Source organism: Pinus tabuliformis, chromosome 4_2 (assembly GCF_031772625.1).
Source record: "Pinus tabuliformis cultivar Carrire ecotype Pingquan chromosome 4_2, CPIR1, whole genome shotgun sequence".
Lineage (NCBI taxonomy): Eukaryota > Viridiplantae > Streptophyta > Pinopsida > Pinales > Pinaceae > Pinus > Pinus tabuliformis.
In genome coordinates, this window is record NC_142304.1 from 92,833,100 (window position 1) to 92,905,188 (window position 72,089).

At 42.9% G+C, this 72,089-nt stretch overlaps 2 pseudogenes; both read left to right on the plus strand.

The window, feature by feature from the left end:
* The first annotated feature begins 20,126 nt into the window (after window positions 1–20,126).
* On the plus strand, window positions 20,127–21,938 carry LOC149168472 (18S ribosomal RNA; annotated as a pseudogene).
* Window positions 21,939–24,257: 2,319 nt separating this feature from the next.
* LOC149168473 (25S ribosomal RNA) lies at window positions 24,258–26,078 on the plus strand (annotated as a pseudogene).
* The last annotated feature ends 46,011 nt before the right edge of the window (window positions 26,079–72,089 follow it).

A 72,089-nucleotide genomic window follows, 5' to 3' on the forward strand; every position in this document is an offset into this window, starting at 1 on the left:
ATCAGTCGGATACTCCCAAGAGTCAATGGATACCATGACATCATGTAGTGTGCCTTCTGGCCTAACCACAGATTGGTCAGCCAGTTCTAGTAAAGTAGAGATCGGTTCTACTGATGTAATGCCCAGTTTTTGGCAAGTGGTGGTTGTTAAGATATTAATTGCAGTTCCTAGATCAACTAAGGCATTTGAGAAGGTTTGACCATAGATTTGTACGGTTACTATTGGATTTCCTGGGTCTTTGTATTTAACGAGTGTTTCTTTTCCTGATAATAAGTCGGATAGAGTGCCAACTACTTGGAATTTTGGGTTATTTGTTATTTTCCTCCTTGGTTTCTTTATACATAATTCTTTGATAGTCCTTGCATATATGGGGATGTCTTAAATGGCTTGGAGGAATGGGATTTTCATGTACAAATTTTTTAGTTCTCCCAGAATATCAAAATTAGGGTGTTGTATAGGTCGAGGTATAACTAATCGCTCTGGGAATGGGGGAGAGGATGTGGTTGTTGGGTCATGAATTTGTTGTATCGTCACGTCCTCTTCTTGTAGTGGTTTTTCTGTAGGAAACTAATTTTCAACTTGATTTGTTTTATCTCCCTCTGTTTCGATGATACGCCCAGATCTTAATTGAAGGTCATTACACTCCCTTATATCAGTTCTTATTTCTGGTGTTTCCACTATTTGAATAGATTGGATCGGTCCGTTATTCAGATTAGGATTAGGTTGGGCTGGGAGTTGCGGTCTTAAATTAGACTACGGGTTTTTTTGTAAGGCTGGCAGTGTAGGTTAAGGGAGCAGGATGGTTCCTACTGGCTGATTCATCGGTCTTTGCTAGTTTGTCTACCAGGCTTGACTCTGTGAGGTAGGAGGGGTCCATTGTGCTGGATATACGTTGTTTTGCCAATATGGCGGGGTATAGGGAAAATTTGGCCAATTGGGTTCGTTTGCTTGATTTGGACATGGAGATGATGAAGGAAATGATTGTTGTGACCAATTCGGGAAGGGAGGTTGATTTTGCCACATTGCATTATATTGTTGAGCATGATATTGTGGACGCTAAAAAGAAGAAGCTAGGTCTGAAAACATACCTGATTGTCGTGGCTACCATTAACGGCGCTGATTGAGTAGATACATTGGTTCTTGTTCTTCTTCTGCTTCCTTGTATACTGTTTTCAATCCAGGAAGTGAGGGGCAGCTCTCTGTAGAATGGTATTTTGTATAGATGGCATAAACTTGGATTGCATCTAATGTACACTCCTTAAGGCTATGTTTCTTTCTGCATCAGGGACAGATGATTGCCAAATTTTTTTCTGCCTCTGCTTGCTTTTGTTTGGCCTGCATAATATTAAGTTGTGTTGTCAGTGTCCCCAATATGTCAGTTTTACAATTTTCTAATAAATTTTCCAATTTCTGCACGAGTTACTCCTTCTGCCGAAATTCTATGATCTCTTACAAATCGATCGTGTTCTTCTAGTTTTAGTCTTGTGCTGCCTCTCGAGCTCCTGATACATAGATTAATAATGTCAGCAAAATTTTCCTGATAAATATCTCCTTTTCCCATAATATTCAATGTTTTAATCCATTGTTCCTTCATTCCCCTAATTAATGTTGTTTTTAACACATTATCAGGTAAGGGTAATGATGCATAAGGATATCTTTGAAGATTATACTGGAAACGTTCAACATACTCTTCTAATGTTTCATTTGGTCTAGCTACCATCTGAAATATTTCATCTTTTAACTCTCTAGACCTGCAATATTCTTGAGATTTTTTTAGAAAAGATTCTTTCATTTGATCCCAGTTATTTATAACACCACCACCCAATCCCATAAACCATCTTAAAGCAACCCCTTTTAATGTAGAGGGAAATAATTTCAAATTTTGGGGATCAGTGGTATAGTCATATCCTCTACACAGCACATCAAATTCAAACAGGAATGCATCTGGATCTTCTGATGTAAGGCCATGGAATGTAGGGATGTGTTGAAGAGGAATTGCTTTCATAGGTGCATTAGCTGTAGTATCCACAATGGGGTATTTCAGTGTATAGGTTTGGGTGTTTGGCTGGTTTTGGGTCATTTGGTCAAATATATGGCAATAACCTTCTAGGATATCTAGGAGGGTATTCCTAGGTTGTCGAGGGGGAATGGCTCTAATGGGAATGGTCTTGATAGTACTTCCTTTATCTAGGATAATGAGAGTGCCTAACGTCTGGGGAGGATTTAGGTTCTTGAATTTCGTTATAAATGATTTTTGCAGCACTTCCCTTATCTGGACTGCTTAATGGCTGAATTACCCCAAGGGGAGATCTTGGTTCTTCAGTCTCTCCAGTTTCTCCTCTTCCTTCATAGAGGTTGCTAAGCTTCCCTTCTTGTAATGATTTTGGGCTAGAATTTTCAATTTCTTGAAAATCTTGCTCTTCGGTTTGATTATGCACCTTAGCAAAGGCTACATATGGTGATCTTGTGTCCTGAAGGGAACTAGTAGGCTATCTAGAAGTAACTTTTCTAGGTCCTACTGAAGGCTGAGATTCTGCTTTCTTAAGGATTTCGTCTATAAAGGTCGATCAACCAAGGGTCACCGGCCCCTTAGCTTTATCGGGCTTGGGTAGAGGTTTAGGGTTGTTTTAAGGCTTTTTCTGCTTAGTCATGCACACAAATCAACTGCTAGGTTCTACCCAAACAGAATAGCAACAAATTTGTAGGAAAGCGGGCAGGGGAGCAGCGTTATAACATACTCCACACGGATGTTCTTACCTTCCGTTTTTAAAACCCAATCCTTTCCTAACAGGATCTTACACTACTCTGAAAGGAGACAAATAGCTACACTCCTCCCCTGCAATGGTGCCAAAATGTCGAGCCGTAAAAAGGCTCTTTTTCACCTCTAATTACCTCACATTAACTTGTCAATCCAGGAACGATTTGTTATTTCAAAGAGTGTAATCAGTTTGAGGCTGTCATTTGCCAAAGTAATGCTAGTAGTATAATGCTCAGAATACAAGAGTAAACAGATGCTTAAAACAAGATCTACTTATAACAAAGCACTTTAAAGCCTAAATCATGCATTCGAAAAACTAAGCGGTTTATCAGTCAAGGGTCCAGTAACAGTAACTCGTCCCTCTGTAAACTGATGTAATTAAAGATAATCAAGGAACAAATCATCAATCTGGGAACTAGACAACAAATTTCAATGCCCACTACAATTTCAGATTGTTCTACACACCAAAGCAATGAGAACACAAATAACAAGAAATGGAACAATAACTAGGAAATGGAACAGTAACTAAGAAATGGAACAACTACTAGAAAATGTAACAACAACTGATTCTTATAAATAGAAACACTTTAATCTACAGGAATAAGTGCAGCAATCGTATCCTACAGAAATCAGATAACAATCTTTACTCTAGGAATAAATCGATAGCACACGGAAATAGAACGACAAATGATTAGTAATGGAATATAGAACAACACTTGGAACCAAATGTAAATGCACAATAAACTAAGATAAATAACACACACAACACACCTTAGTATTGAGAAAAACAGTAATCTGATTTTGGTACTACAAATATCAATCTTAGTTATAAGGAATAACAATTGTAATTCATAATGCAACAACAATATCAGTTGAATCAGCAATCGCAATTAAATGTAATCTATAGATGAATACAATAATACCAATTTATGACTGTTACAACACGGGTACTCTATAATTGAACAACAATAGCATTCTGTAAAGACCAGCAATGTTATATTAATGATTAAAGGAACAACAATGCGTTAGAGAGTCAGAATGAACAATCCAACATTCCTGTCACAGAGAACGATATTACTCAGTCGAACATGAATCAAATATAACAGAGTCGTGATGTAAAATAACAAAACACATTAGATTACCGAACAAAGCTGATAAAGAAAACCACACACGAACTAAAGATAATGATACAGGAGCAAGTGTTTCACCAGGGCCGGGCCCTTAGCCTCCAGGGACACACCGCTTGAAATTAATCCAGGATCAAAGACGGAATAGCAACCAGATATATATTAGAGCATTAAAATAGAGTTACAGTGAATCGCTTCTCAACGAGAGTCGATGATCAAAGTTTCAAATATAGAGAAAAGTTGCATAGAAAAAATAACAACAGATCATCGCCCGGGCTAGCAGTGCTGCTCCTTTTTATAACAACTAAAGCGGAGATATCAAGGATGCAAAAATAGTTAAGGTAGCGATCCCTCAGGATCAAAGAATCCTGAGGGATTCACCAAACTGTTAATTCCCAGTTATCCATTTGTTTTCTTGCGCGGAGTCGATATCTCCTTTTCCTTTCCTTGGCTAATATGTTTTAATTTATATCACCTTGTTTTCATATGGTTCCCCGCCAAAGGGACAATAGTTAACTTGGCCCTGTTTTTCTTTGGAATGGAAATCTTTCATTTTTCCCTTTTCCTGCATAAGAAATAGCAATTATTAGTGTTTTCATGTTGCGTATAAATCCTATATATTTTTTCATGATTTCTTATTATATACCTAGTTCATGATGCAAAGAGGTTATGAATTCTAAAGAAAAGATGACAAATAATCAATAAAAACATACCTTCTTCAGTACTCCACAATCATGAGGCTCCTCCATGTGAGTATCCTCATCCACCCATGTTTGCAAACTGCATTATCTTGGTCCAACTTGATCAATCTCAATTTCATCCTCCATTGTTGTCACATCTGCAACATCCTCAATCACCATGGCTTCCTCTTCCTTGTTAGCACAATCTGCAACTTCATCCTGCTCCATTGTCCAACCAAGTTGAAGAAGTTCATCTTCAACATTATTTTCCAAGACTTCAAGTTTCTCTTGAATTTGGGGGTTCTCTTCTTTCATCCACTTTAACCTATATAAGGTAAGCAAGAGCTTTCCTTCACATTCTTCCAAACCTGCCATATCTTGTCATTCAACTTGGCCCAAGCACTAAGCTTCATCTCTGCTAAACTTGTTTCACCATTCACCCGAATCACTCTGATATTCCACATGTCACCTGCAAAACTTGAACTTCCTTTCAAGTCTTCGGTCTTTGTAAAATCAACTCCTTGATTTAGTTCACCAGCTCTAATACCACCTATCACAATAGTGTAGTGGGATCAACACTTCATCATCAACCCGATCAACTTCTTGATCATCAGCTCTGATACCACCTATCACACCCCTACACTGGCGGTACTCTTCCAACCGCACTATAGCGAGGTGCGGCACTACCAACTATTTTCTTTTCACCAATACTTATGTTTGTAGACTATGCCTAACATTCCATAATTAGCTTACTTTTCGTTACCAAGTATTATCTTTGTCCTTTATACAGATGAAAACCCATACATATTCATCATCAACAACAATTAACACATATACAATTGCACAATAGTATAAAGGGAGCGGCAACTCCCTGCAATATGAGTCTGCCCGATATCAATATATATAATTTTCCACTTTTACAAAGTATAAGCTAAATCTTGGGAAAATCCAAATTTACACTTAGCCAAATTTCCAACTTTCGGCAAACCCAGTTGCCCAACTCGTCGGCGCCTCCACACTGTTGTCGCACGACTCACCAACCGATCATTCACCTCATTGCAGAGTTGTGTCATTTTCCCAACTTGGGCATGCCTCATCGTAACCAAGTCTCCACACACGGGCGCCCTCCGCACGAGTCACACCTTCGTTCATAACTCCAACACTTCACTGTTTCCATCATTTTGTCATGCATGGTGCACCCTACCCGGGTCACCTATTTGCACGATCCTTCATTTCTGCATGCACAGCGCGCCCTCGCTCAACCACCCATCCGTATGTCTACCCACACCTTCACATGACTCACCCGAGTCTGCCCGAATGCCTCCACTCGAACTTGTTCACCCAAACGACTTCACCTAAGTCGCCACACAACTTCACCTGGGTCGCCCGACGACTTCACCCGAACTCGCCCGAACGACTTCACCTAGATTGCCTCATGACTTCACTCGAGTCTGCCCGAACGACTTCACCTAGTTCACCTGAATGACCTCACCTGCGTTTTCTGCCTGAACGACCTTACCCGAGTTCTTCCTGAACGACCTCACCTGAGTTCTGCCTAAACGACTTTGCTCGAGGTTTTTGCATGTGTTTCTTGCACGAGTTTCTCACCTGACTTTCTGCATGAGTTTCTTACCCAACTTTTCTGCACGAGTTTCTCACCCAAGTTTTCTGCACAAGTTTCTCACCTGACTTTTCTGCACAAGTTTCTCACTTGACTTTTCTGCACAAGTTTCTCACCTGAGTTTTCTGCATGAGTTTCTCACCTGACTTTTCTGCATGAGTTTCTCACCTGAGTTCTGCCCGTCGTGCGGGCTCATCCGCACACCACAGAACTCCTTTGATCGAACTTGTGTTGATCGAATGATTATTTTCCTCCAAAAATAATTTTCCAATATATACAGGTGGGTGGTGGGTTGTGTCACCTGACCGACCTATGCCCAATGCCCAAGCCGACTCATTCACAATGTGTTGCTTTGCGAAGGAGGAAGGTCGGCCTGCCCAAATCATGGGACCACCCCCTTAACTCACCCAACACCTTATAAACTTGTCCTTGGCTCGTTCACTTCACATTTTTTACATGCTCCTCGCATGCACTTCGTACGGTGAAGGTGACCCAGACCGTAGGTCCTTACAGGGCTAGTCAGGCGAGGGTGTCCATGTAAACTCGTTTGGGTAGGTCGGGTGAGGACGTCCTTATAAACTCATTCAGGCGGGTCAGGTGAGGGTTTCCATGTAAACTCGTTTGGTCAGGTGATTCAGTGTGAGGGCACACTCGGGCACACGAGCCCGTATAAAAATGCTAAGTTGTGACCCAGGGTGGGCTTTGTGCATGTTCGTGCAACTCATTTTCCCGACTCTCCCTTGTCCCTTCGTTTCGGTCGTGTGGACACACATGTAAACTCATTTGGGTAGGTCATTTGAGGGAATCCATGTCAACTCGTTCAGGTGGGTCATTTGGGTGGGTCGGGCGAGGCCGTCTGTGTAAACTCGTTCAAGTGGGTCATTCGGGCGGATCGAGTGAGGGCGTCTGTCTAAACTCGTTTGGGCAGTTTGGGTGAGGGTGTCCATGTAAACTCATTCGGTCGAGTTTTTTGGTGTGAGGGTGCACCCAGGCACACGAGCCTGTATCAAAAATTCTAAGTTGTGACCTGGGGTGGGCTTTGTGCATGTTCGTTCAGCTCATTTGCCCGACTCCCCCTTGTGCCTTCGTTTTGGTCGTGTGGGCGCCGATGTTAACTCGTTCGGGTAGGTCATTTGAGGGTGTCCATGTCAACTTGTTCGGGCAGGTTGTCTGAGGTGATTCGTGTCAACTCGTTCGGGTGGGTCATTTGAGCGGGTCATTTGAGGGCGTCCATGTAAACTCATTCAGGTGGGTCGGGCGAGGGCACCCGTGTAAACTTGTTTGGGTGGGTTGGGCAAGGGTGTCTATGTAAACTCATTTGGTCGAGTCGTTCAGTGTGAGGGTGCGCCAGGGCACACGATCCCGTACCAAAAATGCTAAGTTGTGACTCGGGGTGGGCTTTGTGCACATTTGTGTAGCTTGTTTTCCCGGCTCCCCCTTGTCCCTTCGCTTCGGTCATGTGGGCGCCCATGTAAACTTGTTCGGGTGAGTCGTTTGAGGGCGTCTGTGTCAACTCATTCGAGCGGGTCATTTGAGGGCGTATGTGTGAAATCCTTTGGGCAAGTCGTTTGAGGGCGTCCGTGTAAACTTGTTCGGGCGGATCGGGCGAGTGTGTCCATGTAAACTCATTCGGACCGGTTGTTTAGTGTGAGGGCACGCCCAGGCACAGGAGCCCATATAAAAAATGCTAAGTTGTGACCCAGGGTGGGCTTTGTTCATGTTCGTGTAGCTCGTTTACCTGGCTCTCCCTTGTGCCTTCGTTTCGGTCGTGTGGGCACCCATGTTAACTCGTTCGGGTGGGTTGTTTGAGGGCGTCCATGTCAACTCGTTTGAGCGTGTCATATGGGTGGGTCATTTGAGGGCGTCCGTGTAAAATTGTTCGGGCAGGTCATTCAGGTGGGTCGTTTGAGGGCGTCTGTGTAAACTCATTAAGGTGGGTCGGGCGAGGGCGTCTATGTAAACTCGTTCGGGTGGGTCGGGCAAGGGTGTCCATGTAAAATCATTTGGTTGGGTCGTTTAGTGTGAGGGCACACCCAGGCACATGAGCCCGTATCAAAAATGCTAAGTTGTGACCCGGGGTGGGCTTTTTGCACGTTCCTGCAGATCGTTTTCCTGGCTCTCCCTTGTCCCTTTGTTTCGGTCGTGTGGGCGCCCATGTAAACTCATTCGGGTAGGTCATTTGAGGGCATCCATGTCAACTCATTTGGGTCATTTGATGGCGTTCATGTAAACTCGTTCGGGTGGGTCATTCAGGCGTGTAAGGCCCACGAACTATAGGGCGTTCAAGCGCGTGGGTAGTTGGACATGCTGTTGTGCAGTGGGAGAACTCACGAGGTGAAACAAAGTAAATGCGAAGTGTTTTGGGTGGTATGTTTATATGTCATGTGGGTGGTATTGGGTGACCCAATGAGTGGGTGAGCTGACGGGCGAACCACCACATGGGTGGGCGGTCTCGGGCGGGCCGACAGAAGAGTTGGTGAAGGGCTAATGCATTAGAGTGCTGAATGGTGGGTCGACCGAACAATGGGTGGACGATTTGGTGGGTCAGCCTAGGTGCCCCACACAAAGTGCGACGAGTATACATAACCAATGACGAGTTGGAGGATGGCATCAAACATTCGATCAACGGACTTGGATGAGTTGGAAGTGCAAGCTAAGTCTATGGTGGAGGTGTAGTTCGGCGTGCAGATGTGCCCACATGACGGGCATGTCGAACTGCAGTGTTTCATGTAGACCATTCAGGGCATTCGTGCAGGGTTGAATGATGAGCGAACTAGATAGGGTATTCGTGCAGGGCTGAACAACGGGCGAACCAGATAGGGCATTCTTGCAGGGCTGAATGACAGGTGAACCGGATAGGGTGTTCGTGTAGGGTTGAACGACGAGCATGTTGGGCGACTCAGTGAGGGCATCTGCAGAAAAAAGGGTGGTTGAACTGATGTCGTTAATGGGAGTTTGTGTAGGCGGTACTACATGTGGCCCACCGAACTAAGGGAGGTAGATATCGTGAACAGTAGTTCAGGTGAGAGGTGACACAAGTGTGTGTGCACCTGTCGAATGAAGGCACGGTTGGGTTGAATGATAATGTCGAGCAGGGTAACATGGTGAGGGAATTTTCTAAATGAACGGTAAACAAGACGGGTGAAGAAGTGCGACGGGTTGTGGACAAAGGAGACTGATGTGCGGACGTGCTGGGTAGGAGTGCACGACGACACAGGTGGGTGCCCAAGTTGGGAAAATAGTATGACGAGCTGAATGAATGCATTTAGGGGTGAACGAAGAGTTGGGAAGAATGTGTGGCAACCATTGGGATGTGCCGACGAGCTATGCAAAGAAGTTTGCCAATGTTGAAAAATTGGCTAAGTGTAAATTTGGTTTCCTCCAAGATTTAACTTGTACACGAAATTTATATATATTGATATACGGGCAAACTGACATTGGGGAGTTACCCCTCCCTTTATACTGTTGTTCATTTCTATATGTTAATGCTATTATGATGAATGGTTATGGTTTTCATCATGCATAAAGGATAAAATAATACTTGGTAACAAAAAATAAACTAAGTACGAATGTTAGGCGTAGTCCATGACCATGAGTATTGGTGAAAAGAAAAGGGTCGGTAGTGCCGCACCTCACTATAGTGCAGTTGAAAGATTACCGCCAGTGTAGGGGTGTGACAACTGGTATCAGAGCTGACTCAAGTTTTTCAAGAGACTTGGTGATGGTGAATGAGGTGCAGGATTTGTAGAGAAGATGATCCCACTACACTTCATGACAGTTTTAGCAAAGGTGAAGCATCATGCTTGGGCCAAGCTGAATGACAAGACATGGTACATTTGGAAGAATACGAAGGGAAGCTCTTGCTAACCTTATACAGGTTGAAGTGGATGAAAGAAGAGAACCCATAGATTCAAGATAAACTTGAAGTCTTGGAAATGAATGTTGAAGATGAACTTCTTCGACTTGGTTAGGCAATGGAACAGGATGAAGCTGCAGATTATGATGACAAAGAAGAGGAAGCCGTGATAGTTGAGGATGTTGCAGATGTGACAACGATGGAGAATGAACTTGAGATTGATCAAGTTGGGCCAGGATCATGCAATTTACAGACATGGGTGGATGAGGATACTCACATGGAGGAGCCTTGTGATGATGTAAGTACTACTTATGCTTGTGTTTTAGTTGAGAATTTGGTAGATAAACCATATGCAGGGAAGAGAAAATCAGTTTGCCGATGCTAGGGGGGATCTTGCCATGGATGTCTACGATGAGACTGTGTATCGAGAAGCAAGGACCAATGACTGTTATAGGACTTGTTGGGGTTGTTTGTGACCTTATGGTAGAAGGTACGAAGGCCCGTGACAAGGGACGAACATGATGATCATTGCGGAGGATTGGGTCATGCTTTAGCCACATGGAGAATTGGTTAAGTGCCTAGCATGACTCATGGATAGATTGGAGTAGGGCACGCACTTGAGTATGGTGATACTTGGGTGGACTTGTCATGGCCGAGACCAAGAGGAAGTCTTGGTCGAACCTTTAGTGGGGGAGCCATGGTTGAAGAGACTCATGCAATGATGACATGGTTGGGTGGCCGAGTTCACTAGACCGAAGATTGCAGGTTTGGATGGGGATGACCGATTGTTGTGATGGGTCTAATTAGTTGGACAACATGGGCAACTTAGTCATGGACATCAGGTTGGAGACATGGAGCATGGCAGTCTTATGGAGGGACATTATGCAGGAGCACTTGTAGAGGTGTCGCTTATGGGCATCCAATGACGAGTGCCATGGTAGGGATGCTGTGCAGGTGGATTTGCTGGTGTGACAAGGAGATGTTTAAATTATGAGTCGATGGAGAGGTTGTGCACTCTTGTACAACATGGCCATGGACTTGGTTGGAATTGTGAGCAGACTATGGAGCATTCCTACTACATGGAGAGCTTAAGCATCTTGCAGAGACCTTTGGGCCGAGACATGTATGTAATCTAGGATGTTGGTTGAAGATGATTCATGGAGCTCATGATGTCATGAGGTTGTGACTTTTGAGGACTTCATATATGGTGGACGTAGAGGATTTGATGCATTGAGGAGCTAAGGTCAGGGACTTTGATATAGGATAGGGTGCATACTTTTGAGTACATGTATGGGTGTTCTTGAAAGAGTGACTTGATGTGGAGGATTGATATGAGACACTTTGGAGTGATGGAGTTACAACGATGATGATGTCTTGGTCACAACACTTGGGCATGGGTTGAGCCGAGACTTAACTACTTTTAACACATGGGATATAATTTATCTATGATCATGGTTAGCATATGGATAGATGAGACAGGTGTATACTTGTTTCTATGGTAGACTTGAGGGATGGAACATTACAGATATTATGGAGTTTGCTTCATGGACCTAGATGTGGCAATCGAGATTTGGGTTTGATGAGATGATCTGTTAATACTGAGGAGATACACATATGGATGATGATGTTGGGATAGATGCGACTGATTTCATGCAGCACATTGACACCAAACATCATAGACAACATGTTGTGGGCGAGATGGAGTTTACTTCATGGACCTAAGCATGTCTTACATTTATATGGAGATGGATTCTTAATTGAGTTGATGATGTGACAGGATGTTCTAAGAAACAACTAATGATGGCATGAGGATGTGCATTCTCATGATTTGAGCATGACAGTTGGATTGATCACCCGACTAGTTCAAGTCATGGGGGCTATAACATGTGTAGAAACATGTTAGCATTATGTTGGAGTATCATGGCAGCAGTTCACATGACGACGATACATGATGAGGTTGACACGATATGTTGCAGTAAGCATGTAACTTGATTTATAGGGGCCAGCCTTCCATGGTGGGAGCAACATGTGGAGATTGCGATGAGGCAGTTGAATCAACTGAGTTGATGATCATGGATTGAGAAGACTTTCTAATGTATGACATACCGATGGAGTATATGCCTTGGTATGGGTATCTTGGTGACAAATGGTTGCTGGGATGAGAGATTGTCAAGGATGACAATGATTTCAAGTGGGGGAGAATGTAAGGCCCACGAGCTACAAGGCGTTCGTGCACGCGGGAGGTTGGATGAGCTGTGGTGTGGTGGGAGAACTCACGAGGTGAAACGGAGAAAATGTAAAGTGTTTTGGGTGGTAGGTTTATATGAAGTGTGCATGGTCCCAGGCGACCCAAAGAGCAGGCGAGCTGATGGGTGAACCACCACATGGATGGGTGGTCCTAGGCAGGCCAACGGATGAATTGGTGAAGCGCTAATGCGTTGGAGTGTTGAACAGTGTGTCGGCTGAATGATGGGTGGACGAGTTGGTGGGTCGGCCTGGGCACCCCACACAAAGTGCAATGGGTATACATAACCAATGATGAGTTGGAGGATGGCATCAATTATTCGATCAATGAACTTGGATGAGTAGGAAGTTCAAGCTAAGTCTATGGTGGAGGTGCAGTTTGGCGTGTGGATGTGCCCACACGGCGGGCAAGTCAAACCACAGCATTTCGTACAGACCGTTCAGAGCGTTCATGCAGGTTTGAATGACGGGTGAAGTAAATAGGGTGCTCGTGTAGGGCTAATCGACGGGAAAATTGGATAGGGCATTCATGCAGGGCTGAACAATAGGAAAACTAGATAGGTCATTCATGCAGGGCTGAACAACGAGCATGCCGGGTGACTCGATGAGGGAATCTGCCGAACAAAGGGTGGTTGAACGGAGGTCATGAATGGGATTTTGTGTAGGCGGTACTACGTGCAGCCCACCAAACGAAGGGAGGTCGAGATCGTGAATAGGAGTTCAGGTGAGAGGCGACATGGATGTGTGTGTGCCCACCGAACGAAGGCACGGTTAGGCTAAACAATAATGTTAGGCAAGGTAACATAGTGAGGGCATTTGTTGAACGAATGATGAACGAGCCGGGTGAAGAAGTGCGACAGGTTGTGAAAAAATGTGACTGATGTGTGGACGTGCTGGTTAGGCATGCACTGTGACACGGGTGGGCTCCCAAGTTGGGAGAAAAGCATGATGAGCTGAACGAACCCGTTCAGGGGTGAACAAAGAGTTGGGTAGAATGTGCGGTGACTGTTCGAACATGCCGACGAGCTAGGCAACCAAGTTTGCTGAAGTTTAAAAATTGGCTAAGTGTAAATTTGGGGTTTCCTCCAAGATTTAACTTGTACATGAAATTTATATATATTGATATATGGGAAGACTCACATAGGGGAGTTGCCCCTGCCTTTATGCTGCTCTGCATTTCCATATGTTAATGTTGTTATGATGAATGGTTATGGTTTTCATTATGTATAAAGGATAAACTAATACTTGGTAACGAAAAATAAACTAAGTACGAATGTTAGGCGTAGTCCATGACCGTGAGTATTGGTGAAAAGAAAGGGGTCGGTGGTGCCACACCTCGCTATAGTGCGGTTGAAAGATTACAGCCAGTGTAGAGGTGTGACAGGGTGAGTCAAGCAAGGGCGTTTGTGTAAACTTGTTCGGGCGGGTCGGGCGAGGGTGTCTGTGTAAACTCATTCAATCGGGTTGTTTAGTGTGGGGGCGTGCCTGGGCACATGAGCCTGTATCAAAAATGCAAAGTTGTGACCCGGGGTGGGCTTTTTGCATGTTTGTACAACTCGTTTTCCTAGCTCTCCCTTGTGCCTTCATTTCTATCATGTGGGCACCCATGTAAACTCGTTCGGGTGGGTCATTTGAGGGTGTCCATGTCAACTCGTTCGGGAGGGTCATTTGAGGGCATCCGTGTAAAATCGTTTGGGTAGGTCGTTTGAGGGCATCCGTGTAAAATAGTTCAGGCAAGTTGGGCAAGGCCATCTGTGTAAACTCATTTGGGTGGATCGGGTGAGGGCATCCATGTAAACTCATTCGTGCGGGTCGGGCGAGGGCGTTCGTGTAAACTCGTTCGGGTGGGTCGTGCGGGTCGGACGAGGGTGTCCATGTAAACTCGTTCGGTCGAGTTGTTCAGTGTGAGGGCGCATCTGGGCACACGAGCCCATATCAAAAATGTTAAGTTGTGACCCGAGGTGAGCTTTGTGCACGTTCATGTAGCTCATTTTCCCAACTCTACCTTGTGCCTTCATTTCGGTTATGTGTGGGCGTCCATGTAAACTCATTCGGGACGGTCGTTTGAGGGTGCCCGTGTAAACTTGTTTGGGTGGGTCGTTTGAGGGAATTCATGTAAAATCGTTCAGGTGGGTCATTTGTGGGTAGCTGTGTAAAATCGTTTGGGTAGGTCATTTGAGGGTGCCCGTTTTAACTCATTCAGGTGGGTCGTTTGAGGGCGCCCGTGTAAACTCATTTGGGCAGGTCGTTTGATGGCATTCATGTAAACTCATTCAGGCAGGTCGTTTGAGGGAACTTGTGTAAACTTGTTTGGTCAGGTCGTTTAGTGTGAGGGCATGCCCAGGCACACAAGCCCGTATCAAAATTGCTAAGTTGTGATCCAGGGTGCGTTTTGTGCATGTTCATGTAGCTCGTTTGCCTGGATCTCCCTTATGCCTTTATTTCAGTCATGTGTGGGTGCCCATGTAAACTCGGTCGGGTCGAGTCAGGTTGGTTCATGTCGTGTCATGTGAGGGCACAAATGAAAACTCATTCGGTTGGGTTGGGTTGGGTCGTGTGAGGGCGCCCATGTAAACTCATTCGGGCGCGGTCTTGCTTTTCGTGTGAAAAGTGGGCTGGTAATTGAGATGTTTGTTTGGTTTTGATGAAGGATGGCCTTGGGTCATTTGTAGGGTGGTTAATTCTCATCTACTCTCCATCCCCACTTGGTAGCACATGAGCGGTAATGTTGACCATGCTCATCTTGGTCCCTGGGTCATATTTTTGTGTGAAAGGTGGATTGGTAATTGAGTTGTTTTTTTAGCTTTGCTAGAAGAATGGGCTTGGGTCATTTGTAGGGTGGCCGATTTCCATCTTCTCTCCATCCCCACTCGGTAGCCCATGAGTGGTGAAGTTGGCCATGCTCATCCCTGGAGGCATATGTGAATAATTCCCCTTCCACTCTTCAAGTTCTTGTAGATGTATGTGCTGTTATGTTGTGGCTCCCAGGCTCGTCCTGGTACCTCATGCCCATCCAAATGGTAAAAGTGATAGGTTTTCTTTTCATGTGAAATGTGGGTTGGTAATTGAGTTTTTTTTTCAAGTTTTCCTGAAGAATGCCCTTGGGTCATTTTTAGGGTGGCCAATTTTCATCTTCTCTCCATCCCACTCAGTAGCACATGAGTGGTAATGTTGGCCGTGGTCATCCCGGGAGGCATATGTGAACAGTTTCCCTTCTGCTCTCCAAGTTCTTCGAGTTGTGTGGGCTATTGTGGTGTGGATCCCAGGTTCGTCCTAGTCCCTCATGCCCATCCAAATGATACAAGTGATAGGTTTTCTTTTCATGTGAAAGGTGGGTTGGTAATTCAGTTGTTTTTATGGGTTTGCCTAAAGAATGGCCTTTGGTCATTTGTAGGGTGGTCGATTTTCATCTTCTCTCCATGCCCACTCAGTAGCACATGAGCGGTAATGTTGGCCATGCTCATCTCAAGAGGCATATGTGAACAATTCCCATTCTTCTACCCAAGTTCTTGGAGTTATATTGGCTGTTGTGGTGTGGATCCCAGGCTCGTCTTGGTCCCTCATGCCCATCCAAATGATAAAAGTGACAAGTTTTCTTTCCATGTGAAATTTGGGTTGGTAATTGAGTTTTTTTTTTGGGATTGCCTGAATGATGACCTTGGGTCATTTGTAGGGTGGCCATTTTTCATCTTCTCTCCATCCCCACATGGTATCACATGAGCAGTAATGTTGGCCATGCTCTTCCCAGGAGGCATATGTGAACAATTCCCCTTCTGCTCTCTAAGTCCTTAGAGTTGCATGGATTTTTGTGGTGTGGCTCCCTGGCTCGTCCTGGTCCCCTCGTGCCCATCCAAATGATACAAGTGACAGGTTTTGTTTTCATGTGAAAGGTGGGTTGGTAATTGAGTTGTTTTTTAGGTTTGCCTAAAGAATGGACTTGGGTCATTTGTAGGGTGGTCAATTTTCATCTTCTCTCCATCCCCACTCGGTAGCACATGAGCGGTAATGTTGGCCATGCTCATCCCGGGAAGCATATGTGAACAATTCCTCTTCTTCACTCCAAGTTCTTGGAGTTGTATGGGTTGTTTTGGTGTGACTCTCGGGCTCGTCCTGGGCCCTCGTGCCCATCCAATTGATACAAGTGATAGGTTTCTTTTTGTGTGAAAGGTGGCTTGGTAATTGAGTTGTTCTTTTGGGTTTGCCTGAAGTATGGCCTTGGGTCATTTGTAGGTGGCCGATTTTCATCTTCTATCCATCCTCACTTGGTAGCACATGAGCGGTAATTTTGGCCATGATCATCCCAGGAGGCATATGTGAACAATTCCCCTTCTACTTTGCAAGTCCTTGGAGTTGTATGGGATGTTTTGTTGTGGGTCTCGAGCTCTTCGTGGTCCCCCGTGCCCATCCAAATGATACAAGCGATAGGTTTTCTTTTTGTGTGAAAGGTGGGTTGTTATTTCAAGTTTGCCTGAAGAGATGGCCTTCGGTCATTTGTAGGGTGGCATATTTTCATCTTCTCTCCATCCCCACTTGGTAGCACATGAGCGGTAATGTTGGCCATGCTCATCCCAGGATGCATATGTGAAAAATTCACCTTCTGCTCTCCAAGTTCTTGGAGTTGTATGAGCTATTGTGGTGTGGTTCCTGGGATCGTCTTGGTCTCTCATGCCCATCGAAATGATACAAGTGACAAGTTTTCTTTCCGTGTGAAAGGTAGGTTGGTAATTGTGTTTTTTTTCTAGCTTTCCTTAACGATGGCCTTGGGTCATTTGTAGGGTGGCCGATTTTCATCTTCTCTCCATCCCCACTCGGTAGCACATGAGTGGTAATGTTGGCCATGCTCATCCCAGGAGGCATATGTGAACAATTCCCCTTCTACTCTCTAAGTTCTTGGAGTTGTATGGGTTGTTGTGGTGTGGCTCCCTGGCATATCTTGGTCCCCTCGTTCCCATCCAAATGATACAAGTGACAAGTTTTCTTTTTGTGTGAAAGGTGGGTTGGTAATTGAGTTGGTTTTTTGGGTTTGCCTGAATGATGGCCTTGAGTTATTTTTAGGGTGGCTGATTTTCATCTTCTCTCCATCCCTATTAGGTAGCACATGAGCAGTAATTTTGGCCATGCTCATCTCATGAGGCATATGTGAAAAACTCCCCTTCTACTCTCTAAGTTCTTGGAGTTGTATGGGTTGTTGTGGTGTGGCTCCCTGGCTTGTCCTGGTTCCCTCGTGCCCATCCAAATGATACAAGTGATAGGTTTTCTTTTTGTGTGAAAGGTGGGTTGGTAATTGAGTTGTTTTTTCATGTTTTCTTGAATGATGGCCTTGGGTCATTTGTAGGGTGGCCGATTTTCATCTTCTCTCCATCCCCACTCGGTAGCACATGAGCGGTAATGTTGGCCATGCTCGTCCCAGGAGGCATACGTGAACAATTTTCGTTCTGCTCTCTAATTTCTTGGAGTTGTATGGGTTGTTGTGGTGTGGCTCCCTGGCTCATCCTTGTCCCTCGTGTCGTCCAAATGATACAAGTGACAGGTTTTCTTTCTGTGTGAAAGGTGGGTTGGTAATTGAGTTGTTTTTTCATGTTTGCCTTAACTATGGCCTTGGGTCATTTGTAGGGTGGCCAATTTTCATCTTCTCTCCATCCCCACTCGATAGCACATGAGCGGTAATGTTGGCCATGCTCATCCCCATCCCTCTTTCCCATAAAAATGATAAAAATGTTAAAGTTTGCTCGGTGCTCCTTTGAGCGTTTGTTGCTATGGTCCTGGATGGAAACCCCAAAACTCTATCATTCCTATGTTGCTATCATGCCCCTCGGTTGTTGTGAATAGAAAATTTTGATTGGGATGGGTAGCCATGTGTGGCTCCATTTAAATTGGCTCCTCGTTATATTGTTCACCTCCTCCCTATTTGGTGGGGAGGTTATTTCTTTTCGTGTGAAAGGTGGATTGGTAATTGAGTTGGTTTTCTTGGTTTGCCTCAAGAATGGCCTTGGGTCATTTGTAGGGTGGTCAATTTTCATCTTCTCTCCATACCCACTCGTTATCACATGAGCGGTAATGTTGGCCATGCTCATCCCGGGATGCATATGTGAACAATTCCCCTTTTTCTCTAAGTTCTCAGAGTTGTATGGGTTGTTATGGTGTGTCTCCCTGTGACGGCTAGCCTCTTCATTGTTCGGCTATTTATGGTGCCGGTTTCTTATGCTTGTACTCTTTATGTGTTGGCATTGTCCATTGAGATGCATACATTTAAGAGGAACGTGGAAGGGTTTTGGTTGTAAACCACCTACCCTCCCTCTTGCTTTCTTTTTCCGTCAGGCGATGTGAGGCTCTCTTCTCCTTATTGTAAAGTTAAGGGTTGGCATTCCTTTTAAAGTGCACATTGTCTGTGGTTGCGTTGGCTTTGAGGTTTTCATAGATGTGTTGGCCCATATGTTTGATCGAGTGGTTATATTTTTCCTTTCATTTCGTGTGTGTGCCAGGCTTTTGCGGTTGGAAATGTTAAGTCACAATGTTTATCAACATTTGTTATTTCAATTGTGTATGCACTCGTGGTCCAATGGAGATGAGGCTTGCTACGTCGATGGTGGGGGCTATCTGGAAGAAGGATTTTGAGGTGGAATGCTTCAACCTCCCTCCTCTGCATGGAGGTGGCCATAGGTGAAAATTATTCATTGTCCAATTGATAAAGCTGTGGGCAATCTCTTAGGTTGCATGTATGTAGGGTGCGTGGGGTGTGGAGCTGCCTAATCCCTCCTCCTGTTTGGATATGTTCTTGTATTGTGTAGTGAGCCTCTTGATTTGCATTTATTTCCTTCCTTTGCCTTCACATCATGGTTTCTATAGGAGGTCAAGTGATCGAGGTCCACCGTTGTTGCTGTCTGGGTGGAATCCTTGGTGGCCTCGGTATGGGGTGGGGAGGGTCAGGGTGCATTTCTAAGGTTGTGGGCTCGGTTGGTCTTGTTTTATTTCCTTTCATTTCCTTTACATTGAGGCTACCATAGGCGATCATGCAATCGAGGTCCATTGTTGCTACTGTCTGGGCGGACTCCTAGATGGCCTCTGTGCGGGGAGGGGAGGGTTGGGGGAATTACTAGGAGAGGTTGCGGGCTCGGCTTGTCTTTTATTATTTCCTTCCCTTTCCTTTGTGTCAAGGTTACCACAGGCGATCATCCGATCGAGGTCCACTATTGCTGCTATCCGGGTGGACTCCTAGGTGGCATCGGTGCGGGGCGAGGAGGTTTGTATGGCCTCTCTATGATAGGATTTGTGGTCAGTCATCCTATTTTTATTTCCATCCTTTTCCTTCACATTAGGCTGCCACAGGAAATTGGGAGATCGAGGTCCATCGTTGCTGTTGTCCGGATGGATTCCTATGTGGCCTCGATGCCGGGTGGGGAGGGTTGGGGCTCATTTATAATATAGAGGTTGCATGGTTGGTCATTCTCCATTTATTTCCTTTGCATCAAGGCTGCTGCAGTCGCTTGGGAGATGGAGGTCCACTGTTGCTGTTGTCTGAGTGGACTCCTACGTGGCCTCAGTGTGGGGCATGGAGGCTTTTGGAGGCATTTATAAGGGAGTGGGTGAGTGATCACTCATTTTCTTGTTGGTTGGGGTGTGGTTGCAAACTTCGAAGTTGCCTTGGTGCATTGTGGCTCGGCAAGTCTACCCATTTGTTCACCATGTCCTTGGCATGTTGCGTGTGCTTCCTTCTTGGGATTTAAGAGGTGCGAGGCATAAAAGTTTTACCTGATATTTTGATATCTCTTTGACTTGATGGGTGTTCACATTAGCTCTTGGTAAGAGAGAGCCTAGAATGCCCTTTGAAGTAGGAGGGTGCTACCTGGTTGATCCTGCGAGTAGTCATAATCTTGTCTCAAAGATTAAGCCATGCATGTATAAGTATGAACTAATTCAGGCTGTGAAACTGCGGATGGATCATTAAATTAGTTATAGTTTTTTTGATGGTACCATACTACTCGGATAATCATAGTAATTCTAGAGCTAATATGTGCATCAAGTCCCAACTCTTTGGAAGGGATACATTTTTTAGATAAAAGGTCGATGCGGGCTTGCCCGCTTCTCCTGAATCATGATAACTCGACGGATCACACAACCCTTGTGTTGGCGATGCTTCATTCAAATTTTTTCCCTATCAACTTTCGATGGTAGAATAGAGGCCTACCATGGTGGTGACGGGTGACTGAGAATTATGGTTTGATTCCAGAGATGGAGCTTGAGAAATGGCTACCACATCCAAGGAAGGCAGCAGGCGTGGAAATTACCCAATCCTGACATGGGGAGGTAGTGAAAATAAATAATAATACTGGGCTCATCGAGTCTGGTAATTGGAATGAGTAAAATCTAAATCCCTTAATGAGGATCCATTGGAGGGAAATTCTGGTGCCAATAGCCATGGTAATTCTAGCTCCGATAGAGTATATTTAAGTTGTTGCAGTTAGAAAGCTCATAGTTGGATCTTGGGTCGTAAAGGTCGGTTCACCTATTCGGTGTGCACTTGCCCTTCCATCCCTTTTTTCGACACCATTCTCCTGACTTTAATTGGCTGGGTCCCAGCTCTGGCGCTGTTACTTTGAAAAATATTAGAGTGCTTAAAGCAAGCTTTTGCTCTAAATACATTAGCATGGAATAACGTGATAGGAGTCTGGTCCTATTGTGCTGGCCTTCAGGACTGGAGTAATGATTAATAGGGAATGTCGGGGAAATTCGTATTTCATTGTCAGAGGTGAAATTCTTGGATTTATGAAAGACGGACCACAGCGAAAGCAATTGACAAGGATGTTTTCATTAATCAAGAACAAAAGTTGGGGGCTCAAAGATGATCAGATACTGTACTAGTCTCAACAATAAACGATGTTGATCACACATCAGTGGATGTTTCTCTAATGACTCTGCCAGCACCTTCTGAGAAATCAGAGTGTTTGCCTTCCATGGGGTGTATGGTCGCAAGGTTGAAAATTAAAGGAATCGACGGAAGGGCACCACCAAGAGTGGATCCTGCAGCTTAATTTGACTCAACACGGGGAAAATTATCAGGTCCAGACATATTAAGGATTGACAGATTGAGAGCTCTTTCTTTATTCTATGGGTGGTGGTACATGGCCATTCTTAGTTGGTGGAGTGATTTGTCTCGTTAATTCCGATAACAAACGCGACCTTAACCTGCTAACTAGCTATGCAGAGGTTCCCCTTCGCGGCCGGCTTCTTAGAGGGACTGTAGTTTTTTAGGCCATGGAAGTTTGAGGAAATGATAGGTCTATGATGCCCTTAGATGTTCTAGGATGCACGCACGCTACACGGTTGCAGCCAACGAGTTTTTCTTCTTGGTTCGAGAGGATCAAGAAATCTTCTCAAATTTCATCATGATGGGGATAGACCATTGCAATTATTGGTCTTCAACGAGGAATTCCTAGTAAGTGCATGTCATCAACTCATGTTGATTATTTCCTTGCCCTTTGTACACACCACCCGTCACTCCTACCGATTGAATGATCTGGTGAAGTGTTCGGATTGCGTCAATGATGGTGGTTCACCACCATCGACATTGTGAGAAGTTAATTGAAACTTATTATTTAGACGAAGGAGAAGTCGTAAAAAGGTTAACGTAGGTGAACTTGCGGTAGGATCATTGATAGTAGGGGTTTTCTTTTTTGGTTCAGTTTGGTTGGGTTTCTATTGCAATGTGGGACTGTGTGGTGTGTCTCTAGGGGAGCGAGTTTGGTGTTTGGTGGAAACATTGTTGGTTGCTTGTCTTGAGGTAACGCTTGTTTTTTTATGTGTGTGCTTGCAATCCATGCTTGTGCTTGTCCCACCCATCCTCGTTTTTTCTTTCCCCCAATCTGTTTCTGTAGGGGTTCAAAAGCTTGTTTCTTGGGTGCCCTTCCAATGATCTGTTCGACTAGACATGGTTTCTATAGTTGAGGTGCTTGGGTAAAATTATGGATAAATTTAGACTCATTCATAGCAGTGGTGTTATGTCTTTTGTTTTTTGGAAGGCATGGGCCAAGGGTGTGGGCTTCCATAGTTGTTTCTCTCGAAAAGGTGGCGGTGGTTGATGTGTTGCTTGGGTGAGATTTTTTGCTGGTGGTTGGATTAAGGGAGTGGTTGTCGCGTGCCTGGTAGCTCAAACCTTCTGGAGGGGAAATTGTTAGGGCGGGGTCGGTATGGGATGGATGAAGAGTAGTTCAACCCATTGGGTTGGCCACCCTAGTCCTCCCAACCATTCCTTGATATACCCTCGTGGAAGGGTTGGGTGTCCAGGTAATGAAAAACCCCTCCCTCGGTATGAGCTCCATTAAGGTAACAATTTTCCCCGCCAATGGGCATGAGGGTGGCAATCTTATCTCGTTCCTTTGCTGTCGACGAAATTCCTCATCCTCTCATGAGAAACTCCCCTTCTAAGGAAAAAAGAAGTAGCAGGTTGTGTCTTTGTTCCTCCCTTTGGATTGTGGGTTTTTTGTGGGACTTGGTCATTTCTTTGTTTTGTGGTGTGCGCTTTGCAGACGTCCCTCTCTTTAGTGGCCTTGCACCATCAATGTATTTGTGGCCCGTGGCTTTCTCCAGCATTGAGTGTTGGCCCATGACAACTCCTCTTTGGAGTTTGATTCTTGACCCCCGTTGACTTTCTCACTGGAAAGGTTGTTGGGTGTTTTGTACACGAAGGGGTGCAATAGCAGGGTGGGTTTGTTATTAGTAGTCTATTTTTCATTTGAAGCCTTGTGCCAGGTTGGGGGGTTGTTTACCTCTCAGTAACATGCTCCAGACACTGGTCTCATTGTGGCCCTTGTCTTTTCTAGTGGTCAAGTTTAGGCTGTGATTTATTTGCTTGGTTGTTTGATTGTTGTTTGTTATGTTGTAAGCTAGAAGGGGTGTTGTGTCGTAACGTATGTGGGAGGGTGTGAAGAGGTGGGATGCTTTATGATTGGGTGCCTTATTTGATTTCTTTTTAGTTAGTAGACATCTACTCAGCATGTTGTTGAGCTTCTCTCTTTTCTTGGGATCTTTGTTTCTTTGGTGTTGTTCTCTTCCCTTCTTCCTTTTTCCCCTAGCTTTATGGAGAAGAGGTGGGACTATTGTGGATTGGTGTTTGGGAAGGATGAAAAGCAGTACGAGTTACCGGGGTGGCCACCCTAGTCCTTCTCGATCATCATCTCTTGCATTTCCACCATTTTTAGAAAGGAACATGGTTTAGGAAGATTTTTCTCTATTTGAGCCTCCCCTTGTGAGCCAGTAGCCACATTTGATTTCTCTTGCTTTCATGTTGTTTTCTTCCCTTCTGCTTTTGGCTCCTATCTTTATGGAGAAAAGGTGGGATTGTTTTGGATTGGTATTCGAGAAGGACGAAACACAGTGCGAGCTCCCAGGGTGGCCACCCTAGTCCTTCTCAATCGTCGTCCCCAGCAGTTACCCCCTTTTTGCCAAGGCACGGGGTTGGGGAAGCTTGTTCTCTATTTGAATCCTCCCCTTGTGAGTCGGTAGCCATGGTTGATATCCCTTTCTTTCATGTTGCTTTCTTCTCTTCTTCCTTTTGGCCCCTAGCTTTATGGAGAAAAGGTGGGATTATTCTGGATTGGTGTTCGGGAAGGAAGAAACGCAGTGCGAGCTCCCGAGGTGGCCACCCTAGTCCTTCTTGATCATCATCCCCTTCAATTCCCCCCTTTTCATGAAGGCACAGGGCTTGGAAGGCTTGTGCTTTGTTTGAGTCTCCCCTTGTGAGCCAGTAGCCACGTTTGATCTCTATTTCTTTCACCTTTTTTTCTTCCCTTCTTGCTTTTGGTCCCTAGCTTTATAGAGAAAAGGGGGAATTGTTGTGGACTAGTATTTGGGAAGGATTAAAAGCAGTGCAAGCTCCCAATTTGGTGACCCTAGTCCTTCTCAATTGTTGTTCCATGCATTTACCCCCTTTTTGCAAGGGCGTGGGGCTTGGGGAGATTTTTCTCTGTTTGAGCCTCCTCCTGTGAGGGGGGTAGACACCTTTGTTTCTCTTTCTTTCATGGATTTTTCTTCCTTTCCTCCTTTTGGCCCTTAACCTTACATTTGCTATGGGGGGTGCCCTATTTAGTGTTGTGGGTGCCCCTTGTAACGAGGTGCCTAAGTGGGTGATAGCCCGTTGGGCAGAACACTGCCGCATCACGAGTTGTTGTCAACGAGTTGGGTTGTTTGGGAATGCAGCCCTTATTAGGAGGTAAATTTCGTCCAAGGCTAAATATGGGCAAGAGACCGATAGCGAACAAGTACGGTGAGGGAAATATGAAAAGGACTTTGAAAAGAGAGTTAAAGAGTGCTTGAAATTGCCAGGAGGGAAGTGAATGGAGGCTGTCGATGTGTCTCTATTGGATGTGCAATGGCTTAAGCTGGTCTACCGCTTGACTTGAGGTGCAAACCAAGATGGGCTGCTACATCGTCACAAGCACGGGTGGATTACTGCCTGTCAGTTTGCCATTGCGGTGGTCAAGGAATGAAGCGTGCGCCCTTGTGGCAGGCCGTGTTCACCTGCATGCTCATGGTGTTGGTTGGCGGGCTTTCCATTCAGCCCATCTTGAAACACAGACCAAGGAGTCTAACATGTGTGCAAGTCGATGGGTTTGAAAACCTACAAGTCGCATGGAAGTTGATGGGTGAGATCCCCTCTTTGGGGGGGTGGATCGTTGACCGAACTTGAGCTTATGTGAAGGGTTCAAGTGTGAGCACACCTGTTGGGACCCAAAAGATGGTGAACTATGCCTAAGCAAGGCAAAGCCAGAGGAAACTTTGGTGGAGGCTCAGAGCGATACTAATGTGAAAATCATTTGTCTGACTTGGGTATATGGGTGAAAGACTAATCAAACCATATAGTAGCTGGTTTCCTCTGAAGTTTCCCTCAGGATAGATGGAGCTCACACGCGAGTTTTATCGAGTAAAGAAAATGATTATAGGCATCGAGAGTGTAACACCCTCAACCTATTATCAAACTTTAAATAGGTAAGAGGGTGCGACTACTCCATTGAGCCGTGCCATGGATTCAAGAGCTCCAAGTGGGCCATTTTTGGTAAGTAGAACTGGCAATGTTGGAAACCAAAAGTCGAGTTACGGTGCCGAATTTCATGCTAACCTAGATCCCATAAAGGGTGTTGGTTGATTAAGATAGCCAGATGGTGGTAATGGAAGTCGAAATCCACTAAGGAGTGTGTAACAACTCACATGCTAAATCAACTAGCCTCGAAGATGGATCGCGCTGAAGCACGCAACCTATACTTTACCATCGGAGAAATTTCCTGGCTCCAATGAGTAGGATGACGTGGAGGTCGTTGAGAAACCTCAGGCGTGAACTTGGGTGGATCAGCCACCAGTGCAGATCTTGGTGGTAGTAGCAAATATTCAAATGAGAACTTTCAAGATTGAAGTGGGGAAAGGTTCCATGTGAACAACACTTGGACATGGGTTAGTCGATCCTAGGAGATGGGGAAGCCTTGTCTCAAGGGTGCACTCTACACGAGCATCAAAAGTGAATCAGGTTAATATTCCTGAACTGAGACATGGCGGCGGGTGGCAACGTTAGGAATTCCAAAGATGTCGTCGAGGGCCCCGGGAAGAGTTATCTTTTCTTTTTAATAGCTTGCCCACCTGGAATTGGTTCAACCAAAGATAGGGTCCAACAGTTGGAATAGCACCACATGCCTTGTGGTGTTTGGTGCACCCTCGATAGCCCTTGAAAATCTAGAGGAATAAGTACCATTCATGCTTGGTCGTACTCATAACCGCATCAGGTCTCTAAGGTGAACAACCTCTGGTCAATAGAATAATGTAGGTAATGGAAGTCAACAAAACAGATCCGTAACTTCGGGAAAAGGATTGGCTCTGAGGGCTGGGCCTAGGGGTGTGCGCCCTCAACTCGTGGGCTATCGGTAGTCTGCCCGAGCTGCTCTCTTGGCAAGGGCAGGCAGTCGCGTGCCGATCAGGTTATGGGCACAGAATGCCTCGTACCGGGGGCTTTTCCCTAGGCATCAAATAGTCAACTCAGAACTTGTACAGACAAGGGGAATCCCTGCCAATGCTAACGCAATGTGATTTCTACCCAGTGCTCTGAATGTCGAAGTGAAGAAATTCAACTGAGTGCGGATAAATGGCGGGAGTGTTACACAGTAATTTGTCACTGCTTTCATTCCAGTCCTTCTACCGTGCCATGTGTCCAAGTCAAACATGCTCATACTGAACAAATGCTCTCTGTTGTTTCCAAATGACCCACTTTTCCTTAGTTATTTGCCTCATTGCGACAATGGAATTAATATATGCGCTGAACGGTGCTCACAAATAGTCCAGCTCCACTGCCAACGCGAAGTACATCTGATTCCCTCAATGGTCTAATTTCATGCTCCAGCACGAGGTTACTTATTATCTTTAGCGATGATCTAACTAGATACATTGCTCACTAGCAATTTCAACGCTAAAGCTCAATTATGCACCCGTGATGATCCAGATTGAGCGAATTTGTTCCAACAATCGGCCTTCTAGATGACTCCAGACCTCGTTGTTGGCATAGTTTGTGTTGTCTTTCCTCCTCTGGTGTGGCAGTTCCATCATTTGTGCTACCTTCCTTGGAGATAATCTCACTCTTCCACCTTTCATGGAGACTCCTCCTATTTAAACTCTCACCATTGCTATGCTCTGCTAGTTGGATAGTTGAATAGTTGGCTAGTTTGTAAATTCTTGGATTGAGTAGTGTTGTTAGTGTTTGTGAGTTTGCTAGATAGCTGGTGTGAGTGTGACAAGTGTGGGATTGTTTATAGTTTGTGGAAGGTTGTGAAGTGCCCTTAACTTTGTGTAAAACTTATGAGTGAGAGAGAACTTTGTATGTTGGGAGATCTATCTTCAAAGAGTGAATGCTTGAAGAACATGCTAGCCGGATTCCCGTGAGAAGGCTTGTGATGTCAAGACTTTGGTTGTAAGCTTGCTCTTATTTCATTATTAATACAATTAATAGTGTTTTCCTATGTCTTTTATGTAATCTACTTGATAGCTCGTGACTTTTTGACTTTGTGGGTAAATAGATCATTGTTGTTTTCCGGTTACGTGCTTTTTTGTATTTCCTTTGCATTGTTTCAGGTTGATCACTCATTGAGGAGAAGGAAGCGGAAGCTGGAGCAGTGGAATGGAACTCCATCGACCACCAGCTGAGGTAGGCCTCCAACTATGACTATTTAAGGAAATCTATTGTTGATCTGTCCTTGTTTGTGACTAGACCCACTCTAGGGCTAGAGGGGTTGCCTCTGTCTGCAGAGGGAACACTTTCCTACATCAAAAATTGGCGACTCCGCTGGGGAGTTTGGCCTATGGTCTTCTCTTGTTTGCTCTTGTTTTGATTTTGATTCAGTCTCTCTTGAAGTTTGGGGATTAACTATCGGTCCTTTGAGTTTCCTGGGTTGATCTAGGAAATACCTCTATTTGATTGAAGGATTGAATATTTTTGGTTTGGGAGTTTTTGTTCGCCTGTCATTGTTTTGAACATCATCATGGATTAAAATTTAACAATCGCGCTGTCATCGTGCTCACCCCTTTGTAAGATCTTGTGCATCGCGTAATAACTTCGCACAGTCATGACGACTCTGAAAATCTGACCATCGCGGAAAAGTCATGTACTCCCGCGACGACATCGCTATCTTACTGTAGTTAGTTCTTTTTCAGTGCTAGTTGCTAGTGTATTACCCGCACTGATTCCTGTAGAATTGATTTTTTCAATTCTGCCTCCTAAGTCCATTAGTCCTATTGGTCCCTTGCTTTTTTTGCTTGCTCAGTAGCTTGTTTTTCACTTTTTATTGTTAATACACTCTTTCGTTAGCTTTGTTGAATGGATCTTGCATTTTTGCCAGTGTGACCTAGTTCATTATTTCAAGTCTCTTGAATTAGTTGGCTTGGTTGCCGATTTGCTCAAGGTTCATTTGCAGCTTTCTTGTTGGTTTGATTGAGCCTTCCCCATTGCTTGTTTTTGGTTGATTGATTAGTGACTATTATTGAACCAATCTTTGGCATTGATTTGATTCCTTTTCACTACCGAACACAGATCACGATTGTTTGGATCAACCGGGCTGTTTCCACACTTGTTTGTTTTCTTATTTGTTTCTTCTAGATTTAAAGAAATAAAAATAAAAAAGATTTCATTCATTAGCATACGAAAATGAAAGTGAATTTGCATTTCAAGTTTGCATATTGGAAAGCGAATGATTAAAATCTCTCATTAGTAGTATCGGTGCACTTTAGGAATTGATGTATGTATGCACTGAGTGACTGTCTTTGATTATCTTGGTTTTCTTGGTTTGAGAATGATCTCTTTACCCTCCCATAGATAGGTGTTCATTGAAGTAAAAGGATATTTTGCTCATTCTAGCTGCATCCTAGGATTTGTTGTATACATACAGTAAGGCCTGAAAACTGAAACATAATTCAAGATCAACACTAAATGAACTGAATAAACCTAACAATGCATTGAAACATAACACACACCATTTAGAGTTCTAGGCTAGAGACGTGCTCCGGCATCGTTAAACCTAGTCACTATTGTTTTCACTCAAGGTTGGGTGATTCCTCCTTGTGTGACTCAATAGCGGTCTAGTACGGAATTGCGCTCCCATGTACCGTCAAATATATGTTGGGAGACCCCACAAGGTTATCATCCTTTATCCTTAGGAAGACGTGTCTGCTACCTTGCAAACCGTAATGCACCGAACACAGCATTCAGGAATATTGACTGCCGTAGAGAAAGTCCTTGGTTTTCATATGAATGCCAAGGTGTATATGCAGTTTTACAGGTTGTTTGGTAAACCTTTTGCCTAGTTATCTAGACTAGTCACTTTCATTCCTTTTCAGACTCCCTAAAAGAAAAGGTCCATCTGAGAACTTGTCACTTCAGGCTCATTAAATATTTGAAGGCAACTAGAGTCATATTTTTGTCCTTTTCTCGACTCTTTAAAGATCAAAAGGTCAAGTTCTATTCTTGTGTCTTAAAATTTATTCGGCCACATTCACATTTACCCTATTAGATCTTATTTACATTTTAGCTTGTGTAGGGTTCTTTCTCATTAAGTTTTCCTAGGGTTTTTGTATCGAATCATCCTGGCAGAATCACCGATCCCATCTCCGTTCCAAGTGACCAAGGGTCTCCCTCGTCTGTTGTTGCTTGAGATACTAGTTGTTAGTGATACTCTCCCTGTTATTCTGAGTATCCAATCGATTAACTCTCACGCTCCAGAAGACGAGTCTTTCGATATTCATTGGAACCCTGTTTGGGAGCCTTCCAAAGAAGATATTCCCAGTACTCCTCCTATTGTTTCAGTCCCAATGTTTTCTTGTGACATGGATGACACATCCCCCATCATGAGTGAAGAATCCGTTGTGACAAGCAGTGAAATTCCTATCCCAATGGAAACTTCACCCTTCCGTGTCACCCCTCTCGGTGTCATGTTGCCTTTATGCTATAAGGCTTTGAGGGATGTTATGGGTTCTAGAACTCCCCTTACAAGTTCCATGTGGTCTCATACTGTCACTCCGAATTCAAAGCCTTTTACCCCTCAAATTCACAATGTGTTTGTCACCTCAGTCCCGACTATTCCAACTGTTTGTGTGGCTTCCTCAGCCCCTATTTTTGGTGTCGTCACTCTATCCTCATTTGTGACCACTATTGTTGGACCTTCATCCGGATCTGTGAATAGTGGCCCATCAGCATCTACATCCAGAGTTGTTGATCCTACACTAAATGCCCCACATTCTTCTAGTTTCATTCCAGCAGGGGGGGCATACAATAAATATTTACAAGCTCTTCATAATCTGGATCCCCAAAATCCATTTCATTATTATGATTCTAGAGGAGCTCATATTTATTACCCTGGACCTTTTCCATCTCAACCTGCAGTTGAGGTCTCGGTTTAGTTGTCTGTTGCTTGGGGTACCACTGCTTATCATGGTGGCCAGGCAACAACTACGAATTTTCAAGGAGAACCCTATCAAGGCCAGTCATCTTATGCGCAACCCTCCAATGGAAAGTAGTATTACAGACAACCTTATCCAGGGCAACTTGGAGGCCCACAAGGACAACCTTCGGTCTCTGGTGGTTCATATTTTACTTATTTCGGGCAACCTTCTGGTAATCTCGGACAACCTTACATACAACAAGGCCAACCTGGTGTCCAGCAAGGCTACCTGTCTGGGCAAGTTGGTCAGCCTTACATTCAGCAAGGCCAACCCACTATCCAGTCTGGTTTACCATCTCGACAAATTGGTCGGCCTCAAATCCAACCAGGCCAACCAACTGTCCAGTCTGCTCAGCCATCCGACCCATCAGGACAACCCTCAGTTGTGCAAGGACAATCCAATACCTAGCAAACTCAACCTTCTAGGCAACTGGTTCAACCTCAATCTCAACTAGGTCAACCTTCTGGCTAGATGGCTCAGCCTCAGTTCTCTTAAGGACATCCATCTAGGCCTGCTCAACCAGGCACTCAAATGATCGTTGCTCCTCAAGCTCCACCCAGTTTTCAGCCCTAGTCTGGGCTCCAGACCCAATCTGGTCCTCATATGTAGGTTGGATCCCAATCTTAACCTGCTTATCAAAGGTAGCCTCGCTCCCAAGCTCAGTTTGGAGCCCAGCCACCTCATGGTTTTGTTGATGCCCTGAAAATCGTTGTATCAACATTGGTGATAACCCCCCGGTCCGGACCTTAATACAACTCCTTTTCCGTTTGGAATGGTGGCTCCGACTGGGGATAATGGGACCAGTTTCCCAGCAATGAATAAACGGAATGAAGGAATGATTGATTAACTAATATAATGATAGGCGAATAACTTAATTTATCAGCGAAATAAAAAGAATTACTGCTAATCCCGGGAACTATTGTGCTTTAAAGTGTAGCGCTTGATGATCTACGTTTATTAACAGGCATGTAGATGACTCCATCTAATAAACATGGACATTTACTCATTCAAGGATTACTTTGCTTAAATAGTTAAACAAGGTGATTAACGCAATATTGCTACACTCATCATTTATATCATCAATACATATATGATCAAAAGAAAAGCATTACCATAAACATCCAATAGTGGAGGAAATAAATAAATGTTGTTAAAACACATATATATATATTCTATAATAGCAAAGGCGATCAAATAACAATTTATATAAAAAGAATGGATTCAGACATAGATAATAGTACCATATGAGCTGCGAGTCACTCTCCAATATCAATTGCTATTTGAAATTCTTCCTCTAACGCAGAAATACTTTCAAACAAAGACAGTAGTGCACATTTGCATAAAAGCTTCTTTGCCAAAATCAGAATGATTGTTCCAGTTTTATAAAAGAATATGCTTGAAGCACAGTAGTGCAACTTCAGGTTTTAAGTCAAGTACAAAACTTTTCGACCCTTTCTAAAAACATGAAAGGGTTTATAAATACTAAATTAAGCTAACTATCTATGAAACTGAAATCCTACTTAATTGGTATCAATTGATCACGAATATCTCCTTCATAGCGATCTGGCAGTCGGCGGCATGAATCATCATGTAGGCTGTTTTCCTTTAAACTTGAGCTGACTTATCGCAAGCATTAGCTCCACTTCGGGTGGTCTGTTGAGGCGAGAGTTAAGCTGGGCGGCATAGGTGGCATCCTGAATATCGGGGATAATATACCCGATTGCATCTGTAAGGCATTTGAGGGTGGCTCTTTGACTATGTGGTTTTACCAAGAAGAACCAATAGGTGTCCCATGTTAAACTATTAATTCCAGCAATTAATCTCCCATTTTCCTCTAGATCTAGATAACATGACCGCTCCAATGTTTTCATCGCTGTCAATTTACCTGGAGTGCATTGGGAAATCATGTTTGACAAGTAGAGAGTATTATTAACCAATTCAACCAAATTACTTGTGGTTGATTTGCATCTTGAAATTGCCCTCTCTGCTTTCATTAACTGAGACTGCCATTCTGTAAACAATATTTCTTTATGTGACTCTAAAATTCTTGGTAAATTTGCCACTTGTCCCTGATCGGTATCTTTCCAGTCAAGAAATTCAGTTAATGTTTCTTCATCTTGATCCAATTCTGTTCTAGCCTTTTCTGTTTTTTCACTTAATGATGCCGTCAATTCGCATAGTGGTTCTGCCTGGGCGATTTGTTGACATAGAATCTTGATTTGGGCTATTAATGCCTTATTTACCTGTAATGCTTCTAATTTGAATTCGGTTACTTGTGGGATGCCCTTTGTCTTCTCAAGCTGTGCTGATAGTTGAGCAATCTGCTCATCTTTTGTCTTCAGCATTTGTTCATTTGCTGCCCTCAGTTGTGCCAAGGCTTCAGACAACTCTTTCTGCTTCTGAATTGCGTTGTGATCAATCCTTTGTTTCTCTGCCTGCAATTGTTGAGTTAATTGATTATTTATTTGTTGTTGCGTTAACAATTTCTATTCTGCCTGCTCCACTTTTTGCTGTGCTTCTGTTAGCTGTGCCTGCAATAGAAAGATTTCCTGGTCTTTTGTTTTTAATAAAAGACTCACCTCTGATGCTTTGTCTATTGTTGCTGCCGAATAGGCTCCAGCATATTGTGATAGTTTTGTTAGGTCATCAGAGGGGTCAAATTCCTCCTGCCAAACGACATTGCCCGTGACCGTCTGTTCTGGGAAAAGGGAAGGTTGATCAGTCCTTCTTCTCTTCCTCTGTATTTTTACCACAACTTTGTGCCTTAGGCTATAGAAGACATCCAAGGGAGGAATTTCTTCTATCTGCAAAATGATTTGATCGGAGGGGTCCTTTGGGATTATTTCTACTTCCTTTGAACTGGGTAGGCCGCTGGTTCCACTTGGAACCTGTTGTGAAGTGGTTTCCTGTGTATCTGCTGCTTTCGAGGTTTCGGTGTCCTTTGAACATTCAAGACTACTGATAATAGAATCAAATTGCTGCCATTCCTGGAGAAATTTTGGATCAATATGAGTATCCACATTCACTTCTATGTTGCTTTGTTTCTTCTCTTTAGTCTGGGTCTCCTCCCGCACTTTCTCCTTCTCTTTAGTCTGGGTTTCCTCCTGCGCTTTCTCTTGTTCTTTTTGTTATAGACAATTTTGTGCCTTACAGCAACAAGCATGAATTGTCAATAATCCAAGGGATCCAAAGTTCCCTAAACATGATGTTCCTACCCCTAGAGGAACAAGGTCAGCAAACCAACAGCTCTCAGATCAGTTCTCCACCTGAAAACACTCAAAAACAAGCAATCATGAAATCAAAGCAGGTGCTCCACTGGGTTTCTGCGCTGAAACACAACTGCTCCATGGTGTACCTGCGTTGCAAAGCAGGCAGAACAAAGCCCACCTGCGTTGGGCGAGTTTGGACATGTGGCAGAGTGAGTCATAGCTTTGGAATCTTCCAAAAATGACACTTGGATCAGGTATTTTGCCTTGTGATGAGTCAGAGGCTTTGTTTCTCCAAGTGGAAGCAAGGTTCACCAAGTGGACTCAAGAACTGAAGATCAACTAAAGATTAACTGAAGAGAGAGAGGACACAAGGAAGTACACATCAGTTGCAAGCTGACTCATCCTTTCTCAATTCATCTATATATTGAGCTCTCTCCTATGAGCTCAGGGGGCTGGAATTTTGTGCAAAGTAATGATATGTTGTTGGTTTCATTCTTGAGTTATTGGGTGATTGTTTGAGAGAGGTGAAGAAGAGCAATTCTTTCTGCTGGGAGGTGTTGCTGGGTTGGAGCCTGCAATGGTTGTAATACTCTCAGAACCTTTATTTCTTCATTAATAAAAGCTATTGAGGTTCTTCTATGTGCTCTTGTTTCAATTATATATTGTGATGATTGCATGTTTGGTTTACACTAATCCATGAACCAGTTATGATTGCATGCCTCTTGTAGTTTCCTTCTTTGTTATTGTGCAGGATCTCATTGTAGCTGGGCGAGCAGAACAACAAAGAGCTAGGAGCAAGCAGCCAAAGAGAAGAGTTTGGATTCGACATTAAGCGCAAGGCAACGGTTAGTGCTTTCTCCTTTCTCTTTTGCTTTCATAAAGAAGTAAACCTTAAGTAGTTTGTTTCACAGTTGTTGCTAAGGAACTGTCACCCTTAGAGTGGGTTAGGGTCATCCGAGTCGGATACTTTTCCCTACAACAAACTGGTGACTCCACTGGGGATCGTATCTGTTTGATTGTGTTTGTAGTATTTTGCTATTCATTTCCTGAACAAAAGAGTACCAAATCGAAAAGCTTTTGACTATATCAAAAGCAAAGTAGAGGGGCTGTTACTCTTGCTCATTTTCTGAGCAGATTCATGATTTGAAGAGATGATCTACAAAGATCCTTGTAAGCTCTTAGTGATAGCTTTGCACCTTCTAAATCATCCCTTTGAGTTTGCTTGACTGAATGCTTCTGATTTGAGCAAAAACCGTGCATTTTTGAGAAAATTATGACCCGGAAACTGTGAAAACGCAACTCTCGTTTTCCAGAGCAGGTAGTACACAGGCTACCTGCTTTGCAACGCAGGTCCTGAACTGACTACCTACGCTGAGAGCCAATTTGACTGTGCAGAGCCTGCGTTGACCCAAATTTGCTTAGTGCATTTGGGGTTTCCTCCTTTCTCTTGCCTGTTTTCACTTAGTTTTGCTGCTAGGTGTCAGTCTTGTGCCCTGTTTTGAAACCAATATTACTTGCCATCATTCTGCCTCTGTTATATAACGAAATTGTACTTGTTCTTTGTATTTCTTACTCATTTACAATTTCCCATAACGAAAAGTAAACTAGTCATGCTTTTGGCCTCTTAGATCTGAACCTGTGTTAGGCATTTCGCTGGTCTAAAGAGTTAGCTTGTTTGCTGTCCATAGCTGGTTAGTCATTTTACTTTCGTTCGTATGGTTTGATTTCATGTATTTCCAGTGATTAAGCAAGTAAATCTTAAGGTGTCTTTTGATTTTGGACAAACTTGTTTACTTTCGCTTTAAATCGAAATCAAAGTTATATAACCACTTTCTTTTTGTATCCATCCACATTAAGAAAGGGAAAAGAAAATACATGCATTGTGCATTTTGCATTTGACTGTGTGCTTGACGATTTAGGAAAATTTTGCATTTTAGTGTGTGCTCTATGATCTGTGCGAAAAGATTTGCCTTTCTTTTCCCTCAGTAGTTAAGGTTTTCAAAGTTGAAAGATTGAAAAGTTTGCTTCTCATCTTAGACTGCATTCAGGAATTTGTTATATACATCTCGTGGTGATCCTTAAAGGCAAACTGATAAGCAAGATCAACATTAAAATAAATCCAATTTACATAACAACGCTTTGTAACATAACGCAAACATCTAGAGGTCTAGGTAGAGACGTGTTCCGGCGTCGTTAAACATAGTGACTGTCGATCTCTACGAAGGTGGGTGATTCCTCCTGAGAGTCGGTGGCACTAATACGGACTTGTGCTCCCACGTACCGTCGCGTATATATTGGGAGACCCCTATAGGCAATTATCCTTTATCCATAGGAAGCCGTGTCGACCGCCCTACTGATCGCGATGCAGTGAACACAGCATTCACGAAGATCGACCACCCGTACCGTAAAACGTATTCTGTGGTTTCGCGAAAAGTTTGGCACACCCTCTGCCTAGAACTCCAGAGCAGTTTCTTTTGGCCTTTTTCAAACTCTATAACTGAAAAGGTCCATCCGAGCATTTGTCACTTCGGGCTCGTTAAAACATCGAAGGCGACTAGAGTCATCTTTAGCTTTTTCTCGACTCTTAAAACATGAAAAAGCAAGTTTGTGTCTAAAAGCGTCGTTAATAAAATTTATTTTAAGCGGAACAAAATCACCTGTTATTCCCACGTTGATCTTTCAGTTGAAAAGTATGGAACCCACCAACCAAGGAGGCAACCTTGGCGGAAGTCCAAATCCCTTCTCCTCTTGGGGAGATGTTGGTGCGCCTCATATGGCAACATTGTCACTTCCAGGATTGACAATTGGCCTACCTGTATGTCTCTTTTCAACTAATGTAGTCCAGATCGCCACTAATCCTGAGCAGTCGAATCAACAGTCAGACCAGTCTAGAACTACCCACCAGCCTTCCACTTTTTACAATACTTCCTCTGATCCTTCATCTTCACGAGGTAGAGCTGGCAAAAGTCAGCCTCCCATGGAGAAGAAGGAAAAGAATAAAAGAGAAAAGAAGCAGAAGGAGCCTATGGCGAAGGCGACTGGGGGCAAGCAAAAGACAGCTGACAAAAACCCACACACTGCACCGACCGGGCCTAAATCGCCATGTGTCATTTGCGAAGGGGCCCACTTCCATCGTGATTGTCCTTGTATTCCCCGGATACTAAGGGACTGGTCCCCAAGGTTGCACAATCCGGTAGCATCAACCTCTGGTAGTCATGTTGATTGCAGTCCGTCAACTAGCGAGAGTGAAGGACGAAGAGGGAGACCAAGATCACCCTGTATATTGTGTGAAGGCGAGCATGCCATCCACAAATGTCCATTCTTAGATGAGGCAAAGAGAGTTTTGGAAGATCGTCCGGTTTCGCCATTACAACTTCCTCCTGGATATCAAAAACTCGCGCCTAATCCCTCGATAGTTGAAAATCCAGCTGACCCGCCCAAATGGTCAGCTGAAGTGTCGGTCATTGAGAATGAACCTGCTGAATCCAGACCAGACGAAAGTCTAAAGGTCGAAACGGCAGTTGACCCGGTTCTTCCTTCAGAGGTTTCATCATCCAATGACTCCGTCATTGAAGACCCATCTTCAAATGACACCCTCACTGAAGAGGATAAGGATGACACCGTCCATATTCTTTTCATCAACACAGACTCTGATGAGCATCAGGGCAATGCGCCCATTCCTTTATCGCAGGAAGGAATATCGTCAGGGTCGTATCCGGCCGTATATTCGGTCCCACCACCAAGCAACCTAGTTGTATCCTTTGATTGGAATCAACTAGGCAGACCCCGGTTACCAGCCAGTATCCCGTTCAGAATCATAGTCCAAATCTACAGAATGGTGATGGCTGGAACTATCATTGATGAAGGGGCATCTGTGAGTATCCTTTCCTCTGTTGCTTGGAAAGCACTGGGTTGCCCGGCGCTTTTACCTGAGATGAGAAATCTATCAGGTTTTGATAAAGGAACCAGTCACCCGTTAGGGATTCTCCCCAATGTTCCGCTTACATTGAAAGGGAAGTCAGTTCGCATGAACATCATGGTCGTCCAGGGACCCTTGGCATATAACTTACTCCTTGGACGAGACTATATATATTGCATGGAGGCAATAGTGTCCTCGCTCTTTAGAGTCATGTGTTTTCCGCACGAAGGAAGAATGGTCCAGCTAGTAGACCAACTTTCGTTTCCAGGATCACGCATTGCAAATAGTCAAATACCATCCCTTAACGGTTTATTCGCTCAAGGAATGCCACCGCCTCCGGTTCTACTTCCCGATGAATGCGAGTAATTCGGAAAGAAAGAACTGGGACCCAGGGGGCATACACCCTGGCCTGCCTCGGGCAGAGAAAACCTTAGGTATAAAGTTAATTTCCGCAGAAGAATGGACTAGTCCGTACCCCGTCCGGCAGAGGAAGGGAGGGTTGTTCTAGGGTAAAATTCTTTTGTCAAAGTTATGTGAGCGAAGCGGTCGCTCCCTTTGTCTAAAGAAGTGGGCTCTCCTAAGGAGGGGGTCTATTTGTGGCAGCAAGAAGCCACCATCTTTGAATGTCAAGCCTCACCCATTAAAACAAGCTGTTTTGAAGGATAAGTAGGGGCAGTCTTCAAAGAAAGAGATGAAATTGCTGCCACAAGTGGTCACCATCCTTAGCAACCTAATGATAGACATCGCCGAAAAGAGAGTTTAGTTTGCGGCAGCAAACAAAACCATTTTTCGGATAATAAGTAAGAGATGGCAGAATCTCGAAATTATACTTTATACCTGGGGGCATGCAAACCTTTTGGAGTGCAAGCACGGGACGACTATTTATTTTTTTAAAATTTTTAGGTCCTCCCTTTAAACCTGTAGGTCTAACCCGTTAAACTCGTAGGATTAGCCGTTTCTAGCTTGCATAAAGAAAGGATGAAGGGCAAAAGTTAAAACCTGCCAATTTGGAGTAATTAGTGAGGTATCGCTCCTTAAATAAGATTACCTCACCTAAAAGCATTCCTTGTATTAAGACTGGTATAATCGAGCAGTTTTAGCAATGTTCATGCTCGTTAAAAAATAAAATCAAGAATCGAGCAGTTTTTGTGCAGAAGTTCATGCTCGTTAAAAAATAAACGTAAATTGTGAGCAATCTTTCCCTAGCAGTTCAAGCTCATCCAGAAAAAATGAACCGGTAAACAACCTCGAGAAATGTAACCTTTGAAAGCCATATTAAAAGCCCTTGGTCGTGTTTATATGCCATCACCTCCATCCGTTCATTTGGCCAATCGTTCACCTCCATATGTTTGTTTACCCATTTTGAGGAACAGCTGCGAAGAGTGATTTCACTTAGCCATCCTTGTGACACTGCCGTGATTGGAGAATTCCAACCTGTACCTGGAATCTGCTGCTATCCCTGTTCATCACTCGTTCCTCAAAAGACGAGTCTTCTTTGAGCTCTTTTCACTGACTCGTAAAATATGAAAAGTTTGCCGAGTTTTGGCCTTCCAGCTCGTTAAAGCGACCGGAAAGCTATCCCTCCTCTAGATTTTAATCTTTTTGGACCTGAGGGATTATTGCACAAAAAGATCGAGCGCTTGTTTTGTTCGGCTCGTTAAAGCAACCGAAAATTCATCCCTTCTGTATTGTTTTAAACTTTTTCGGACTTAAGGGATTAGATGACGAAAAAGGAATTTTGGAGTTAACTTTTCGTACCTTTTCAGACTCTCTAAAAATGAAAAGGACCGAGTTTTCCTTGTCGTTAGACTCGTTAAAATGATTAAATAGCGACAAACTTGTCTTTAGACGAGAACGAGTTTCCCTATCGCTAGGCTCGTTAAAACATAGCGATGGGCTTGCCCGAAGGGCAGGTTATAGAACAAGCATATGTTATCCTCCTCAAGCTTGACAAAAATAAAGAGGTACTGGTCAGCAATGACTGGGGAAAAATTGGGAGAACCTCATAGTATTAATGGTAGCAAGTCGCTCTTGAACATGACACTTTGTCCTCCGTCCGCATCGGGTTGGGTTGTTTCATTCACCGGTCGCAGAATCATGGTCCTCGCCACACCATCCACAATTGGGGTAATGCTACCAATCCATCACATCAGTGTCGTTATATGTTCAAGAGATGTGGTTCTGTAAAGAGTCAACCCTGTTCCACCCACTGCCATACATTATCCTTCATCCACTTCATGACCGCCACCCTGAATCATACATCACAGTTTGTTTTCACCTCATCACAATCACTAGCTCCGTTCCGTGTCACTGATGTGGGATTCATTAAGGCCCTCCTTTGACGGATCGCTCCTTGTCAACATCAGCTCATTATCCAAGGAATTGATCTAGGAACACCCCCCTCAGTACTTTGAAGCTTGCATGCCTCAATGGCAAGTTTCTCACTTCCGGCGACAGGTATACATCAATGACCTTCGACCAGAAGATTTTGCATGGTGGTCGACGCCAAGTCCTTTATTCCCACCATGTAGATTGTACTGCCGTACCTTGAGGGTCATCATCCTTATCGGTGATTCCTCTCGCGCTTGTTAACGGTTTACATTATTGACCGGTAATCAAGCGATGTCTTTCCATGTTCGACTTCAAGAAATTCTCACATGGATCGACTTGTACATCGAGTGAAGATAGGAAGAGATTGAAGACCCCGGATCTAGTTTCATCCATCCGGGCTGCGATATATATTCAGGACATAAAGACATTTGATATGTACATCATTGCAACATATGATCATCCTTCTCAAAAGATGATAAATTCGGCAGAGAATTATCAGTCTAGTATCAGACGATCGTCTGTTCTATGTACCGAAATGTATTTATAAAGCTGAGCATGGAAATGCCCGCCTCAGCTAGATCATGAAAAATGTATGAAAAATAATGTATTGTATTGTATCTTATTACAGGACACTTCTCAGCAGATTGAATGAACTTCGGATCCTCTCAATAAAGCATTTCACCCGATAAACGACCTCATACTTTAGGGGGCATCTGTTATAGACAATTTTGTGCCTTACAGCAACAAGCATGAATTGTCAATAATCCAAGGGATCCAAAGTTCCCTAAACATGATGTTCCTACCCCTAGAGGAACAAGGTCAGCAAACCAACAGCTCTCAGATCAGTTCTCCACCTGAAAACACTCAAAAACAAGCAATCCTGAAATCAAAGCAGGTGCTCCACTGGGTTTCTGCGCTGAAACACAACTGCTCCATGGTGTACCTGCGTTGCAAAGCAGGCAGAACAAAGCCCACCTGCGTTGGGCGAGTTTGGACATGTGGCAGAGTGAGTCATAGCTTTGGAATCTTCCAAAAATGACACTTGGATCAGGTATTTCGCCTTGTGATGAGTCAGAGGCTTTGTTTCTCCAAGTGGAAGCAAGGTTCACCAAGTGGACTCAAGAACTGAAGATCAACTAAAGATTAACTGAAGAGAGAGAGGACACAAGGCAGCTACACATCAGTTGCAAGCTGACTCATCCTTTCTCAATTCATCTATATATTGAGCTCTCTCCTATGAGCTCAGGGGGCTGGAATTTTGTGCAAAGTAATGATATGTTGTTGGTTTCATTCTTGAGTTATTGGGTGATTGTTTGAGAGAGGTGAAGAAGAGCAATTCTTTCTGCTGGGAGGTGTTGCTGGGTTGGAGCCTGCAATGGTTGTAATACTCTCAGAACCTTTATTTCTTCATTAATAAAAGCTATTGAGGTTCTTCTATGTGCTCTTGTTTCAATTATATATTGTGATGATTGCATGTTTGGTTTACACAAATCCATGAACCAGTTATGATTGCATGCCTCTTGTAGTTTCCTTCTTTGTTATTGTGCAGGATCTCATTGTAGCTGGGCGAGCAGAACAACAAAGAGCTAGGAGCAAGCGGCCAAAGAGAAGAGTTTGGATTCGACATTAAGCGCAAGGCAACGGTTAGTGCTTTCTCCTTTCTCTTTTGCTTTCATAAAGAAGTAAACCTTAAGTAGTTTGTTTCACAGTTGTTGCTAAGGAACTGTCACCCTTAGAGTGGGTTAGGGTCATCCGAGTCGGATACTTTTCCCTACAACACTTTTGTTGTAACCAGAGGTTCCTTTGAATGTTGTTGTTCAGGCTCGCTTGGTCTTGTTGCTGGGGTTGTTGCTAACAGATCTAGAGGCAGAGTTTGCAACCTTTGTTCTCTAAGTTTGTTGAATTCAGTTAACCCTTCATCTTTGTATTGCATTATGGCCAACGATCTAACCTGATACATTGATTCAGCTGAAGAGAACAGGTCGTCAAACTGATCTTCTACATGATCAAACTTTGTTAATTTTTCCTGTTCAAGTGCATTATAGGCGACTTTGTTGGGATCAAATCGCCTACTTGGGAGAGTTGCCAGCATTAATGATTCGATTTTTGTAGCTTCTTTTTCTGCATGTTTGAAATCATGCAAAGTGTAGACACCACATCTCAGAGGAAAGGAGGGCCAGACCTGCTTCTTATTTTTCTTGAGACTCTGTGTAACTCCCTCGACAATGATCTGATAGGCTATCTCCCTTGCCAGCAGTTTGTCAGGTATGTACAAAGGAAGCACATGAGGTTCGGCTTGGCTGCCAAAAATTCTTACATAAGTAAATTTCTCCTCTCCGAACCATCTTCCTATTGATGTTAAATCAATCCCTACTTGGTAAGAAATTTTGGGAGCAGGTTTATTAAAAATAGAATAATGAATGGGTAACATGAAGCTATTACAGACTTGGTACAAACGGTGCTTGTAGGAAGTCTTCCACAATTTCTGATGGTATATGTGAATAGGCGTGGGGTCTTGTGGAGTCCACCTCCAGCCGAGTACAGGAAACTCAGAATTAAAACACATGGTATCTAGAATATAAGCACTGTAGTAGAATGGGGGAATAATCCTTTCTGAGATGGAAGTTTTAGTTCTAAAACTAAGAACTGCTTTTGTTAGCTTATTTGATAGTATGGTTGCCCAATCCATTATCTCGCTATTACATGCCGCTTCCATCAAAGGAAACATTTCTATAGTGAAATTAGCGGAATCGTTCAACCCCCACAATCTACACATCATTATCCCAGCATAACAATACGGAGAAAATAGAGAATCCACAGAGTACTTACCGGAAGTTTCATGCTTGTGTTTTGCCGGATTTTGCCTCCATTCCTGAATGGGTTCGGATTCAGTTTCGTTCTCATTTCGGAATTTCTCCAAAAATGCCTTGTTGTATTTCTTCTCTGGCTCAGGCAAATGATACATTTGCCTTAAATCATCAACCTTGAATGAATCGAAGATTCTCCCATCTTTGGTGCAGAAAGTTCTGTCTGTAATTGGGATTTCCTCAATTGACCACTTTACTAGATCCGTATATGGGAGAATTTGCTCCAGAGCCGCTATCCGATGAAGGAAAGAGTTGGCCAAGTCTTTCAAAGTACCATAAGATTTTCCACTGGAACTCGCTGTAGCTTGTACTGCCGTCACCTTTGGTTCTTCGGCTTCGATCATATTATAGGTACTTTGCCAAGTGGTCTTGGCGAGTCCTAAGCATGTAGTATTAGATATTAATCCTCTTTTATTTGCTGGATCAGTGATGGCTTGTCCTGTGACTGGTGTAGTGGAAGCAACTGTGGTTTTCTTAGACTTCTTCCCCATTCTTCTTGAATCTATTACTTCGGAAGAATTATGCACAGTAGTGGAAATAAGCGTAACACAGAGAATTGGCAGCAAAAACCAAATATGAGTGAGATATATTGATCAATGCATGATGAGGGATTAACTTAAAAGTGGCCGCGGATACAATCTATGAGAAGAGTTTTAGACTTACTATTTCATTAAATGGCCGTTAAAACCTGCCAATCCTTTAAATGCCCATCATATCATTAATCGGCCGAATGATTTGTTTAAGCGTGCCTTGGATGTTTTGGTGGTTGAGCGTAGGTAAATCACTGTTTGAAAGATAAGGCCTTTAATACGAATTAATCGTAATATCCCTCTGCTTTAACGGCTTTTTGAAGTTTGCTCTTTTGGCTTTATCGCAATCGGGCATCAGGGAAAAACTGAAATCATTATATTGACACCTTTTGAAATCCCCGATCGCCGATAGCGATATCACATCACATCACATTGGGAGTATGGGCACTTTAAAAAGCATGCATAGTGTATCGTTGATCGCCGATAGCGATATCGCGTCGCATCGGGGCGAACGAGAGTTTATCGCATCGCATCGGATTGAAAGGCACTTTAAAAGCATGCATGGTATATTGCCAATCACCAATAGCGATATCGCATCGCATCGGATCGGATTGAAAGGCACTTTAAAAGCATGCATGATATATTGCCGATGTCTGATAGGCTATTGCATGTTATCGCGTCGGAGCAAACCGATGGGTTTTTAAGTTATGCCTCCTTTGTCATTGCGATATGTGATCTTGCGATCGCTTTATCGCAATGATAAAAGATTGATTATTTATATTATAAGACCAAAATTGGTTTGTCAAAAAGGTTTTTTGTAATGTTTTCATTTTGTTTTCGAACCTTTTTGAATAATACAAAGTTGATACCAATCAAAACTAAAAGGGACCCATTTCATATGATAGTTTTGTGAATAAAAATGATATGAAATGGGGGGTTGTTGTAGAGCACAACAATTGGCGATTCACTGGAAGAAACAGTTATCTCTGAAAAGTATGAAAATACTTAATCTTTTTCAAAATAGAGTTCTAATCAAAGGGGAAAATTCTAATATAACTAGGTATATATGCATTCCGAGTAAAATGAAACTATCTTTGCTAATTTCTTCTCTTATTTAAAATTAGATACATTCTAAGTTTTAAATAGGCCTCTATTGGTTTATAATGATAAAACAAAAAACCTTTCCAAATCAGCTTTTATAGTTAACTCGTCTGTCATAGGTAGAGTCTCTGCTGCCATCAAACGTTCATAGTTTCGACAGGGATACCTTTAAACCATATTATTGTCCATTATTCCATCCATTTAAGAGTGTGATTAATATAATGAATTCAAAACATGTTTTCATATTTTGTATTTCCTTTCCTGTTATTGCTAAGATAAAAAGCCATTGTCCTGGTTTGGTGGCCAGCTGTTTGACAATGCCATTCACTGGTAGTAATCTAACTGAACAAGCTGGCTCGTGATGAGACCCCTTGTCTTATAATTCTAAGCCATTACCCTGTTTTGGTATGCAGTATTGGTAATGTCGGTTAAACTATTTCCCGATGATCATGGTAAGCAGGCTTGTAATAAGACCTCTTATCTTTTATATCAAATATTTTAGAATTACACTCTGAGTAACCATAAACTTTGGTGAATGGGATGGACAATTTTCTCCTTAAGAGTAAATGGATGACAGGGTAAGAGTTGAAGATGCTGAAATTGGATTAGTTTCTGTTCTCATATTGATAACTTTTTTGTGACGAATTTGAAAGCAGAAAATGATTTACAATACTTCTAAACTTTGAGAAGAGTTTACAAAAATTGAAGTGTGTTTTCGGAATGCAATTATACCTAGTTTCCTAGAAATTGTTCCTCTTATCTAAGACTTCTATTATTTTAAAAGTAAATATCATCACTACTTCTGTTGAGTAAATTTTAAGTACAACAAAGGTCAATGGAAGATACCTTACAAATTTATTTTCTAATGGTCCTACAAACTACAAAATTCTATTAAAAAGGAGAAGGGGTTACCTTCTCAATTGAAGAATTTCTTTAAGATAAGGCCATTAACAGGGAGAGAATCTCTCAAACCTGATAAATCTTGTAATATGAAGGTCGAATGGCCTATCTTCTCACAGATCTGAAATGGCCCAAGCCACATCTTCTGGAACTTGCTGTGCTTTCCCTTATCTTCGTGGGCTTTGTCCCATTTCATAACTAAATCACCGACTTGAAATTGTTTTGAACCGGATGAGACTGAATCAAAGGATGACTTGATGATTTGTTGATGTTTTGCATGAATAAACTTGGCTTTTTCTCTTTCCTCTTCTAATTTTAGAATTTGGTCATGTCTAAGTTGAATAGAAGAAGAAGGGCTTTCCTCAATAAACTGAACTAGGGCTAGGGAAGGAAGAATAAGATTTGTTGGTAGTACTGCTTCTTTTCCATATACAAGGTTGAACGAAGAAGATCCTATGGAAGCCTTCTGTGTTATCCTATTAGCCCATAGTGCGAATATTAAGGATTTGTGCCATGTTTTATGATTCTGTTCGATAGTTCGCTTAATAATTTTAATCATATTTTTATTTGTAGACTCTGCTAAACCATTACCCTGGGATAGTAATTAGCAGAACATTTTAATCTAAATCCTCTTTTAATAGCGAAATCAAACATAGCATTGCCTGAAAAGTAAGATGCATTATCAAAAACAAGAGCATTTGGGACACCAAACCTGGTAATGATGAATTGATTTATGAATTCAATGATTACCTCAGAATTTGTTGTCTTCAAAGGGATTGCTTCAACCCATTTAGTAAAATAATCAGTGGGAGTAAGGATATACTTATGTTTTCTGGAAGAATGAGGAGTAATTTCCCCAATGATATCCAATCCCCATTGCTCAAATGGTTGTTCAATGTTGACTAGTTGCAAAGGGAAATCTGGTTTTCTTTGCCTTCCACTAGAAGTTTGACAATTTCGGCATTTCCTTACATATTCATAAGCATCTCTAAACAGAGTGGGCCAATAATATCCAGCATGAATGATTTTGTGGGCTGTTGTGTCAGCTCCAAAATGTCCTCCTGCTGGTCCATCATGTAATTCCTGCAAAACCTTTTGTGCTTCAGGTTTTTCTAGTCATCTTAATAAGATCAAATCGTAATTTTTCCTAAAAAGCACATCATTAATAATTGTGAAATTTGTTTCTTTCAATCTAATGTCCCTTTTGTTTTTGTAAGACAGGTTAGGAGGTGCATACCCATTTTTCAAATAAAATATTAAGTCAGCATATTGTGATTCCGAATCAGTCATACTTATCTGGTTAATTTCTTCGGTTTGATCTGTATCACCTGATTCTGGAATGTTGGATGCTCCTGCCAATAACCTGAAAAAACCTTGGCCTCTAACAATATTTGCTGGTTTAATTTCTAAATCATATTCTTGAAGTGTTGTAACCCAGTTTTCCCTTTTTTCACCTAGTTCTCTTTGGATTAATAGTTGCGTTACTGCAGGGAAAGGAACTATAACTTTTGTGTGGGCTTTTAAAAGGAAGGGTCTGTAATGTTTGATGGCTTTATATACAACAAAGGCTTGTTTTTCTACCTCGAAGTAATTCAATTCAGCACCCTAAAGATTTGAACTATAGAATGAAATGGGTGCTTCCAAATTGTGATCATTAAGCTGTGTGAGTACTGCTGCATAAGACAAGTTGGATGTGATAGTATACAATGTGAAATGATTAGAAAAATTAGGAGTATTTAAGGCTGGGGCATTGATTATTGATTGTTTGATTAAATCAAACGCTTCCTTTTCTGCTGATCCCCTCTTAAAGACTAAATTTTTCTTAATCATAGTTTGAAGTGGAAAAATGATTTGAGAAAAGTCTGGAACAAATCTTTTGACAAAATTGATTTGGCCTAAAAATGACTACATGGATTTTTTATTATGAGGGAAAGGGATTTCAGAGATTTCTTTGATCCTGTCAGGATCAATATAAATGCCATCTTTAGGCACAATAAAGCCTAAGAGCTTTCCTTGGTCAAGAGCGAAGAAGGATTTTTTAGGGTTAAGAGAAATACCATATCTTTTGCAGCGTTGAAAGATTTGATTTAAATCCTGCAAATGATTGGACTTCTCCTTAGAAAATAAAGTAATATCGTCTAGGTAGACGACTACTGTTCTATTAATCAACCCTTTAAAATCTATATCCATCGCTCTTTAGAACGTCGCTCCTGCATTAATAAGTCCGAAGGGCATTTTCTGATACGCATATGTTCCCCATTTTGTTATAAATGTGGTTTTGATTTGGTCATCAGGATGGACCAAAACTTGGTTATATCCTGAGAAACCATCTAGAAAGGACATTAACTTAGAGCCTGCTACTGATTGGAGTATCTTCTCCATAGTAGGTAATGGGAAATTATCTTTTAAGCTTGCCTTGTTCAAATTTCTGAAATCTATGCAAATCCTAATGTCGCCATTTTTCTTTCTGACTGACACCATATTGGAGACCCAGTTTGAGTGCCGAACAGGAAAAATAATCTTAGCTTTTAAGAGTTTATTAAGTTCAGATTTTATTTGACTCTCTAAGTTCGGATGTATTTTTCTCAACTTCTGCTGAATTGGTTTCTGTTCGGGAAGCATTGGAATGGTATGCTGGATGATGGATGTATCATATGTCTTTAAATCATCATATTTCCAAGCAAAAACCTGTTTATTCTTCCGTAACAGTTTAATGAATGCTTCCTTTTCTTCCAAGGAAAGTCCTAATCCCAAATTAATGTTTTGAGGAGTTTGCTCAGTGCCAAGGTTTATCAACTCAAACCTTAGGGTAGAACTTTGGAGCTTTGTATTAGTCACAGGTTTAAACCTGTCTTTAATATCATAAAGATCCTCAAGCTTCACCACAGGCTTAGGGATTGAATTCTCCTCGGGTTTACCTGTCATTTGATGGTCATGCTCATTTTCCTCGATGATTTGATCATCATAGGACTTTTCAGAAGTTAAGAACTATAAAATGTCTTCATCGTGGTTGAATACTCTCCAATTAGTTACATTGTCAGGAATTGATGGCCTAAAAAGAAATTCTACTGAAAATATATCTGGGCTATAGTCTTCGGAAGGTAGGAGCTTGGAAGCAACATTGGCTAGCAGGTCAGCTGCTGAATTTTCAGACCTGGGAATAGAAGAAATATTGAATGCCAAAAAGTGGGAGGTGAGTTCCTGTACCAGTGATTGATAATGTTTGAGATGGGAGGAAAGATAATGAATTGTATTCCTTACCTGTTTGATAATAATTTCAGAATCTCCAAACACTTTCAAATATTGGACCTTGAGGCCAATAGCTTTATATAGTCCTTGGACTAAGGCTTCATATTCTGCTGTGTTATTTGTGCATTCAAATTCTAACCTACAGGACAACATTGTTTTTTCTCCTTGCGGGCTAATCAAAATACATCATGCTCCTGAGCCCTCACTAGATTTGGACCCATCAAAATATAACGACTAAAATAAAGAAGTATTAACAATTTTATTTACAGTTTTCTCAATATCATTGAAACATCTTGACCTATCTGTTTGTGAATAATTTTCGATTTGGGATGTAGAATGATTTACTGAGAAAGGGGATGGTTGGGCAGTGAAGTTGCCAAAGAATGACTCTGATGAATAATTCCCCAAAATGTTGTTATTAAATGCTATTGGTTGGTTTTCTTGTTCAAATTCAGTAACTGTATGGGTCATATGCTTTTCCTGATCGATCCTTATTTGATTTGGCTTACCCTTATAGGGAAGCCACATATGTGACCAATCAGTAGAAATATACCCATGTAGTTTTTCAGACCAATCCCTACTCAAGATCAAACCATAAAATTCAGGTATATCGGTGATTAGGATATCAATCCTTTGTACTATTCTGGGATCAGCAGATAACCTGATAGTTACGGAGTTGATCTCTCCCAAAACCTGTACTTTAGTCCTGTCCAACTGTACAATATGAATAGCAGAATTCTGGGGTTCAATCTTTAGTTTGGAACAAATTGAAGCTGGAATTATGTTAGAAGATGCCCCTGAGTCAATCAAGCAGTTGTGCAGGTTTCTATTGTAGATCTCATAGGTTAGAAGGAAAGGTGGAGTATGAGAGTTTGATCTATCTCCTATTAGGACTAGCTTCAACCATACCAGAAGGTGGTTGACCTGTATCGTTTGCAGCTTTAGCACTGGGAAGAGGTGAAGTAGGAACAACATTTAATTCTTTGAGAAGAAATTTTTGCTAATGTTTCAATTTACTAAGTTCAAACATGGTAATGTTAGCCTTGGTATTTTTCATGTCATCAACAATATTGTAATCCATTGAATCAGACACTACCAGTGTCTTAGATGTTGATGGGATTGTTGAGGATGAAGGTTGGTTTTGTGGAATTGTCACAGGTGGCTTCTTCGAGGGTACCTTTTCCTTTGTTATAGCAGCACCTGCACTTCTTTTCTTCGAAGTTGTCTGAATGGGTTCGGACGTACCTCTACTCCTAGTAGTAACAGGAATGCTTCTTCTTCATTTTCTGTATCGGAGTTAGGTAATATAAAATCCCACATTCCATGACATTCAACAACTTCCTCTTCTTCATCAGTTGGTGTAGCTGTTTCTTCTTCTCCTTCTTCAATATCTGAATCTGCATTTGATATAACATTTGGTGGTTTTGTTTTAGGTTTCTTATAATTTCTAAAGGGTCTTTTGGTTGAGGTTTCGGCTACTTGTTTTTTGATTTCAACCATTTCATTTGACATAGTCTTGAGGACCTTTTGAAGACCTTCCATGTCATATGAATCTTTAGGGTTTTTCTTCTTTGAATCATCTTTAAAAGAAACCTTTTTGGCTTTTCTGTCTTCCAGAGCATCTTTCTTTTCTAGAGCATTAATACGTTTCTCCACAGCAAGTGCTTATTTCATGTTTTCAGCTAAAGTAGGTTTTCCAGCCCTGTCTAAAAAAATAGCTATATTGGCAGGTAGGGCAGTTATATACCATTCGCTTCGGATTTTCTCACTTGGTTTGGAGGCCGTTGGGATCTTATTCAAGAGTTTATTGAATCACGCATTAAATTTCTTAATTGGTTCCCTATGCTCTATCCTAAGATTGGAGAGATCGTTTATTAGTGTAGCCAAAGACCTATCATCTCCATAATTAGTAAGAAACTATTCTTGGCAAGTCGTCCAACTGGTAATGGAACCAGAAGGTAAAGAAAAATACCAGGATCCTGCTGATCCTTGCAAAGTATAAGGGAAAGGCCTAATGACAACATGTTGCTCTGTTACTCCCTTCAAGTTAACTGCCAACATGAAGTTATTAATATGTTCCTCAGCTTGCGTTCCATCATCTGGGTTAAACTTGGGTAGCCATTTTTCAGGAGCATCAGGTAATGCATGAAATGGTGCAGGCATTAACTGCACCAGGCCTGGTCCATGGATCTGCCATTATAACAGCAGTAGTAGATGATACTACTGTTGAGTTTCCAGATGTCTGGGAAGGAAATGATGTTGCGGAGTGAGCAGGTCGGGATGTTGAAGTTCCTAATCCCTGATGAACAACAATATGTAGTGGGGGAGTGGATGGTTAACTTCGCACGAGGGAAGGTGAGATGGAGGATGTGAATGAAAGCTCTTCACTGTCAGATCCTTCAGTGTATTTCTTCACCTTTTTCCTTTTGGGTAAAGGGAACTCAGTGGGTTCAATACTGAGCTTTCCACTCTGAAGTCTGGTGAGAGGGTGAGGTAAATTAAACTGCGAAGTCGCACTGCTTTGAGATACCTCAGATTTCTGTGGTGAAATCAAGAAGCTCTAAAGTTTGTGGATAAGAGACTGGACTTCAGGGGATTCAAGACTTAGTTGTTCTAGAGTATGATGGGTTTGAGTAGTGGTAGTTGATTCCTCTTCTTCTTGTTTGAATACTGGAGAACCAGCATGCAATTGGGAAGTACGAGGTGATGCCGAGGGAGAATTACTCTTAGAATGGCCTGTAGATTTGGGTTTGCTTGCCATTCACAGTTGAGGCCCTCCTTCTAGCGCCAAAAATGTTGATGCCCCGAAAATCGTTGTATCAACATTGGGGATAAACACCCGGTCCGGACCTTAATACAACTCCTTTTCCATTTGGAATGGTGGCTCCGACTAGGGATAATGGGACCAGTTTCCCAGCAATGAATAAACGGAATGAATGAATGATTGATTGACTAATCTAATGATAGGCGAATAACTTAATTTATCAGCGAAATAAAAAGAATTACTACTAATCCCGGGAACTATTGTGCTTTAAAGTGTAGCGCTTGATGATCTATGTTTATTAACAGGCATGTAGATGACTTCATCTAATAAACATGGACATTTACTCATTCAAGGATTACTTTGCTTAAATAGTTAAACAAGGTGATTAACGCAATATTTCTACACTCATCATTTATATCATCAATACATATATGATCAAAAGAAAAGCATTACCATAAACATCCAATAGTGGAGGGAATAAAGAAATGTTGTTAAAACACATATATATATTCGATAATAGCAAAGGCGATCAAATAACAATTTATATAAAAAGAATGGATTCAGACATAGATAATAGTACCATATGAGCTGCGAATCACTCTCTAATATCAATCGCTATTTGAAATTCTTCCTCTAACACAGAAATACTTTCAAACAAAGACAGTAGTGCACATTTGCATAAAAGCTTCTTTGCCAAAATCAGAATGATTGGTCCAGTTTTATAAAAGAATATGCCTGAAGCACAGTAGTGAAACTTCAGGTTTTAAGTCAAGCACAAAACTTTTCGACCCTTTCTAAAAACATGAAAGGGTCTATAAATACTAAATTAAGCTAACTATCTATGAAACTGAAATCCTACTTAATTGGTATCAATTCATCATGAATATCTCCTTCACAGCGATCTGGCAGTCGGCGGCATGGATCATCATGTAGGTTGTTTGCCTTTAAACTTGAGCTGACTTATCGAAAGCATTGGCTCCACTTCGGGTGGTCTGTTGAGGCGAGAGTTAAGCTGGGCGGCATAGGTGGCATCCTGAATATCGGGGATAATATACCCGATTGCATCTGTAAGGCATTTGAGGGCGGCTCTTTGACTGTGTGGTTTTACCGAGAAGAACCAATAGGTGTCCCATGTTAAGCTATTAATTCCAGCAGTTAATCTCCCCTTCTCCTCTAGATCTAGATAACATGACCGCTCCAATGTTTTCATCGTTGTCAATTTACCTGGAGTGCATTGGGAAATCATGTTTGACAAGTAGAGAGTATTATTAACCAATTCAACCAAATTACTTGTGGTTGATTTGCATCTTGAAATTGCCCTCTCTGCTTTCATTAACTAGGACTGCCATTCTGTAAACAATATTTCTTTATGTGACTCCAAAATTCTTGGTAAATTTGCCACTTGTCCCTGATCGGTATCTTGCCAGTCAAGAAATTCAGTTAATGTTTCCTCAGCTTGATCCAATTCTGTTCTAGCCTTTTCTGTTTTTTCACTTATTGATGCCGTCAATTCGCATAGTGGTTCTGCCTGGGTGATTTGTTGACATAGAAGCTTGATTTGGGCTATTAATGCCTTATTTACCTGTAATGCTTCTCATTTGAATTCGGTTACTTGTGGGACGCCCTTTGTCTTCTCAAGCTGTGCTGATAGTTGAGCAATCTGCTCATCTTTTGTCTTCAACATTTGTTCATTTGCTGCCCTCAGTTGTGCCAAGGCTTCAGACAACTCTTTCTGCTTCTGGATTGCGCTGTGATCAATCCTTTGTTTCTCTGCCTACAATTGTTGAGTTAATTGATTATTTATTTATTGTTGTGTTAACAATTGCTGTTCTACCTGCTCTGCTTTCTGTTGTGCTTCTGTTAGCTGTTCCTACAATAAAAAGATTTCCTGGTCTTTTGTTTTAATAAAAGACTCACCTCTGATGCTTTATCTATTGCTGCTGCCGAATAGGCTCCAGCATATTGTGATAGTTTTGTTAGGTCATCAGAGGGGTCAAATTCCTCCTTCCAAACCACATTGCCCGTGACCTTCTGTTCTGGGAAAAGGGAAGGTTGATCAGTCCTTCTTCTCTTCCTCTGTCTTTTTACCACAGCTTTGTGCCTTGGGCTATAGAAGACATCCAAGGGAGGAATTTCTTCTATCTGCAAAATGATTTGATCGGAGGGGTCCTTTGGGATTATTTCTACTTCCTTTGAACTGGGTAGGCCGCTGGTTCCACTTGGAACCTGTTGTGAAGTGGTTTCCTGTGTATCTGCTGCTTTCGAGGTTTCGGTGTCCTTTGAACATTCAAGAATACTGATAATAGAATCAAATTGCTGCCATTCCTGGAGCAATTTTGGATCAATATGAGTATCCACATTCACTTCTATGTTGCTCTGTTTCTGCTCTTTAGTCTGGGTCTCCTCCCGCACTTTCTCCTACTCTTTAGTCTAGATTTCCTCTTGTGCTTTCTCTTGTTCTTTTGTTGTAACCAGAGGTTCCTTTGAATGTTGTTGTTCAGGCTCGCTTGGTCTTGTTGTTGGGGTTGTCGCCAACAGATCTAGAGGTAGAGTTTGCAACCTCTGTTCTCTAAGTCTATTGAATTCAGTTAACCCTTCATCTTTGTATTGCATTATGGCCAGCGATCTAACCTGATACATTGATTCAGCTGAAGAGAATAGGTCATCAAACTGATCTTCTACATGATCAAACTTTGTTAATTTGGCCTGTTCAAGTGCATTATAGGCGACTTTGTTGGGATCAAATCGCCTACTTGGGAGAGTTGCCAACGTTACTGATTTGAATTTTGCAGCTTCTTTTTCTGCATGTTTGAAATCATGCAAAGTGTAGACACCACATCTCAAAGGAAAGGAGGGCCAAACCTGCTTCTTATTTTTCTTGAGAGTCTGTGTAACTCCCTCGGCAATGATCTGATAGGCTATCTCCCTTTCCAGCAGTTTTTCAGGTATGTACAAAGGAAGGACATGAGGTTCGGCTTGGCTGCCGAAAATTCTTACATAAGTAAATTTCTCCTCTCCGAACCATCTTCCTATTGATGTTAAATCAATCCCTGCTTGGTAAGAAATTTTGGGAGCAAGTTTATTAAAAATAGAATAATGAATGGGTAACGTGAAGCCATTACAGACTTGGTACAAATGGTGCTTGTAGGAAGTCTTCCACAATTTCTGATGGTATATGTGAATAGGCATGGGTTCTTGTGGAGTCCACCTCCAGCCGAGTACAGGAAACTCAGAATTAAAACACAGGGTATCTAGAATATAAGCACTGTAGTAGAATGGGGGAATAATCCTTTCTGAGATGGAAGTTTTAGTTCTAAAACTAAGAACTGCTTTCGCTAGCTTATCTGACAGTATGGTTGCCCAATCCATTATCTCACTATTACATGCCGCTTCCATCAAAGGAACCATTTCTATAGTGAAATTAGCGGAATCGTGCAACCCCCACAATCTACACATCATTATCCCATTATAACAATACGGAGAACATAGAGAATCCACAGAGTACTTACCAGAAGTTTCATGCTTGTGTTTCGCCAGATTTTGCCTCCATTCTCGAATGGGTTCAGATTCAGTTTCGTTCTCATTTTGGAATTTCTCTAGAAATGCCTTGTTGTATTTCTTCTCTAGCTCAGGAAAATGATACATTTTCCTTAAATCATCACCCTTGAATGAACCTAAGATTCTCCCATCTTTGGTGCAGAAAGTTCTGTCTGTAATTGGGATTTCCTCAATTGCCCACTTTACTACATCCGTATATGGGATAATTTTCTCCCGAGACACTATCTGATGAAGGAAAGAGTCGGCCAAGTCTTTCAAAGTACCATCAGATTTTCTACTGGAACCTGCTGTAGCTTGTACTGCCGTCACCTTTGGTTCTTCGGCTTCGATCAGATTATAGGTACTTTTCCAAGTGGTCTTGGCGAGTCCTAAGCATGTAGTATCAGATATTAATACTTTCTTTTTATTTGTTGGATCAGCGATGGCTTGTCCTGTGGCTGGTGCAGTGGAAGTGACTGTGGTTTTCTTAGACTTCTTCCCCATTCTGCTTGAATCTATTACTTTAGAAGAATTCTGCACAGTAGTGGAAATAAGCGTAACACAGAGAATTGGCAGCGAAAACCAAATATGAGTGAGATATATTGATCAATGCATGATGAGGGATTAATTTAAAAGTGGTCACGGATACAATCTATGAGAATATTTTTAGACGCACTATTTCATTAAATGGCCATTAAAACCTGCCAATCCTTTAAATGCCCATAATATCATTAATCGGCCGAATGATTTGTTTAAGCGTGCCTTGGATGTTTTAGTGGTTGAGCGCAGGTAAATCACTATTTGAAAGATAAGGCCTTTAATACGAATTAATTGTAATATCCCTCTGCTTTAACGGCTTTTTGAAGTTTGCGCTTTTGGCTTTATCGTAATCGGGCATCGGGGAAAAACTTAAATCATTATATTGACAACTTTTCAAATCCCCGATCACCGATAGCAATATCACATCGCATCGCATTGGGAGTATGGGCACTTTAAAAAGCATGCATAGTGTATCGCCGATCGCCGATAGGGATATCGCGTCGCATCGGGGCGAACGGGAGTTTATCACATCGCATCGGATATAAAGGAACTTTAAAAGCATGCATGATATATTGCCAATCGCTGATAGCGATATCGCATCGCATCGGATCGGATTGAAAGGAACTTTAAAAGCATGCATGATATATTGCCGATGTCCGATAGGCTATTGCATGTTATTGCATCGGAGCAAACCGATGGGTTTTTAAGTTATGCCTCCTTTGTCATTGCGATATGTGATCTTGCGATCGCTTTATCGAAATGATAAAAGATTGATTATTTATATTATAAGACCAAAATTGGTTTGTCAAAAAGGTTTTTTGTAATGTTTTCATTTTGTTTTTGAACCTTTTTGAATAATACAAAGTTGATACCAATCAAAACTAAAAGGGACCCATTTCATATGATAGTTTTGTGAATAAAAATGATATGAAATGGGAGGTTGTTGTAGAGCACAACAGGTTTCCAGAAATCCCAAGGGCAAACCCAATTTTCCCCGCACCAAAATTATCAACAACTGCAGGTGATTCCTTATCAGAATTACCATCAACCGTATGTTGCTCTTGCAGGCCAAGTTGGTAATCAATGGAATGCTGGGGGGCAGATCCAAGGTCAGCCATCTAGTTATAGCTATAACCCCTATGGACAAAATCCCTACGGATAGAACCCTTCTCGGCCAAATCCATCCATACAGAATCAATGGGGGCAACAGGCAGCTAGCTGGAACTCTAGTGCTACCTCCTACCCACGGCCTCAGATGTCCTCTAACCCTCAATTACCCTTTTTAGAAACATTGGAATTACCGGATGTGTCAAAACTGACCAATGATCCTATTCTTCATAATCTGTATTGGCCACCAGTTCCAACTAAGATTCCCGATGATTGTCCCAAGTTTGATGGTAAAGCTAGAGAAGATCCCCAAGCCCACATCATGACTTATCATCTATGGTGTTTTTCAAATCCGTGACTTGATGATTCAATCCAGATTCGCCTTTTTCAACAGACCCTCACTAGCTCTGCTGCTAAATCGTATATGAGTTAGCACACGGATATTTTTAGGACTTTAACTCGTTGGATATGGCATTTTTAACTCATTTTCAATTGCTGATTCAATATGAAATGGGCACACATCTCTTGACATCCTTAAGAAATACTATGGCCACACATATCTCTGATCATATCCATGAATGGAGACAGTGTCACTGTTTGATTAAGTTTTGGATTCCTGATCAGCTTTTGACTGACTGGTTCACGACCTCATTTGTCAGTTCGATAGCATGGGACATTGCTATGGGGGCGTGTGTAACTAAAGAGGAGGCTATTGTGTGCGCTCAGTACCTTGACATGGTTTAATCCCAGTCAGGTACACTATATGATTATTTTCCTGATGCCCCGAGGCCCTGTTGTGGAGGTAAATCCTCTCCGCGGACAGTGACGATCCCTACTAGCCCAGACCGGGTCTAGTAACAACCAAACAATGCTATCACACAAGTTCCTAATTGTGAATTGAAAGTGGATGATGAGAACCTACTTGGATTCCAATGCTAATGTTCGTAGAAGAGACGTCGCCCTCGTTCCTTTGCCTCGACCGTTCACGATCCCCACGATCTCTGTGATTGGACACCTGCACATGCAAAGAACAACATGAATACAAGCATAAAATCTAGTAGATGCTATTATATATCAGTCAGAAAAGATATAACTCAACATCAATCATAGGACAATGAGAGTGGAACCATAATAATAGTCATCTATTATTTATAAATAACAAAGAAGAATACAACCATAGTTTTGACGTCAAATCCTCCTTTGGCTGGGTAGTCAGCTACACAAGTCTTGCAAAGCTTGTTGGGATAGGGAACAAGCCTCTCTCTCTTTGGATGACAAGAATATCCTTACTTAGATTTGGCCTTATGGGTGCAAAAAAGGCTCTTGCAGCATCAAACTCTTGAAATCCTGGTATTCTCTATCACTATGCTAGAACTGGAACTAACTTGCTCAAGGCATAGAGACAAGCTTTTATAGATAGAGAGGAAAGAGATAGGATCAACCACATTATTCATGGGATTAGCTTTACCACTTGGAAACTTCCATGAAAGGTGGCAAACTACTTCCCTTCTATGGAGATTCGAAGCCAAACCATCCTAGCTCAACATAGATTCAGTTGGTGAATGGGTTAAGGATAACCTTCGGAAGCTTGTTCGTTAAAAACTTTACTCAATTCATTTGGCGCGAGTGCGACTCTGAGACAGAGCGCCAATGGTGCGCCTTCTTTAAAGGATTTCCCTCATTGGCGCGGGCAGTGAATTGTGGACCCGTGCTAATGCAAAAAGAGCTGTTTTCATGGATATTTTGCAGGAGATGTCTTCAGGGGAAATGAAGCTCATACTTAGAGGAATATGATGCAAGTGGTTTCAGGTCATGTCACTTCTCATAGGTCCCGCAATGAGTCCTCCAGTGTGTGGGTGAGAGGTAACAGGGACGGTGAACCTGCCGTTGAGGCATGCCGGCTTCAAGGCACCGGAAAGGAGTCTCTAGATCAGCTTCCTGGATAATGAGTTGAAGTTGACAGGAAGTGACCTTGATCAAAGGTGGGCCATAGTGTTTCCCACATCACTGATGCGAGACAGACGAAGAATGTTGTGGTGAATCAGAATTATGTGAGGTATCAAAGGGAGGTTGTAATTCTGCAGAGGTCAACTTCTCTTGAACATATCAGTGGCACGACAGTGGACTTGGCAGTATTTGACATCAAATGAGCAGAGGTCATGGTGACAAGGAAATGAGCAGATGAGAGGTCAAATAGGATAACCCAAACCCACGGAGGCTAGTGTAAAACAAGATGACATGTACACACCCAGAGATGAATGCAGACGAGTGCCATGTTCAAGAGCGACATACTGCCGACACGACAATAATTATGGGTCCATTTTCCCCACCATTTCTGGCGAGTACCCCAGTTATTTTTAACAAGCTTGACGGGGATAGCATATGCTTGTGAGCGTCATTTTGACGGAATCTGACGTCATTAAGTTTTAATGAGTCTGACAAAGGAAGAACTCGGCGTCTTTTCCTATTTAGAGAGTCTGAAAAGACAACATAAAAGAAAACTCCAGGGGGGTCCTTTTTCGTAAAGTTGTGTCTCCCGAGCCCGAAAAAGTATAAAACAATGCTCGAAATAACTGCCTGACCATTACGATCGAGGAGTACTTTTCATATATAGTGACATCGACCTGAAAAAGTAAAAAAGCAATCAACACCACGTTGTTTCGTAACCATTAACGAACCTGAAATGACAAGGGTCCGACGAGCTTTTCGTTTTTACACGGTCGGAAAAGAGTTTAAAGACGACTGCCTCTTATTTATGTTTAACGAGTCAAGAGGGATAACTCGGCAATCTTTTCATGTTTAGCGAGTCAGAAAAGAGCTGAAAGATGACTCCACAGTGACTTTTTCGTGTGTTTACCAAGTCCGAAAAGGTATAAAATACAACTCGTTTCACCATCGAAGTTGCGTAAAAGACCTGTTGCTGCATAAGAAGCAAGTGTAAAATCCATTTTCGACCAAAAATATATTAAAATATTCAAAAAACAACTTTTGAAGCCTAAATATAAGTCAAAAAGTTTATAAATATGGTGAAAATGTAAAAAATAGAATTACTTTTACTTTTTACCTCTTGAATAGGAGCGGTGGTCCATTTGGGGAGCAAACTTCGGACAGTGATTACAGCCAATCCGTGCAACCATTCGAGATTTCGCCAGTTCCAGGTAAGAGACGCTTCCCTTAGCTTCTTTTTCATACCTTTTTATGCATTTTGTTCCCTGATTGAGCCTCTATAAGGAGGATTTTAAAATTTAGGGTCGCGCCCCATTGGCGCGGGTATCCGGCACGGATCTGTGCTAATGGGGTGATTTACCCAAAGGTGTCGCGCCTATGGCGCGACTATTTTAGAAACAGTCACACCAACCGCGCGACCTAATTTTTACCTTGAATTTTCTCATTATTTTTTAAATTCGTCTGGTTTGTAAGCTTACTAGTGTTCTAATAATGATTTATTCATCCTTGTGGGTGCAGGAAACAAGCAAAAATGGTGGTGGAATGGAAAGAACGGGAGCATGATGCCGTGGATGCCTTGGCCATCGAGGATGAGGGATGTATGAACACTTTGAGAGACTGTGGTCTCAAGAAGTTCTTCCTTACATCTCATCTACGAGCTCAGCCTCAGTTATTACAGTTCATAGTGGATGCTTGTGATGTTGATGACCAAGTATTTCGCTTACGGGACCAAACCTTAGAGCTGGATGTATCTTATGTGTACTTCATTACTGGGCTGTCACGAAGAGGGGCGAGCCCTATTTTGATCGGAAGAAGACCTTCCGGAGAGAAGATAGGTTAAGTAAAGGCTCGATTGTGTCTAGAGGCACAATTTGGGAGAAAGAGGGCCAAGGTGGATATCGCCACCATCCAGGACTTGGTTCTTAAGGTGATATTGTTCACCATCACGCGTGCAGCTGGGGTACATGTGCCCCATGAGGCTAGTAAAAATCATTTGTTACTAGCGACAGAATGCCTTAGCCCCACCATCTTTGACTGGGCTACAACGGTGACTACCAATATCAAAAGGCAGCTTACAAAGTGTAAGCATGGAGAAGTGAAACAGTTCGGGTATGGCTCGATTGTGGTGTCATTCTTCCTGGAACGGTTACCCCTCTTTCAGATTCAGGGAGTTGTAGTGGTTGATCCATTGCCACGAGAGCCTAGGATGCCTCGCTGGGTAGCTTTGATGCCTAGAGGAGGAGGGGGCCATCAGATGTCTTGGCAGCCCGAATTCTTTATATGGCTCCGCCGTTAGCTGATTGTGGTAGAGGATTGGCCATACACGGGGACCAATTTCATGGGGGATCCAGACCTCCCACTGCCAGAGGAAGAGGAATGGGATGAGGAGTTAGGTATGATCTCTTCGTTTTTTTATGTTTTATGTATTTTCATTTTTTTTTTGTTAATACATGCATGTTCTGATGACAGTCATACGTATATGCAGATGTAGGCCCAGAGCGACCAGTCAGCTTGTCTCCTATAGCGCGGAGGGGCCAACCCGCAGCTGACCCTCAGGCAAGGGGTGTCGTGGGGGAAGAGATGGTGCAGAATCTCGAGGGACTCGCTTGAGGGATTCCGGGTTACGCTAGATTGGCGGACATGTCTTTCACATACCAGAGGAACACAGTGGGGGTGCCAACTCGCATCCATCATCTATTGAGACGCTTGGTGCACGCGGTGACATGCTATCATGAGCACCACCGCGACTAGACTTCTAGGATTTTTCATGCATATTTTTTGAGGGACATGTCGTCCCAGGATGTATCAGGATGAATATGTATTATTTTTTGGACTATGTAATGCACGCGGTGCAAAACTTTGCGACACACACATATATATACATATGCCTATGGTTTATTATTGTGCTTTTATATGCTTGCTTGTATAATGTTTTGATTATAAATTACGCAAATGTCTATCTAATACATGATTAGCCAGTGCATTAGATAATGTGTTTAATCGTCGTGGAATATGCTGATATGTGATGAAATCAAAATTCCTTTCTAACAATTTAACACGTAAGTACAACCTTAAAATGTGACGGTCTCTGATGGAATATCGCCCATTGAGCTGATGGACGACAAGTTGAGAGTCTAGGTTAACAAGCAATGTACGAATACCGAGATTAATCGCCTTAGCTAATAATTCAATAACAACGCTATATTCAGCGACATTGTTTGTAGTACAGCCTAAACACACTCCTTGAAGATCTATCAACTCAGCGTGAGGATTGTAGATCACCCACGCCGTAGAGGACAAATTGTGAGTGCTGCGGCAGGCACCATCAGCGAAACCAACATAAGGTGCACCCGACATCTACACAAGGAGCAAAAACAAAATAAGAGGCAATCATGCATTCACACCAAACTGAAAACATGAAAACACACACACACACACACGCATGTCTAAATCGAAGTGCATGAATCATGCATAGTACTTTTTCAAGTACAACCCATTGAGGGGCTTATCAAAAGGATTACCTTCGTAGTCAACTAGCTCATATGCCCCTTTCTGCAACACTTTCTTTACAATATAAGGGCCTAGCCACATGGGCTCGAGTTTGCCTACCCCCAGCTTGTCATTTGCTTGGTCGTATAGCAGGACTAGATCTCCCTCAACAAAGGAACGAGGATGAATGGTATGGTCGAAGTGAGTTTTGACTCTCTTCTTTTGAGCTTCGATGGCTAGAGAGGCTAGGCGACGGGTCTTGTCCAACCGTTCTAGATAAAGAAGTCGTTTCTCTACCGGAGTAGTGTTGGGAAGCAACTCGATGACTATTTTCAACGAAGGAATTTCACATTCTATAGGAAGGGTAGCCTCCAGTCCGTAAACTAGTTGAAATGGAGTGAAACCGGTGGCGTCCTTCACAGAGGTTTGGTAGGCCCACAAGGCGGGAAACAACATCAGATGCCAATTAGACTTATGCATGTCAACAGTACATTGAAGCATCGTAACCAAAATCTTGTTAACGACTTCAACCTGGCCGTTAGACTGAGGATAGTATGGGGTTGAACTATCATATCGTAAGCCTAGTTGAGTTGTCAGCTAGGTCATCATGTGATTACATAAATGCTTTCCGTGATCTGTGATGATGGCCTGTGGAACTCCGAACAGCGTAATAACATGATTGAACAAAACTGTGCCGCTGTATGACCGTCTTCAGTTAATGTGGGCATCGCCTCAGCCCATTTTGTAATGTAATCGACGGCAATGATAATAAACCCATGCCCCCCGACCGAGCGAGGTTTACAGGTCATATAATCAATGCCCCATTTTGCAAAAGGACCTACAGTGACTACAGGGTGCAGCGGAGCTGGTGGCGCATGCATCTTTCGCTCGTATATCTGGCATGCATGACATGAGCGGATGGCAAGAATGCAATCCTTAAAAATGGAGGGCCAGAAATAACCAGCGCGAAGGATCTTTTGAGCTATGGAATATCCGGACATGTGACCACCGCGCTAGAGTGGCAGTCATTCAGGACTCTCTCAGCTTCCTCGAGGGTTAGACATTGGCGGAGGACGGAGTCAACGCTGAGACGGTATAGGGTGTCCCCTATAATACGATAGGGTTGAGACTGATGGCGGATCCGCCGCCGAGCATCTTTGGATACAGCGGGGCGGAAGGAGGACGTCTGTAAATAGACAATAATATCCCCGTACTAGGGATCGAGGGTGCTGATCAGAAAAAGAGTTTCGTCCGAGATATGATCTTCTGAAAGAGAAGGTGCAGAAGGAGATGGCAAAGAACAGAGTAACTCAGCAAAGACCAAGGACTTCTTAGACTTTGTAGCAGTAAATTCCAAGTCAAACTCTTGGAGGATTACGATCCATTTTGAGTATTTCCCCCCCAGCAACTGACGTGACAAAATGTACGTCATCGGGTTGCAGTCAGAAATCACGGTCGTGGTGTGCAACAAGATATAATGTCGGAAGCGTTGGACGGCACAAACGACGGCCAATGCCAACTTCTCGACGTAAGCGTATTGAGTTTTCGTATCCAAGAGGTTGCGGCTGAGATAATATATGATGTGCTCATTGCCATCATCATCGTCTTGCACAAGAACCATGCCGAAAGTGGTATCGGCGGCGGTTAGATACAGAGTATAATCACGGTGGTAGTTCGGAGGTCTCAATAGTGGAGCAGAGACAAGGAGACCCTTGAGACGCTCAAAAGACTCCTGAGTGATAGCATCCCAATGAAAGGGTGTATCTCGCTTCAATAACCGTGTAAAACCTTTAGCCACCTCAGCATAGTTCGGAACGAATCGTCTTAAGAAATTCGCTTTGCCCTGCAAGCTCTGCAACTGCTGTAAAGAAGCAGGGGGAGGAAGATTCAGAATAGCCTTGACTTTGAGGGGGTCCAGACGGATGCCCTCTCGGGAGATGATAAACCCGAGTAGTCGGCCTGATTCAATGCAGAAGACACATTTATGAGGATTGAGCCTGATACGGTAGTGTCGACAGCGGAGAAAAATTTCGCGAAGATGGGAAGGATGGTCCTGACGCTTGACTGAATGAGCTGGAAGATCATCTAGATACGGTTGTACAATGTGACGAATGTCATGAAAAGCATAGGACATTGCACGTTGGAAGGTAGCGCCGACATTCTTTAAACTGAAAGGGAGCTTCTTATAAGCAAAAGTGCCCCAAGGATAGATAAAAGCAGTCTTATGTTGATCAGCGGGTGCAATATTGATCTGGTTATACCCAAAAAAACCGTCCATAAACGAGTAGATTTCGCTTCCTACACACTCATCAATAAGCTGATGAATGAAAGGTGTGGGGAAGTTATCCTTAGTACAGGCACGGTTAATGTCACGATAATCAACACAGACTCGAATAGTACCTTGTTTTTTGTTCACAGGGACTATATTAGAAACCCAATCCGTGAGTGGAATGGGGTAAATAAAACTAGCCTTGAGAAGCTTTTCGACTTCTGCTTTAATGGCTATAGCCTTTCGGGGGTGCACGGGGCATAGGCATTGACGAACAGGCTTAGCACTTGGATACGTAGGTATCTCATGCACCACTATGCTAGGGTCGATGCTAGGCATCTCTTCGTAGAACCAAGCAAAGACATCACGAAACTCGCGAAAAATATTGGTGTACAATTGAACTTCCTCTGGAGTACAAGTGACTCCAATATGAATGTGCTCGACAATCCCCGGTTCCACAGAGATGTTGATGGGTTGGGTCTGCGTAATGTTTCCCATATTGCCTTTAGAAGACACTTGATAAATTTGAATAGGTGTTTGAAGGGGCTGAAATGGGATACACGAAGCAAACCATTCGAGATAGGCGATCATTTCCTGATGGGCAGGGAAGAACGAGGAATGGTGGTGATGATCTGACCAAGGGGGTTCCTCAAGAGACATGGTCTCTATGATGGCTTCATCGGAAGGAAATATTTCCTTTAATGGATCCGAGGTAGCATCATCTCCTAGCCAAGGGAAATGAACATACGTGTCGGGAACACCGCTCGAAGGAGCAGGTTCGGGAGGGGGAGTCGATGCAGCAACGATTTCGACGTAGTTGAGCTCGGCGGGACTCAACGGCATCATATCGCCCCAAGATTCCATCTGATTAGCGGGAGGAAGGACCCACGGATCAGAGTGCACGGAAATCATGTTAATAGGAGCGAGATTAGGAGGTGGAAGGGGAAAGACACCCATCAGGGTGGGATATTTAAAGAGTCTGGCTCCCACACTCTCGAATTATTTGGAGGTATGCTCCACGAAAGGCAAATTGCCTTCGGAAGAGGAGGCGAAGAAGGAAAGCTGGTCCACCGTGACAATCTTCCCCTGATGATGGAAACGAATGCCACGGAAAAGGGAGGAAGCCATGACTTGCATGGCGTATGTCCAGCTACGTCCGAGGAGGAGGTTGTAGGTAAGATTAGCATCGACAACTTCGACCTCCACTTCTACCATATTTCCTTCCAAGGAGATGGGCAACTGTTGGAGGATACCATAAGGACAGGACTCTCTTCCATCAAAGGCTTCTAATGTCATGGGAGACTGGCTTAGCGTCGGAGAACCAATAGCTTTCCAACAAGCAACAGACATGATGCAAGTTGAGGAACCTTCATCAATGACTGTACAATGAATCGTTTTAGTATTGGTAATGACCTGTATGAGGAAAGTGATTTGGTGAGGCAGTCTCGGCGTATAGCCCTCAAGGTCAAAAGAAATCAGATCCGAGTCAGCCGGGTCTATGCCACCGATGGCCGATAGCAAGGACTTCCTCTGGGAGGGGCAACTCTAGAGCACTTCTAAGGCAGACATAGTAGATGGAGCCTGAGCTAAGTCCTCAACGATGCTATAGTGATGGGCAGCACGAGCTTTAGGGTTGTAAGAAGACTTCCGGAGTACACCTTTTGGAGGGGGTCGGATAGTCGTCTCAGTGCTAGGTCTTTCGATGTGGAGTGGACCAGAACTGGATGGAGGAGCACTGGAGGGGACCTCAGGCTCTTTCCCGGCGTGAGATGGATATTCTTTTGCTCGAGTAGTGACATGGATGGGAATCGTCCCAGCCATAAATACTTGAGAGACGAATGAAGAAGAGGGTTGCGATGGATCTGCCACCATTTGAGTTTACTGTGAAGGGAAAGGTTCCTTAAGCACAGCAGGAGTCCCAGGAGCATCTTTCAACAATCGACTAACTTCAGACCGCCTGGGGCAGTCTTTAGTATAGTGATCCTCATCACAGATAAGACAAGGATACTTAGGTTTACGTTTGGCTCCTTCCTTGGGTAGAGGTTTAGGGAAGTCCTATTTGGGCTGTTTGGATTTATTCTTGGCTTTCCCTTTCGAGGATTTATCCGCCGTGGTGGACTGGACGGCGTTAACCTCGGAAGTGTTTCCAGAATTAGATTGACCCTGAGAAGTATTTCCATTAGAATCATTCTGTTTTTGCTTCCCAGGGTTCGAGGATGATTTCTTTGGAGATGTGTTTACAGAGCCAATAACACCGTCAACAGATGGTTTTGGCGGAGCTTTGGATGTTCCGAGTCTTGGGGCGTCTGGAAAATAATCATATAAAGTACCTAACTGAGAATAAACTAAGTCGAGGTACTGAGCAAGCGCGATAGCTTGCTCTTCAGTCACACAAGCTCCCATGGTAATGTCTCGCGTGATTGCAAGGACAAAGGAGGTCGTGAACCAATCGGTTAGGAGCTGATCAGGAATCCAAAACTTGATCAAGCGACGATGCCGTCTCCAATCATGTATATGATCGGATATATGCGTGGCTGTGTCCTGTTTGAGAGACATAAGGAGATGTGTCCTTGTCTCATACTGAATGGGTAACTGAAAATGAGTTAGGAATGCCATAGCTAACGAGTTGAAATCTTGAAATGTTCCGCGATTCAACTCAATATACCACTTAGCGGCTGAGCCGATGAGAGTCCTTTGGAAGAGGCGGAGCCGGATGGAGTCATCAAGCCATGAGTTGGATGAGCACCAAAGGTGATAGGTCATGACATGGGCTTAAGGGTCCTCACCAGCTTTTTCATTGAATTTCGGGCAATCACTGGGTATCTTAGTTGGAACTGGTGGCCGATATGGATTATGAAGAATGGGGTCATTCGTCAACTTGGACACATCTGGGAGTTCCAACGTCGCTAAGAAAGGCAACTGAGGATTAACGGACATTTTTGGCTATGGAAGAGAGGTAGTACCAGGGTTCCAACCAGGTGGTGGTTGCCCCCATGGACTTTGTCCGGATGGGCCTGGCCCATAAGGGTTCTGCCCATAGGGATTTTGCCCATAGGGGTTCTGTCCATAAGGATTCTGTCCATATGGATTCTATCCATAAGGGTTATGTCCATAATGATTCTATCCATATGGATTCTATCCATAAGTAGATAGTTGACCCTGGGTCTGCCCCCCAGCACCCCATGGATTAGCAACTTGACCTGCAGGTGCAACATACTGCTGCTGATAATTCTGGTAAGGGGTGACCTGCATTTGTTGATAATTTTGATAAGGGGTAAATTAAGTTTTCCCCTGGGGTTGCTGGTAACCATACGGTTGCTGAGCTCCATATTGAGCCTGATAAGAAGGTTGCGCTTGGTAAGAAGGTTGGGGTTGTGGCCCACCTTGCATCTGATAACCAATTTGAGTGTGGGGCCCAGAAGGATGTCCTTGAACAGGTTGAGCTTGGACCATCTGGCCAAAAGGTTGTCCTGGTTGGGTTTGGGATGGACCCGTTTGCCCAGAAGGATGAGCTTGCTGGGTACCAGGTTGTCCTTGAGCAACCGAGGGTTGTCCTTGCGGAACAGATGGTTGAGCGGGCTGGACGACCGGTTGACCTTGAGGTTGGCCAGCCTATCCAGAGGGATGACTAGGCTGGGCAGTGGGTTGGCCCTGCTATGCAGAAGGCTGACCCCCTTGCCCAGAATGATGACTAGGCTGGGTAGTGGGTTGGCCCTGCTGTACGTAAGGCTGCACCCCATGCCCAGAAGGGTACCCCTGTTGGACTGCCGGTTGACCTTGTTGAATATAAGTTTGTCCTGCTTGTCCAGAGGGATAACCCTGCTGGATACCAGGTTGACCTTGTTGGATGTAAGGTTGTCCTGGTTGTCTAGACGGGTAACCTTGTTGGGTACTAGGTTGCCCTGGATAATCAAAAGTTTGAGTCAGATAAGTAAAAGATGGACCACGAGCGGCCAAAGTTTGTCCCTAATAGGGTTTTCCTTGTAGGCCCCCAGGTTGTCCTGGGTAAGACTGGCCATAATATTGCTGCCCTTGGGGGGTTTGCATATAAGATGGCTGGCCTTGGTTAGGTGGTCCTTGAAGTTGTGCAGGCCTTACTTGGCCCCCATGGAAAGTGGTGGTGTTCCAAGCAATGGATAATGGTACCGAAACCTAAACAAAAGGTTGAGTAGGCAAGGGTCAAGAAGGCTGAAGGTATTAACCAGTAGAATCGTAATAATAGAATGGACTCTATGCATTCGGATCCTAAACAACTTGTCCATAGGCATCATATGGCCCCCCTCCTGGGACGGGACCAGAAGAGGGTAGTGCACTTTGTGCAGGATGGACAACTTTGGGTGTGTGTGCCGGCTGGCCGCTACTCACTTGACCATGAGGGGGACCAGCACCAGTGTTCAAAGCTGAAGACACTGTAATGGCACTAACAACTGGAGTTGAATGTGCTACACAAACAGTTGTATTCGTTGGAACTGAAGTGACAAGTGTAGTGTGGACTCGTGAAACAAAATATCCCGAAGTGGGAGTGATATGGGGGTCCCACATACTCGAAGTAGGGATCCTGGCACTTATATTATCCCTCAACGACTTATAGCGTGAGGGTACCAGAGAAGTGGCTGGGATAGGAGTGTCGATATTCGACAAAACGGGTGTCTCACTCACTCTAGGAGATGTCTCATCCATGTGAGAGATAGACATTGGAGACGAAACACCAGGGGGGGTAAAAGGAATATCGTCCTCTTCAGGCTCCCAGATGGGGTTCCAATGAATTTTGTAATCCTCGTCGTCCAGGGCATGAGAGTTGATCAGTTGGATACTCTAGATAACAGGAAGAGTATCACTTACAACCGGCACCTTAGGAGCAACGGAAGACAGAGACCCTTGATCACTTGGAACGGGAGTCGATGGTTCAGCCAGGATGACAAAATTCAAACAAGACCTAAGGGAATCTAACGATAAAGGACCCTACTCAAACTAACGTACACAAGATCTAACCAGGTAATGTTAATCGTGGCCAAATAAATTTTAAGATGCAAGGACACAACTTGACCTTTTCATGTTTTAAGAGTCGAGAAAAGGACAAAAGGTGACTCTATTCGCCTTCGAATGTTTTGTGAGCCCGAAGTGACAAACTGCTCAAGTAAGCCTTTTCTTTTAAGGAGTCTGAAAAGGATCAAAAGTGACTACTCTGGAGAACTAGGCAAAAGGGTTTACCAAACAAATCCGTAAAACTGCATATACACCTTGGCAGTCATATGAAAACCAAGGACTTCCCGTACAGCGGTCAATCTTCCCGAATTCTGTGTTTGGTGCGTTACGGCTTGTAAGGCGGAAAACACGACTTCTTGTGGATAAAGGATGATAACCTAGTGGGGTCTCCCCTATATACGTGACAGTACGTGGGAGCTCAAGCCCGTGCTAGACCACTATCGAGTCACAAAAGGAGGTATCACCCAACCGTAATGTGAAACAACAGTGACTAGGTTTAATGACGCCGGAGCACGTCTCTAGCCTAGACCTCTAATCAGTGAGTGTTATGTTCCAATGCATTTTTAAGTTCATTCAGTCCATTTTATGGTTGATCTTTGATTAAGTTTCGATTTCCAGGTTCTACTGTATGTAATCTCTCACAATTCTCTAAATGCAATCTATATGCCAAAGAATATCATTTCGTTCGATGAATACTAACTATGAGAGAGTTGAGAATTAAAAAAAAAAACAAAATGAACGCAAACAATCAAGAACCACTCTAATGCAGCTAATGGCAATAAATGAAACTTTTTTTTTGTTTTAAATCACTAATCAATGAAAAGCTTCTAATTTCAATTAACTAATTCAACGCAAAAGAGATTGTTCGTTTTCTTTTCAATGGCAAAGTGCACTAAACAAATTTTGAGAGATAATAACATCGAGCAAAAGAGACAAATTTCACTCAATGAGAACTCAATCAAAACCCCAAAACACCAAGACAGTCCTTCAAACCAAGAAGAAAATACAAAGACCTCTATGAGCTATGTAATCTAAGCCCAAATGAAGTCAAGTGAAAATCGAAGCGGAAGAGAAACAAATCACTTGAATATCAATAAAAGGCTTTGACAAATACTGAGCGAGTGCAAAAATTAATCACAAAGTTGACTGGATGATCAAATAACCCAAGACTCCTACGGAAGGCTTGATGCACAAAGCCACTAGATGCCCTAGGGCTAAAATGTGAAATCGATAGAAAGAGGCAAACACCCGAAGGATGGAGGTCTAAAACCAGTCAAACAAGGATCAAACACACTCCAGTAATTGAAAACGACGTGGCAAGATACCAATCCAAGCTCAGAAGGCTCGAAAACAAGCAAACTAGAAAAGTTGACAGGCCTGGTGCGACTGTCAGGCTGCAACTCGCGCTTTTGTGGGATTGGCGCGGTTGTCTTTTAGAAACTTGCACCAATTGGCGTGACTGTCAGGCTAAAAAGTGCGCTAATCAAGTTTGCTAAATCAAAAACAAAAATAAGCAATCCAGGGCTTGAAAACAGTATCCAGGCAGACCAGGAAGCAAGAGACAACAAGAAATCTAACCCAGAAAGTTACCTAAGCAATCAAACGAGAAACCAAAGAGACAAGACTCCCCAGCGGAGTCACCAAATTGTTGTGGAGGTAAATCCTCTCTGTGGACAGAGACAATCCCTACTAGCCCAGACCGGGTCTAGCAACAATCAAACAATGCAATCACACAAGTTCCTAATTGTGAATTGAAAGTGGATTATGAGAACCTACTTGGATTCCAACGCTAATCTTCGTAGAAGAGACGTCGCCCTCGTTCCTTTTCCTCAGCCGGTCACGATCCCCACGATCTCCATGATTGGACACCTGCACATTCAAAGAACAACACGAATACAAGCATAAAATCTAGTAGATGCAATTATATATCAGTCAGAAAAGATATAACTCAACATCAATCATAGGACAATGAGAGTGGAACCATAATGATAGTCATCTATTATTGATAAATAACAAAGAAGAATACAACCATAGTTCTGACGTCAAATCCTCCTTTGGCTGGGTAGTCAACTACACAAGTCCTGAAAAGCTTGTTGGGATAGGGAACAAGCCTTTCTCACTTTGGATGACAAGAATCTCCTTACTTAGATTTGGCCTTATGGGTGCAAAGAAGGCTCTTGCAGCTTCAAACTCTTGAACTCCTGGTATTCTCTATCACTATGCTAGAACTGGAACTAACTTGCTCAAGGCATAGAGACAAGCTTTTATAGATAGAGAGGAAAGAGATAGGATCAACCACATTATTCATGGGATTGGCTTTATCACTTGGAAACTTCCATGAAAGGTGGCAAACCACTTCCCTTCTATGGAGATTCGAAGCCAAACCATCCTAGCTCAACATAGATTCAGTTGGTGAATGGGTTAAGGAGAACCTTCGGAAGCTTGTTCGTTAAAACCTTTACTCAATTTGTTTGGCGCGAGTGCGACTCTGAGACAGAGCGCCAATGGCGTGCCTTATTTAGAGGATTTCCCTCATTGGTGCGGGCAGTGAACTGTGGACCCGCGCTAATGCAAAAATATCTGTTTTCATGGATATTATGTAGGAGATGTCTTCAGGGAAAATGAAGCTCATACTTAGAGGAATATGATGCAAGTGGCTTCAGGTCATGTCACTTCTCACAGGTCCCTGAATGAGTCCTCCAGTGTGCGGGTGAAGGGTAACAGGGATGGTGACAAATGGTGAAAAATTACTGTGTAACAGGCCTGGAACTTCCAAAGCCCCGCCAACACCATCCGTTGATGGCGCCATTGGTTCTGTTAATCCATCCCCTGAGAAATCTTCCACGAACCCTAGGAAGAAAAAGTCGAATGCTCTGAATGAAAATACTTCTCAGGCTGTATATAATTCTGGTAATACTTCTGAGGTTAACGCTGTCCAGTCCTCCATGACAGACAAAACCTTGAAAGGAAAAAAGAATGGAAAAGGAAAGAATAAAGCTGATCAACCAAAGCAGGATTCCCTTAAACCTCCACCCGAGGAAGGTGCCAAACACAAGCCTAAGTATCCTTACCTTATCTATGATGAGGATCGCTATAT